The sequence below is a fragment of the Teleopsis dalmanni genome, chromosome 2, assembly GCF_002237135.1.
Source record: "Teleopsis dalmanni isolate 2A chromosome 2, ASM223713v2, whole genome shotgun sequence".
In the NCBI taxonomy this organism is placed as follows: domain Eukaryota; kingdom Metazoa; phylum Arthropoda; class Insecta; order Diptera; family Diopsidae; genus Teleopsis; species Teleopsis dalmanni.
The window spans coordinates 101,013,663-101,065,875 of NC_051847.1; the positions used below are offsets into that span (position 1 = coordinate 101,013,663).

Sequence of the window (52,213 nt, forward strand, 5' to 3'; positions counted from 1 at the left end):
AACAAGAACTAAACTGGCTGATAAACAAAAATTCGAAACTTAATCTCACCCATAAAGTGTAACTTTACAATACAATAATAAAACCCATATGGAACTACGGAATTGAACTCTGGAGCTCCGCTTCTCCGTCAAACATTGAAAAACTCCAAAGAGCTCAATCAAAAATTCTCCGGTAAATAGTCGGTGCCCTCTGGTATATAAAAAATGCGAATATTCATAAAGATCTCCGAATTAACACAGTCACAGATAAAATTGACAGCAACATACAAAAGTACAAAATCAAACTCAGGAACCACCAAAACCCACTTGCAAACAAACATCCGAAGCACTGAAACCCAGCGACTCAAACGAAATTATATAAACCCGGCTCTTCAAGAATAATGCCTCACATGATAACAAAATTGGACGAAGCTGTGTATAAGGACAATTAATTATCTATTTATTTTTCTATTTTAATACAGAAATTTGCATCGATAATTTATTGTTAGTTCTTAGTTCATTTTTAGAAGATTCAGTAAAAAGCAAAATAAAATTAAGAAAAAAAATCGACGAGTACCTCCTCTCCCTCGTTCGAAGGTACCTTACGCGGCTGTATAACATTCCACCTGACATCTCAATCGCTACACCACAAACTCTCCCAATACCTATCCCTATGCCTCGATGAGTGGGACTCTGATCCCTCCATCATCTCTCTCTTTAACCGCGGTTCTCGTGACCCCGGTCACAAACTCTACCGCTGGCACCCCTGCGCTTACGCAATAACCTCGCCCCTTCTCTAATACCCAATTTTCCTGCTTTACACTCATGGTTTCTGGCTAAGATAAGCTTAGTTCACTAGATATTAAGCTTCTTGCTCTAATTTCTCTCCTTTGATTACTAGAATGGGGTTGTATCCGCTGCACGCATCTGCAATCTTCCATATTCATTCATAGGAGATGGTTTTAGTAGGTTTAAATCTCACACTGTGACTTTCAATACTTTTCACTTGCTGCTAAAAAAAAAAGAAACAAGCTTGATCGCAATTACTCAGTGCAAAACTATTGCTAATTCTATTTCTTCACTAAAAATATGAAAGAAAAAATATTGATTTAAGCATATACTTCAGTATAAAATATATATTAAATCTATTTTCTTTAACTTATATTTAGAAGCTAATTTTTTACATTATTATTTTTTAAGACTTTAAGTACAATAAAGCTTACACATGTGGAAAGCTTAAAAGTTACATAAAAATTATGGGAAAGTAACAACAATTTATAAAGCGAACAACGTAGTGCCATTATTGTTAAGCAGCGTATACAAAACATCCAAACAAAACTATTCTTTTCACTGTAAAAAAATTTGATGCCAAAAAATATTATTCAAACTCTGTTGTTCGAGCACCCAATCAGTGGCTGCGTTACCTGAATACTAAAGAATGGAGACGCAAACTTAAATGCTTAATACGCTATCATCTGTCATAATAGATAATCATCATATATCATCTGTCATATTTTGAACCTAACGTACTTTTCTATAATATTTACACCTTAGGTATATCTACCATAATATAAATCCAACTTCTTCTTTTAAAACGGAATATTTATTTCAGATACCACAAAAATAAAATAATGCGATTACCAAAATTTTACAAAGAAAAATTTGCCTAGTTGGAGGCCTGGTATAATATAATATAATATAATATAATATAATATAATATAATATAATATAATATAATATAATATAATATAATATAATATAATATAATATAACTAGAATATAATATAATATAATATAATATATATAATAATAATATAATATAATATAAATAATATAATATAAGTAATATAATATAAATAATATAATATGAATAATATAATATAAATAATATAATACAAATAATATAATATAAATAATATATAATAATATAAAATTCTAATTTGTTGAAATAGTTTGGATAAATAATGCTTAAGTACCATTACAAACAAGTTCAAGAAGTACCTTATTTCATATATGCACTGTATATTGCAGATGGGTGAACATTAACTGATTTATTTTTATTAGCATGAGACTATAATATAAATAATATAATATAAGTAATATAATATAAATAATATAATATGAATAATATAATATAAATAATATAATACAAATAATATAATATAAATAATATATAATAATATAAAATTCTGATTTGTTGAAATAGTTTGGATAAATAATGCTTAAGTACCATTAAAAACAATTTCAAGAAGGACATTATTTCATATATGCACTGTATATTGCAGATGGGTGAACATTAACTGATTTATTTTTATTAGCATGAGACTATAATATAAATAATATAATATAAGTAATATAATATAAATAATATAATATGAATAATATAATATAAATAATATAATACAAATAATATAATATAAATAATATATAATAATATAAAATTCTAATTTGTTGAAATAGTTTGGATAAATAATGCTTAAGTACCATTACAAACAAGTTCAAGAAGTACCTTATTTCATATATGCACTGTATATTGCAGATGGGTGAACATTAACTGATTTATTTTTATTAGCATGAGACTATAATATAAATAATATAATATAAGTAATATAATATAAATAATATAATATGAATAATATAATATAAATAATATAATACAAATAATATAATATAAATAATATATAATAATATAAAATTCTAATTTGTTGAAATAGTTTGGATAAATAATGCTTAAGTACCATTACAAACAAGTTCAAGAAGTACCTTATTTCATATATGCACTGTATATTGCAGATGGGTGAACATTAACTGATTTATTTTTATTAGCATGAGACTATAATATAAATAATATAATATAAGTAATATAATATAAATAATATAATACAAATAATATAATACATATAATATATAATAATATAAAATAAATAATATATAATAATATAATATAATATAATATAATATAATATAATAACACATAATATTTAAGACATAAGACATAATACATGTAACGTATAACAGATTGTTTCATTTGATGTTCTTTTAAATGTTGTGCAACTGCGAATAGTTGCGACTCTTTGTTGTTCATTGTTTCTTTTTGGGCTGCAATGTGTACTATACGTTTAAGTTGAGTTGAGCATTTACTCATTTGTTCATTCGAGTGCATGTGCTGTGTGTTGCGTGTATGATTTTTCCACTACTTTGCAGGTTGGTAATATAAGTTTGCTTTATTTAAAACTAAGCAAATGAGTATTGTAAATTCGATTTTGAAAAAAATATCACATGATATGGAGATCGTACCTGGGACCCTAGTTTATAGCGCTTAATCACATTATATTATTGAATCATATTAATAATAGCATTGAATTCATTAAAGTCTAATTTTTTTTATTTTGTGGTCCGTTGATTTATATGGTTGACATATATGGATATCCAGTTTATTTTAAAATGATATTTTCATTTAACATATAATGTGGCCTTTATGTCAGTCAGTCCATTAAGTAATAAGAATATTTTCATTATCTGACTGCATTATTTTAGTTTGTGAATTTTTTGTACAACAAATTTTTTTTCATTTCAATTTTTACATCTTTACATCGTTCTTCATAGATTACTGAGGAACCTCTGAATACCCCTAATGTTTCGTTTTTAGGAGTTGTTGTTACAAAAACCATTTAAGGCAATTAGGAGTATAGGCAAGATCCAACCGTTTTTTATTAGTTACTGAATTTTAAGATGAGACAATTGCAGAAAGTATATCAACAATGCCTAACTATGCATTTAATGAATTGAGTTTTTAATAAACCGAAAGTTTAGGAGTGAATAAGTGATTTATAAATTGGTTATAGGTATAATCCTTAAGGTAAAAAATAATAATTTTTTAAATGTTATTCAGCGTCTACTCTGGGTAGACTTTGGAGCAGACACTCACTTCTTCACCTTCATACATATTTTTCTTTTGGAGACAAATTTCGTAAATAGTACGTATTTGCAGTCGAACACAAAAATATTGCCAAAGTTTAGTTAGAGAAGATTCCCAGTAGAAATGCGACTACTCGTACTAAATTATAAGTACCAGGGATACTGTACTTAAAAAATGTGAATATGAGTACATAAAGTCAGACCAATGATTAAAGTTAGTGTATTTAAATTGTAGTGTATCGTAAGGTCGGGCTGTTAATTTTCATACCCGAATCTAATTTTGGAAAAAATTGAAATTGCGACTGGTTTTTTGTGATTATGATGGAGGGTGTGAATTATTGATGTACTTGATGCACAAGAATATAAAATGGTTTCTTAGTATAAAATACGTAAAAGTGTTTTAACTCGAAAGCAAATTAAGTTCGATTTTCCATTGGGGTGTTTTCTATACGAGTGCTCGCATGTGAATATGGACTTCGTACCGAAACAACGCATTTAGCAAGTGTTAACCAGTCATGTAGAAGTAATGCAGATTTTATAGTTATACGCAAGCAAAATATTTTAAATTAAAATCTGAAAATTCAATTTTATATTCATAATTGGTTTTGCAGTAAATTTATTACTGCTCAAATACTTTATACATAATTTTCTCAATAGGCTTAAAGCGTATCTATAGCAAGTGTTATCTAAAAGAATAATGTTATAAAATAATTTATACTATCACGAAATATATATTATATTTTCGGAGTGATTTAATATTAGCATAATTATAAATAACAAACGTAGCCAAATATCCCAAAAAAAGTAGTTTAACTTTATAATAATAAAAGCTGTTTTTTATATTAATGATAGGAGTTAATAATAGGAGTTTAGAGTTAATTGGATACTGATATAACGTCTGATATGAGGTACAAGGCTGTTAGGGGTATCAATTTTTAGTGGTGTTATGCATTTTCTGAAAACTTTTCTAGTGCGCAAACTTCTTAGAGGGGCAACCAATATTTGGTATTTAATTGTTTAAAGAAAACCCAATTCTGAGACAGCAAAAAAAGGAATGATTTTATTTGTTGGAGACTACCACGTGCCGTCTTTAGTTACCCACGGACACCAAGCTTTTTTAAATGGTTCTGATCAAACCCGATCACATTCTGTCAAAATTAAAATTATTATACAATTGAAAGGTGGCACAACTTTTCTTTTGAATATATCAAAATTCAAGAAGTTACAGCAAGAAGTAGATATCTCGTTATCGGAGACTTTAATTAGTTAGAGAAGTAAAGAAGCAGCGGCATTATGTAACCGAGAATAGATCATAGTACCGTGACTGTAGATTTATTGGTAATATTTCCATGTGTATTTTATATACGAACGCTGTAAAGGTGATATATCACTTGGTTTAACATGTTGTCGTTCTTAAAGGAATAAGCGTTTATTATTTTTTTTTTAATTTTAGGTTAAAAAAATAATTTTAACTTAAATGATGTTTAAAATTTATGAAACTATAAGTAATTTATGCAATTATGTCCGAGTAGTTTAATTTAATAAGTATATAAAAAAGTTGAAACCATTGTTAAAGGCATGCAATATTCGAAACAACTATATGGTCAATTTCTTGATTTAAAATAATGTGTAGTTTTGTTGTAAATACTATTCAAAACACTTTTTTTTAACAATACATAAATATAATAATAATTATTAAATATGATAATAATATTTAATAAATATTTCACTGGACTTTTTAAGAAGGGTCGATTAAAAGTTTTTATAACATTTTTAATAGATTGTATAATAGATTATGCATTCATAACTAGAACTAAATTTTAATATCCTATAGTTGACCATTATTAAAATCCAAATTGATTTTTGAGTTCTTAGCTACAAATAGTTTTGGTTTTCCATGAGTTCTTTCACATAAATAAAGTTGATTCTTACAAGCTAAAGGTACTAACTCTCAAATAGATTTATCTCTTAAACTTAATTGCCTTGCTTTAACAGTCGTACCATCGTCAAAACCAAATTCTATATTTATGTGAATAGCTGATATAGCGAAGTATCTGTGGGTAAATTTGTTGCTAATAATGAACATTCCATTTGCATGGATATTATAGTGTTGCTAAATAGTATTGGTACTGGTATTACGTTGAAATGTTGGAATTACAATCATCCTGTTCTATTGGTAATTGGTAGTTAACCGATAAACGAATTTTTACTCTATTTCTATTCGAGTTCGAAACTCCATATAGTGAATGTGCTTGATTCTCGATTTTATAGTTTATCATAAATTGACATAATTATTCTGCTGCCCAAGGTTAAGTCACTTCTGGCATTTCGAAAATATTTTATTAAAGTTCTTCAGCTTAAATTTTCAGCGTATTGCTCGAATAAACCGACTTCACCGTTGTTTAATGCTGTTAGGTTCTTGGATATTGATTTCAAGTCATTGTAGACAATTGAGTTGCAATACGATGATATTCATTTAATATAACCGATATATGTATGATGTATAACTTGATTTGAACAGGCGTAAATTAAACATAATGGCAATGACATTGGCAATTTACCATTCTTCGTATTTTGGTAGGCGTGCCAGGTTTCACTCACTTATTTATAATTTCGTTCTGATAACACAGTGTTTCGTCCGACGGCAATTGAAGAGCTAATCTGTGAATAGAGCTTCTACCATACATCCTTTAGATGATATGTTTTCATAACACATTCTAATAAACAACAAAGTTCATTATCATTATCTTATCTTCCGATTAAAGTTGAGTTAAAGATACATCTTCTCTTTTAAGTTCTTAATATGTTAGGAATACATATGATAGGCACACATATATATAAGACACCTTCGCAGCACGCTTTCATACACGTTCTATTGACAAACTTGGAAAGTTTACTGTGACTTGTTTCTAAAATACTGGTTTTGCTTTTTGACATCAGACAGTACGCTGTACTAACAATCCTGTCTCCTCATGGGCCAAAAAGTTTATAATACTTGAGTTAGTAAAGTTTGTGGTTTATAACACACCTTTTATTTGAGGATATTCTGCATTAATAGCTAACTAATGGACTATTGTATGTTAATGTCATCAGATTTTTTGTGTCATAACCTAATAAAAATGTTTTCAACCTTCCGTCTATCTGAATTATCCTCATTATTATGGAAATATTATTCAAATTGGTTTTCATATTTTATAAGTAACTGTCTATCATACGCTAAAGAACATCTAGTCGTGATCCTGACAGGACAAGCCTTGCTATAATATTTCAAATCACGTTTAAATTTTGTTGCTAGTTCGGTGTCTAATAATGCTGCACACAATTCTAGTCGAAGAATAGATAAATGTAGATTCCGATATTTTAAGTGGAATATGGTTGATCCTTCAATGAAACTATTGTGTTTGTAAACTGCTCCCATGTATAATGACACCCTATACACCTTTTCTGATAAATCTGTCAACTGTGAACTGAAGTAAACTGAATAGAAGAACTTCCATGTTGAACATATGCTGTGGTATTGGTATAAGTTTAAGTAATTGAATTTTACCTTTAATACAATCCACTGTTTTTAAATTTGTGAGATAATGGATCTTTCTAAATACACTTAAGCTCTCAAGAAATCTAATTGCTAAGTGAGATGCTGATAAAGACATATAAGTTACTATGTTTAATTGGTACGAAGGCTGCTATTTAGACCTTTTAATGGTTTTATTGTTTTTCGAAATATTATCTATGATGATCAACACATTTTTGCATTCGACTGAACTATTTTTGAAACAGTTTTGCCACTCTGAAGTTAGTATCTGCAAAACCAGCATTTTGAATGTCTCAATGTTCGGGTGTAGAAAAAGGCTTGTCACGTATTTCTATCTTAAAGTTTGGGAACAAGAAAAAGTCACTGGGTGCCAAGCTGAGACTGCAAGGCGGATGATCCATCAATTCAAAGTTCTGACTGCTCAAAAACTCTTTCATTTGAGCTGATGTGTGACAGCTTCTGGAGGATGATTTCCTGCGACGGTTGGATTTCTTCAATTGTTCGAAGACTTTCGGCAAACAAGTAGTTGTATTCCACTCAAAATTAACCGTTTTACATTGTTCAAGTGGAACTGTTGTAACATGAGGGATTTTTTGAAAAAACTTGCGCTCATATGCTTGGATTTGCTCCGCTCGCGGATAGTTTTTGTTGGGTTCTGTTCATATTGGAACAACTAAACTATCGATTGCTGTTTTGTTAGAGGTTCATAAGCGTAAATCTATGACGTGTTTTGAACTTGTGATTAGTTTTTCCTTGGACCAATCAACATGTGCATTTCTTCGAGCGATTGTCAAATTATGAGAATAAAGGGAACAAATCTTTCTGATAACTAAATGTATATGTAATATTATTATTTATTCCATTTTTTTATGAAATATAGTTATTGTTTATAAAATATCTGGTAATACAAGGTGTTACGTAGGCGCAAGATTTAAAAGGCTGCCTACGTAATATATAATTGATCAATTGTAATTTAACTCCAAATTATGACAAGAAATCGATTATGGGTTATTAAGATAAACCCATGTTTGTCGATATATCATTTTAAAGTTTATAGAAAAAATAAACTTTAAATAAATTTAATGATTTGATGGTAATTTGATGGTATTGCTTTCTGGTCTCAACACATAATGCTACGGTATAAAATATTTTGAAGACAATACTATGTTTGTGTCTACCTCTGTTATCATTAATTGATGGTAGAAGTAGACATATCTAATGTTTTTAAATTGTTTCCAATATGCAAGAATGCATTATGTTTTCAAACTGTTAATACATAATTAATACATAAAAAATATTCTATCAGTAACTTCAGAAGCTTTAGCTCCACAAAGTCAAGAAATTTATTTATTGTCGCTATTTCATCTGGTATATCCAATGATTATTTAGACAGACTGTGCGTTGTTTTGTTTAGTTTCTTCAATATTATATATATATTGTATGTATTATAGTATACGTATTGGATTTAACGATATATTGACGACATCCAATGCATGACGTCCAATGTATGGACAGTAGCATTATGTGGTAAAGAGGCCTTGTCAAACGTTGCAGACTGGCTGATATGGTTAGAAGTGGATAGCTTTCGTGTAACAATTGCCACACTGTTGTATAGCTGGTGTTTGATATCTGCAATGTCCTCATAATAGTTTGTTGTGAAATAAATATGGCTTAGAGGTATAACGTCGAGCTCTCAAACTAATAAATATGTTTCTTCAAATTGTTCCAAAGTTTCGGTTTAAAAAAAACCGCTTTCGCCATTCTCTTGGGTATGACTTCGTTTTTCTGTTAGGTAAATCCGTTTTAAAATTGTTACTAGTGTATTTATACGTACTCTCAACATCCCCTGTTTGCTACCAATGATTCCACAATCATTAATAGTTTAACTGTTGTGGCTACCAATTAGCAATTTGTTGAAGTTTTAGAAGTCTTTCTTTAAGATTTCAGCGTTTCAAATATTGATAGTTGATCCTATATCAATGAATAATAGATGAATAAATCAGTGGATATTATCTAATATACTATCAAGCACTTGAACTTGTAGTTTTAATAAGTTAGATGCGATAGAGTACCACTTTAGCTGATGCTGCGTAATTTGTTAATTAGGAAACTAACCGTAAAAATAAATGATGTGTGGGGATTTTATGCTTGTAAAACGTCCTCTTTATTAAAAATTACTTAGCTTATATATAATTTTTGAATTTTCAATTATGTTTAGAATAACAATAATAGAAATAATATTAATTAATCAAATATGAAATTGATGCATTTAAGTTATGCATTAATTGAGAATAAATAAATATATAATAATCTCCAATACTTAAATAATTTATTTATTTTAATTTGTATAATTGTTCTATTATAATAAACAATATTATTAATAAGTTTAAGCAACAAACACTTTTCTCTACACAACGACCTACAAAATGTTGTTATTGCACCGTTTCACTTTTTATTGGTCAGTGACTGATAAAAGCGTTGGCCTGAAAGTAAAATAATTAAGCACGTGAATTGTATAAGATTACAACAACATATAACTTAATATCCAAAATTAATATTAACAAATATGCAAATTTAATTTTCTATAAAAAGAAGGTTTAGGTTCTGAAAAATAATAAATATCATCTTGTTATAATTCACATGCATTCTGTTTAAGGTTTTGTTTTTGCAAAGAGGTTTCAAAAAGTAGTTAACAACAACAACAAAAAATTCATTTTTTATATTATTTTAATTAATTGAATTTTTGGCTGATCATACAGCTGTTTCGAGTATTGCCAAATATCCATCATGAGTGGTCTTGGAAATGATTATTTTATTTAATTATTCATAAATAATTTTTTGAGACTGCAAGTATCAGCAATTGAACTCGTGCCCTGCCAAATTTGAAGCTCTGAGTCTGCGTTTATTCGCCAAATGACTCAAAGCAGTATTTGACTTGTATTTTCGCACATTTTTCTGAAGTTTCGTTGATTTGTTGTGAAAGTTTTATTAACAAATTCACTTACTGTTTTATGTTAGAAAGAAATCATAAACCAGTTGTAGAATAAATGAATTAATTAAATATATTTAATATTAATTTTTAAATTTCAGTACTTTGTTTTTGTGTAGTTTATTAAATTGATAAATGCAACTATATATATAAAATATATAACCATATTTCTTTTTTTTGTGCTGAAAATAAAACTTTTTTGATTTAAAATACTTTCTTGCTTATTTGCAACAACTCTCAAATTTTGAATATAAAGTTTTTGATTATTAAATTGATAATTTTTTTCCTAGTATTTAATTACCAAAAAGTATTTTCTTTTTTTCTACACCAATAGTTCAGGATACTCAATTCCTAGTATCCTAAATTTTTCACTGTTATACTACATAATCTTTAAATGTCTGCGTTGAGGAAATTTGGTTTTGTGCAATGAATTACGAGTATTAAGGACATACATATAAAGCGATAAAATGGGCTAACGCGCAAATCACAAACATACGAAAACGCTCTCTGGTACATACATATTTGTTGCGAAGTCTGTGCAAATGTCAACTGTTTATTTGTTGCTTTAAAAATATATGAAGTCTCAACTCAAAAGCAGAGAGAAAACTGAAGACGAAAATTTATTAATATATTACAAAAAATAGTGGTATGTGGTGTGAAGTACCCTTTATTCAGCATACTGTTCCCAAATCTCAAAAATTTACTTTCTTTAAGATGTGTTTTCCAATTGGATAATCAAATATTTTATCATATAACAGGTCTGTTCCACGAGCTACTCGTAGTAAAACTCAAGTAAAACACAAGTAAAATTTACACGTAAATTTGCTGGTGGAACGCACTTGTGTATATATAGTATTAGTAATAGACATCAATTCTTAAATATGCAATTGCAATGTTGCTGATTTGCGCAATTTTGCTCAGTTTGTGCGCATCAAGTTTGTGTTCCATACGGATTTTGTACAGCGGTTTGGCTTGCGATAGCGTAAATTTGTATGGTTTGCGCAGTTTGCGAGTGTTTGTTACATTTTCCTCTCTAAGAAAACTCTAAAAAATTGAAAGCGCTTAATTAATCGGTAGCTGTTACTTGCTTCGGCTTTGTCTTGAGAGAATTTTATAGACAAAGTTATGCTTTTTATTTTAAAAATAAATGTGGGTTGTTTTGAAAGTGTGTCTATAAATATTTGGATATATGACTTTTTTTTTTATTACAACTGTGTCCATATTATTGATGTTTTTATAATACCCCGATATTCAATATATCGGTTTTGTCATATTTTATATTAGTTGTTATAAATTTGTAAGTCCTTCATGTTTTGATCATTCTTGTTATTACCAGTATGACCATTTGCTAATGTATCTTTAAGTTTCTCCCGCATTTCGTATATCATTGTAGTGCTGCGAACATCTATAAAATTTTATAACACTATTAAATATTTCTAATTAATTCTTTTTAAATATAATTTCATCCATTTTGATAAATCTAAAGAACTGACATTAATACGCTGGTAATATCACCTACGGTAACAAATATTTTGCGTTTATTGTCAATTATTTCAATTTCTTTTCCCTTACCGTCTCTTAGAATAATCGGAACAATTAAATATTGAGTCTTCATCAATTTTTTTCTTTAATTTTTCATTAAAAATTTTAATTAATTTTTTATTCCTTATTTAACATATATCTTTTTGCGTTTTATAAAAAATGTTTATTTAACTCCTTGCTAACAAGCGTCTGAATTTTGTTGAAATGATATGGACATTAATCTTCACGTCCATTTTATTCTACTTTTATTCTTCTTTTAAGTTAATAATAGCTGATAAAGGCCTTAAAGTATTCTGTCGTAATAAAGTATCAAAACTTTGATTTTTAAATCAAAAGAGTAAATCCTATTAGTAATTGTGTTATAATTTCTTCGTTGATAAATTAAACTTTCTGTTTATTATATTAAATGCTATTAGAGGTTTTAATTTTATACGTGAATATTAAGATATTAAGTTGTAAATCTGTGGATCCAACTTCCAACAAACATTAACATTTTTTACATTGTCTATAACATTTATCTTTATGCTTAGTAAATAATTCGGCTAGTGTCTAAAAACGTAGGGTTGACCTTAGTTTAATTGAGTAAAAATTCTACTTCTGTCTGTGGTGAATGATTTATGTTTTGATGAGATTGATATGATATTATTGTAGTTATTTTGATAACAACTTTGGTTTTCAAAAGACAGATTGTATTTCGGCAATCAGTATGGTTGTTCTGATTTTGATTTTATTGGCAAATTATATGTTTGTCTTGCTTGTGGGTGTCTTATCCTCAAACTTATATTTACAATGTATTTAATCTATGTAATATATCTTGTACGAAAATATTTACGTTGTCAAATACCCGTCATCAGTGATTTACGTTTATTCTTCTCTACGTGTATTCCCACGTGGTAAAGTCCATGGTTCCATTACTTCATTGCTTTTTTATCAGTTTATCCTTCACTTTGAGCATGTAGCTGATAGCCTGATGATCCCTTTCACGCGAAGAATTAAGGTGTAAACTTTGATTGCGTCGATTAAAGCCTATAAGAATGTAAGACATGGGCTTTGCCCAAGATATGCCGCAGCATCAATGGGCAGAAATTGGGTTCTTCTAACAAAATCAACGTGATAAATTAGAATGTTCGTTGACGCTAAACTCCAAGGCTATGATAGTTTCACATGTGCGTATTCGGTGACGCATGTTTTAAACATAGGAACTGAAGTTAAGTGGAGCTTAAAGCTTCCAACTTACCTTAGACATATGATCTGTTAACTTAAAGTCCTGACTATTTTCCATTTAAAAATAATGTCCATTTCAACATTGCATATTTCGTTATGCAGCTTAAGCACTGATAATTTACCACCGCTATATCTAGTAATACAAGAGGAAGCTGCAATGCAAGCACTCTCAATATACACGAAAAAAAAAATTCAAACCGGGAAATTTCACTGGACACCTACAAATCCTTACCAGGGTGAAAAATGTTACATATATGACCAATGCAATTGACAACACAGATCCTATACTCAGTTTTACCAAGAGATACAGGATCATCTTCCCATCAAGGGAGGAGTGGAATGCCAACTCAACATGGTTACATGACGATTCGCAAAAATGGTATACAGATGGATTCAAAACGCTTTAAGGTGTATACTCTCAGACAGCCAATCAGTTCTCAAAGTTCTAAAAAGCTACACATTTACATCAAAAGTTCTTATAGAGTGTAACAATGCACTCAACCAACTGGCCACCCACAACTATGTCTCTCTAATTTGGGTACCCGGACATGAAGGACACGAAGGCAACGAAAAGGCGGGCCTTTATGCCAAAAAAGGGGCAGAAGGATCATTCATTAGTTCAAACCCTTTCTTTGGCTCCAATAAAATGAACATAAAACAGGAGACAAAAAAATGGATCCAAAAAAGTATCAATGTATACTGGAATCGAATAGTATTCATTGATGGCAAAAGAGCAAACACCGCTTTCAGCCTAAACAAGAAGAGTCTAAAGTCACTCTCTGGTGCACTAACTGGTCACGCTTCATGTAATAAACACCTACATAAAATAAATATATCAGACACTAATATTTGCAGATTCTGCTGTGATGAGGAAGAGCCTATGGAATATCTGATCACCAACTGTGATGCACTAGGTCACAGAAGAAACAACATTTTAGGATCATACCAACTAGAGGATGAAGATCTTCGAAAACTCCCTCCGAAGGAGCTGGTTCGATTCCTCGAGATACTAAATAACTAAATATAAAGGAATGCACATTAGATCAAACTGGTCGCAGTGCATAGGGGTCTTAGCCTAACCCGAAAATCCTCAAATATCATTAACAATTAACCATAGGGCATTATTGATTTAACATAAATTCTGAAGATATAAATGATGATGTTTCCCAAGTACCACAAGGTATTAACGTTGTGAATAATATATTAATTTTTACTAACAGGACTAACACAGAGTTTTTTTTTGCAACTGTTTAAGTTTTACCTATTAAGACTGATATTTGTAGGTGCAGTTGAACGATGGCTTAATTTGCTTTGCGTATATTCAATTTTATGAGGAAGTAAGACGACATCGTAGACGTGAGGCAAGTTCTCCAGAACTTGATTGGTTCTCCATAATAATTTTCCCAAACGATAGCAAAGACAGTACCAAGTCGATCAGAACAAAGCATAGGGCAAAGTTGTAATTAGTGTATTGTCTAGTTATGAGTCTTATGCTGTTTTTGTGATCGATACAAGATCGGCTAAAACGAAAACCGACTTATTTTTCGTGCAATCAATCATTAAGAAATACAGTTATTTGATTAATATTGAATAGTAGTATAGTATTATTAGCTTTATTTTTAATTAATCATAAATTTGTTGTATTACATAAAAATTAATAACAATTATATTATATATATTTTCGTTAATGATATTTTGCCTTTATTTTAATGCATTTTTAATTAAAGCCGCTAACAATCTCCAGTTGGGACCATTCAGTATCATTATGGTTTCATTAACATCGAGCGCAGGTTTTTCGAAGTACAGCAATCTGTGTTCTTTAAAAATTGGGCATTCGCCTACTAAGTGTATCAAATCGCCTTTCAATTTAAGGTTGCATATCGTACACAGCGTGTCTTGACTTTTGAAGATTGCCCTTATTGTTTCTAAGTCGTATTGTTCGTGAAAGTAATTATTGACACCTAGATCATAATTCAGCTTACTATATGCATCTCCCGATATACTGATTCTTGCCCCTTCTACAAAATTTCTACGTTCTTCAATACTTAGTTTCGTTATTATATTTTTCTGCCACAGTTTCCAGTTATCATCCATACTGAAATCATTAGCCACATTTAACTCGGATGCCAGATCCGACCATTTTTCAAAAAATAATATTTGTTCATTTATTAGGTACTGCGATAATGTTTTTGAATACGATTGCCTGGCAAATTCCTAACACGATTGATGTGATCGAAATGCAATTTTAATGTTTAGGTATATAGCGTCGGTAGACCAGTCTCTATATGCACCATTCCATAATTTGGGATATTTTTTGACAGACGAAATGTTCTCTTTATATAAAATGTCTGCAATTTTTGTGCTGCATCATATTTATGCACACCCCAGTTTTGCGTTGCATAATTTAGAAATGTTTTAACTGCGGCTTCAAAAACTTTGTATTTTACGGGCAGTGACACTTTCGGATTTCCCAAGACATTTTTCCAAGTACAAATAATAGCCAATTTACCTTCCTTTACCTTCTCGTTCAAGTGGTTATCGAATTTATATTTATTCATATTTATTCCTAGATATTTATAATTATTAACCACTTCTAATTGATCAACGTTAAGGTAGCATTTTTCGTCATTTCTCAATCTTCTAGCATGTTTCTTAAGTATCATCACTTTTGATTTGTATGTGTTTATAGATAGTCCTCATAAGCTGCAATATCTTTTTAATTCATCTATCATATTTTGTAACATTATTGGAGAATCTGCAAACAGTACAATATCATCAGCATATAATAGTACTTTAAGGCACATGGCAATCATAACACCATCCGGAAGAAATTTACCTAAGTCATCAACGAACAGTGCAAACCATCTTGAAGTACATCTTCCGTTGAAAGCTGGGTCTTTTTGTTGAAAGACCCAGCTGGCTAAGTTTATAATATAGTGCGTTTCTTTGTTTTGTGTCGAAAGCTGCTGTAAGATCTACGTAAAAATATATAACTTCGTGTATGTTTTCGTGCTTTATGCTGTAAGATCTACCCAATTTTTAACTCTATTATAAAGGAGGGTTGTAAATACTTTAGCTGATGTATTAAGAAATGCTATTCCTCTATAATTTGCCACATATTTGGGTCACCTTTTTTATAAAGGGAAAATGTTATGGCTTTTTTGTACTGTAATTATTATAATCAGTTGTTGAATAACAGCACTTAAATGCATTAAATATGTTTTTAAAAAGATAATATGTCTCTTATTACTTAGCTGAGCTCATTTTCATCTTAATAACTGTAAATTAGACGTCATAAGGCAAGGAACTGTTTTCCTGAGCAGAGAGACACTAATACAAAAAATTAATATCTTTACCACTTCTAATTGGTCTCAAAGCATGATAATTATTCACCACTTTTGGTTGGTTGGTAAATGACTGTTAAATGACAACCATGTCATGATCTATCTAATCGCATAGATAGTCACGAGATCTTGACATACAATTCGAAAGGCAAAAATAAAAAACACCAACCGGACCTGTACAAAACAAATCTGATCTGATATAGAGCTGAAAGGACACTATTTCAAATGAAATAATTCAACTCTTCATTACTTACGGAAAACGAAGATACACGATAACTCAATATCAAATGCAAGTTCTTTAGCAATTAAATCATATAGAGTATAAGAAGAGACCGATATTCGTATGGCTAGTAACAGTTGCTAGTCAGCAAATATCCCATAACTAATGATTTTTCGCCAATAGTGATACCATATTTCTTGCAAGAGACCTAAGGAAACGAAAACTAACGTATTGAATTAAAATACTTGACGGAAATTGTCCTTACTTATAAATAGTCCAACAAATTGTTAAAACTAAAAACTGGTTATTAGTGAAAGTCAAAGCTGAAGAAACACAAAGAAAGTAATTGATAGTTTTTTCACTTGTAAGTTTTTACTACTCCTGGATTGAATGCTAAAAGAAATGTCTAGTCTCTCTTTGTGGGTTTCTATACGCTTGTGACTAGAGAATACTACAGTAGTCCACGCTGTATTTGCGCACTCTATCTCGATCGAAGGTGATGTCGACCCAAAGCTAGTATGTACGTATGTAAGAGTATTCCACTTATGATTAGCAAGTTAAAAAAATATGGAGATAGGTGTTATTCTTAAAGAACACCGCTGGACCATAGACCGGTTCCCCAGAGCAACTGAAATAAACTTTTGAAATTTTTATCTAGTTATATCCAGGAATCCAGATGAGAGTGATGTCAGTAAATCGGTTTAGTTTAGCAATGTTCTTAACAATTTACTTTTTCCAACTAATTTTTATTTTAACATTAAGAATATTAAAAAAAGGAAATGCAATGAGGTAGCAGACTGTTCGCCTCGTAGTTGGCTAGATAACAATCCGCAAAATCTCAGCGTAATACAGTTTGGAGAAGTATTAAACTTGTAAACCACTGTTTTAAGAGAAATATCTAAATACTCCTAATCAATAATCAATTCGGGAAACAATAAGAGGTGAACAATAAGAGGTACTTATTGTTAAGAGGTACTTAATAATTTTTGATCACCTAAATATTTTTGATTGCCGAAATTCTGTTATGCAGCACAAAGAAAACGGAGCACAAAGCAAATTATTTGTGAAATGATGATATAGTTACAATAAATAATTATACATAAGTACACATTAATCCAAATAGATCAACAGACAGATCCCAAGAGATATATAAAAATTTTGGAAATCCAAAATGTGATGTCAGAAATCGAGGCATAACAAAATAAATAAAAAACTTATAAAAAAATTCATAGTTACAGAATCATAGAAACACAGTGTCATCATGAGCCTATATTATAAACCAGATCAAATCCGTACTGTGGAAATAGTGTCTTGCCAAAATTCACAGCTTTTCAAACACTAATAAAACAGGGTGCCACTGTAACGATCACTTTGTATGCTGTATATAAGGAAAAAAGCTTTTGAAAGAATAATACATATGTTTGTCAAAAATTAACAAAAAACTAACTAAAATGATACCAGCGAGGCTACAAGAGAGATCAGAATTTGACGATTTATATTAAAACATTATGTACGGTCTCATCTTTCGAACACAAAAGATAAGTGGAGTACCAAAAATTGTGACGCTGATATAGCTATAGTTAAAACTTGGCTGAAAAGCTGAAAACAAGAAAAGAACTGGTTAATGACCACAAAATAGAAGCAATGTTGGTTACCAATAAGAAATAGCGAAGAATTTAATATCCAATTCGGAGGTAATATCTATACTCTCAGCCTTCATAATACATACTTTTAAATTCTTTCAGAATTTAGGATAAATTTGAAAATCTTAGACCTTATGCCAAACACGAGATATCCAATAAGGAAAAATATAAAACTTTCTCTCCTTCCTGAATATCTCGATTTTTTTGCGTGCTGTACTCACATAAAAGAGATTACAAGAACAAAGTATTAATGGCACTAAGAATGCAATTTCATACTTAATATATCACTATTGTAGTCTTTTATATGTTAATAGTAGATAATAATGTTGAACATAAAGATGCATTTAATTGCACCCTAATAAAAATGAATACAATCAGACACAGATCCGGATGGATCACATATATCGACAGAAGCACTTCTCCCAAAACATATTCAGTAAAGGCCAAGCCACACAATGGCAAAAGATATCTAAGATAATAGTATATACTTCAAATTTTGTCTGAAATTAAGAATGCAAAAATATCTCAATAAAAAAAGTTCTTTTACATCTATTAGACTGACAATGAAAGAATAATTTGATGATGACAGTCGTAACGCTCTTAGAGAAGAAATATTCAGCATGAATGAAATTGTTGAAGACAGGAAACATGACAGAGCCGCCATGTTACGCTTCCATAAAAGAAACAACTGGAAATAAATAATGCAGAGAAAATAAAGAGAATATAAGAAACAGAAATTATAAAAGCCTACTAAATAAAAATTAAAACTCTTCTTAAGAGAATGACATTTTGCTAAATAGGTATTCTTTTTGTTGACTTCAAATAGGCGTTTGACAGTCTTAAAGGATTTAAATTTCATAACGCTGTGACATGAGCAGGTGCATCCCAGAAACTGATACGTTTCATCGTTTTGATTCACAACAAGCTCAGGCGTCAAACAGGATGACAATTTATAGACATTTTATGAATAGGAACGTTTAAAAAGAATTACACTACAATATTTTCTGAATCTTCCAGAAATATAACAATGTGTTTCGATAACTTGTTTTATTTCGGTCACCTAATTGACAAAAGCTATAGTTGTAAGATCACTGTAAATGAAAGGTCACAAGCAATAAACTAATGGTGCAATAAAAATAACAATCTCTTCTAAGCCAGATTAATATTTAAAACCATCAATCCCCAAATCTAAGGTCCGTTTAGAATAAATGAAAAAACTTTCAATAAAAGAGCAAATAGAAAAATAGATAATATTCTAAAAATCAGAATCATAGTAGGATTTGTTAAAGTATATAAGCTTTACTGACACCGAGTTAGATTTAAAACAATGTGCGAAGGTGATATTTATGTAGATGACACTTAGTATCATTAAACTTGCGTATTTCAAAACAATTTTTATTGCTACAAAAGGAGCAAAGTATGTCAACGAGATCGGTTGCAAAACTATTGTCAATCCAGGCGATATTATTTAAGAACTATTGAAAACTAAATTATACTAAATGAAATCATTTACAAAATAATAACATTAAAATGTTATAACAAAATTATAACATTAAAGCTATTTTAAACTGTGTTGTTAAAATTGAACCAATAAAGCACTCAAAGCAAATACCACAGTGTAAAATATGCCAAGCGTATGGTCACACACAAAATTATTGCGGCAAATCAGCCCGGTGTGTTAAATGTGCTGGCAGTCACAGTACTGCAGAATGCAACAAACCTGATCAGCACCAACCAAAATGTTGCAACTGCGGTGAGGGACACCCGGCCAATTACAGAGGTTGTATAGTAGCCAAAGAACTTCAAAAATTGAGAAACAAAAAAATTGGTGAACAAAACAAAGGTAAACAGCGTAATCATATATCGGCTGAAAACCAACCTGAAAATAATCAAACTGATGTTCTAAATATAAACCCAAAATCGCTGAATAATAAAAAAACATATTCGGATGTAGTTCAATCCAACACTGAGGACGATGGTAATTACAAAATACTAACACAAATACTGGAAAAAATCACTACTCAAGAAAACTTTTATAAAGCATTGGACAAACGCTTGACTAGGCTAGAGCAAAAACTCAACAAAACAAATAATGCTTAGTTATATAAAAATAATGCTATGGAACTCGAACGGTCTCCTTCAACACCTTAGAGAGCTTGAAACAGTCCTATCAGTCAAAGATGTTGATGTTTGCTTAATTAGCGAAACTCATTTTACTAACCAAACATATGTTAAACTAAAGAATTACGAAGTATATAGCGCAGTCCATCCTAGTAATTGCGCTCGCGGAGGAAGTGCTATTTTAATTAAAAAATCATTAAAACATTACGAGTCTACAAAAATATCCAAAGAGAAATTCCAGGCAATAACTGTTGTCCTTGACTTACAAAGCAAATTACTACTAACATCAGTATACAGTCCTCCAAGACATTCAATTAAATCCGAACAATACAAAGATCTTATAGAAACTCATAAGCATCGCTTCATTATGGGTGGCGATTTCAACGCTAAACATACGCATTGGGGCTCTCGCTTAATTACAACGAAAGGTAGAGAACTCCTCAAAGCTATACAGCAAACTGGCTGCGAATGCTTGTCATCCGGGAACCCAACCTATTGGCCAACTGACCCAACAAAGGTGCCTGATCTACTCGATTTCTTTATAACCAAGCAAATTTCGTCCTACAATTTAAAAATGACAGATGGAGTAGAACTAAGCTCCGACCATTCCCCTCTCTACATAACCCTCTTCGAATCTGCCTTAATAAATAAAAAATGTCTAAAACTTGAAAATAAATATACAGATTGGAGTTACTTCAGAAGAATCCTTAATGAAAACACCATTGCTTCAAAAGAAATTTGTGAAGAAAATGATCTTGAAAGCGAAATTAGAAACCTTACAAATTTACTGCAACATGCGGCATGGTGCAGCACGCCCACATTAAGGAATGCAAACTATCCTCATAAATACCCAAAAGTCATTGTGGATCTTATGCGGGAAAAAAGAAAGATGCGGAAAAAGTGGCAGCAATCCAGATTTCCAGCAGACAAAGCCATTCTTAACAGACTTGCAAAAGAACTCAGCCTAAAAATCAAGCAATTTAAAAATAATCAATTCAACTACTACCTATCTAACTTAAGTAATGATCGTGCTACCAACTATTCTCTCTGGAAATGCACACGAAACCTTAAGCGACCTTTAGTACACAAAGCTCCAATTAAAAATCTCGCTAATCAATGGGCTAAAAGCGATGAGGAAAAAGTGGAGGTCTTTTCCGAACACCTGTCAAAAGTGTTTTCCATAGACGAAAACGTTAACAATGCAGTAATCTGCCCTCCTAGGACAGCACATTCATCCTGTATTCCACCAACCACCGAGCTTGAGGTAATGATGATTATTAAAAATGAACTTAAGCTAAAAAAAAACCCCAGGTTATGAATTGATAAGTGCTGAAGTTTTAAAAGAAATTCCTGCAAAATGCCTAGTTAAAATTACGAATATATTTAACGCTATAATACAGATGCGAACCCTTCCATCCCTGTGGAAAGTATCTGAAATTATCATGGTACATAAGCCAGGAAAGGATATTAATGACGTAAGTGGTTACAGACCAATAGCACTTCTGCCTGTACTTTCAAAAATATTTGAAAAAGTCTTACTGAAAAGAATCCTTCCTCTGATTGAAAGTCAAAACATAATACCTTTACATCAGTTTGGTTTTAGGTGCAATCACTCCACCATAGATCAAGTCCATAGGATTACCAATGTAGTAGAAAAAGCTCTTGAGGAAAAAAAAATCTGCTCAGCTGTGTTTTTAGATGTGTCGCAGGCTTTCGATAAAGTCTGGCACTCCGGATTGCTTACCAAAGTAAAAAATATTCCCCCAACGGAGTATTATGACATAATCTCCTCTTACTTATCTGATCGTTACTTTCGAGTAAAGCACGGTGATACCTATAGTAAACTGCATAAAATTAACGCTGGAGTTCCGCAAGGTAGTGTCTTGGGTCCTCTTATATCTGATTTATACACACGACTTGCCAACGAGTGCAACAACGTTCACAGCAACTTTTGCTGATGATACTGCAGTCCTTGCAGTTGGAGAAAGCGCAGTAATAGCAGCTAATAATTTGCAAAATAGTATGGACAGTATAATTGCTTGGACAAAAAAATGGAAAATTAATCTGAATAAAGAAAAATCAGTGCATGTAAATTTCACAAATCGAAGCATCAGTCATATACCTGTCTACATCGATGAAGCACAAATCCCTCACGCGAATACTGCGAAATACTTGGGTATGACTTTGGACGCTAAACTAAGATGGAGCGAGCACATAAAAAAGAAAAGAAGTGAATTAGATCTTAAATTCAAATCGTTGAAATGGTTAATCGGCAAAAAATCAAAACTATCGCTTTTCAATAAACTTGTACATATTATACAAACAAATGCTCCAGCCAATCTGGACATATGGAATACAGCTATGGGGTTGCGCAAGCAGAACACAAATTTCCATCATCCAAAGATTCCAAAATTTCATGCTACGGAGTGTAACAAACGCGCCATGGTACGTGAGAAATTCTGACTTACATCGTGACCTTGGAGTGACAACAGTACAGGAAGAAATTCATACCAAAGCCAAATCACACCAAGATAGACTTAGTTGTCACATAAATGCTGAGGCGCATTTACTAGCGACAACTTTGGGCTTAAATCATTGAAATATAGTACAATTAATTTATTATTGCGTGGAATCGCCTAATTTATTTAAATTTAAATTGCTTGTTAGTTATCTAATAACTAGTTGCTTTATGTCTTGTTTTGTTTTATTTATTGTTCTTTAAAATCATATATAATAATAAAACAATTTATAAAAAAAAAAAAAAAAAAAAAAAATTTACAAAATGGTTTAAGCATTCACCACACGTAATCCAATTGCTTGTCTCGACCATTATAACATAAGATCAACACTAAGGAATGACATCATCATGTGGTACGCAAATCATGATCGTGTGGTAGGCAAATCTTTATACTGTGTGATATTTAACGGTGCACAGCGTAGAACAGAACCCTGCATTAGTAGTGCACATAACACTGTTGCACCCACAGCGTAAGGCCTAATGGTCTGTATCATTTTACAATGGAATAGTCATAATTATGACCATAGTTTCAGTATAAATTTTTTTAGATCCCCCACAAGAAATTCCCTTTACCCTTAATTTCGACATTGTCAACAGATTCATTATTAGAAAAGGGTTTATCAATACGCAGTGACGGCTTAAATAAGGGTTACAGAGCATATGGCAGAGACTAGTTTAGAGTTCTCGAGTTCACTCCAATTTATATTTAGGGCGGTTTTTGACGTCATTGATTCATGTATCACGTATTTGTTTACATAATTTTTTCTTATATTTATATTATTACTATTACCAATGTTGCTTATAAATATTAACTTCGAATATTTTATTCAGCAACATTGTATTAAATTCAGCTAAAAATATTTACATCACCATAAAATGGAAAAAATAAATAAAAGTATATAATTCCGCAACAAATCCCAAAGTTTTGTTTGTGTCAGTAATTAATTGAGAGTGTCGAGTATGCCTAAAATTGCCAAAAACTTGTTGATGTTGAGTCAAAGTGTGCGCTGAGACGAACTCCTGTCTTGAGCTTGATTTGCGATGATATCTAAAAGTGTATTTGATTTTCGGAGGTACTGATCAAGAACAGCCTTGTAAACGCGATCCCTTTTGAATATTTTGGTGTATATTTAGTGCTAAATTGTCTTCTCTTCTGATTAAGCATTTAGGGCGGGACAATGATCTTAAATGTCTGTGATCTCTGCAGTATCGTCTATTTCTTCAAGCTGCAATTTGTATATGAAATAAGATGATCTAAGCAGCTGGTGCAAACAGAAGCTAACTAATCGGAGATCGCACCGAAATTTGTCTCTGACTACATGACTGGTAGGTATATCAGAGTTTACATAGCTCCACTAGAGTATTATTATCATTTGCAATGCATTTCCTGTTTTTATGTAAATAAGTTTTGCTCAGATAGTTAAGAAATATTTTGAACTCTTACAAAGTGTTTGGTTTTCAAGAAAAGGAATTTTTTTCAGTTGGTAACGTATCGTCTATAAACTTATCAATATTGTATTTTAGAACTTGTAAAATAATGTTTTGAACAAGTAGTTAAAAAACTAATACGACCACAAATTTGAGAGTTTACCTTAGTATTGTGCTTTTTGCAGATCGAATTATATTAATTTTTTCTAAATATTTCTATTTTACAATATGAATCGTTTAACAAGCGCTGACCCTGTTAAAATTGTAAAAACTTTCGAAATAAAGAGGATTTTTTCCTTTTTTTTTCAATGATGAGATAAATTATTTACAAAAAGCCACTGTACTGTGTGGTTTATTGGTGTGATTGCATTTGCTTTTGGAAAATTATGTAGGTGTGATACAAATCGTTAATTTTGATCACTACAACCACATGATTACTAATTTTATTTAACGGGATATTGTAGATATTAATGTGGAAGATAATTGGTTTCAATAAAAGGTGTCAGAAGCCATAAGCAAAGTTTTTGGAGATATAATGTCACGTTTCAGTGATGAGAGTAGGCTATCATAGTCACGCGATTCCTTATTAATTTGAAAACAAATATTTGTCAAGTTTAAACGAACTCTTTGGATGACCTAAAAAGTCATCGAAAAGTATTTCAAATAGATCCAGTATTGTTAAGTCTTATAATGCATCTCACATCTAATGACAGGATCCAAACAATAAATTTAAATACAAATTTGATCGAAAACTCAATGATAAATGCAAACTAAAAATGTTTGACACAAACTTATTACTATAAAAAAAAAAAACGTCAAGAACTAAATCTTAAGTTCAACTCAATTAAGTGACTACTTGGACGACATTCTGTTAAGTCAATCGAAAATAAACTAATGGTATACTAGCAGGTATTACATCCACTTTGGGCCTACGGAACTTAAATCTGGGATTGCACGTCTAAGTCAAATAGGCAGATAATTCAACGATATTGAAATAACTTCCTAAGAGCAAATACCAATGATCCATGGTGTGACCGTAACAGCGACGTTCATCGTGACTTGGATGTTCCGATAGTTGTGCTTCAGGCTGAAGCACATAAAAAAGACTTGAAGTTAAGTGCAACGCAGAAGTGTCATGATTCCTTCGAACAGAAGACCTTGTAGGACGGATTAAGAGAACCAAACCATCTCATTTAACTGATTAATCATTATACTATAATATTACAGATAAGGATTAAATAATGACTATTTTAAGTCCACAATGTTTATTGATAGTTAGCGTCGCCCACTATTATACTAGGTGCAATTAAATATTTTATGACTATTTAAATAAAAATGTGTATGAGAACTTGGCACAGTTTTCTAATAAAATAAATCAGTTCTTTTGAGCTACAAATGTGTATCTTTGTAGAAATATTGTTACAGCCAATTAATAACGTAAAATTTAAAAATGATGTGATACCACAAGTGGCAAAGTATCTCAAACACTAATACGTTAATAACAACTACACAATCAGAATATTGTTTTACCTCGTATTAATACTTGTAAGCTAAGTGTATTTGCTTTCTATTTAATCAGTGCTTGAACAATTCGAATTTAGAAAATTTCCGCTCAGGCTGAATTACATGAAATTTTTACCCATGTTACGTATTGTTAAGTGCGTAAAGTATTAGCAGTTGACAACCACAACGAACAAATTATTTGTATTTTAAAATATTCACATTTCCATCGCACGATGAAGAACATCGTAACTGTTGCTTTAATAATTTAGGGTTGATTTCACATGTACGGATATATTTTTCAGCTGTAGCTAATTCATGAGATACTTAACACTTGTTTCCTTCAGTCGGAGCACAATAAATTCCAAAATATAATAAAACTAATTTATGAAATCTAATCCAACTTTTGAATTGTTGTGTGAAAAACCCACATCGTTTATTAATATAAATATTGCATTTAATATAAAATATGTATGTAAATATGTATGGTATGTCATATATATTAGTGAGGATTTTGCATTATTGGGAGATGACATTTTAGTTACGTTTTCGCATATAATAAAATCTATATGATGGAAGTCTAATTAGAAGCTTCACACTTTGAAATAGCTTGGATTTTTCTTATATAAAACCCATTATTTAAAAATAATTGTTTTAAACTAACTACAAATACACACTTCTGTATTGTTTGCAAACAATTTAATAGTAGCTCATTGAAATCTCTTTTTGGGTCTCAAATAAAACGATCCCTAAGGCATTCGCACAGGCTTCAATACTCGTACCGTAACCCCTTAGAATGTTGAGTCTTGATACACATTGTTAATAAGATAACATGTTTAGATACTACAAATAAAATAAAAATAATGAAACCAAATTGCAATGACTTTTGTCTTTTGTTTGAATTCATATAGCCGAACATAATTTGTAAATTCAGGAAATAACCGTGGCGGAAAGCGATGCTTGACATTATGACCAATTTTTCGATGTCGCATGCATTTGTGGCTATTTATTAACATCCCTAAGGTGCTCTGTTAAAACAAAATAGTGTTCTTTGTAAGAGTCAACAATTTAACTAACAAAGACTCATGTCATTAAATAATTTTATCCGATAATTTTTATTAAAAGATGTTATTTAAAAAGAAATTGTAGAAGTTGCATATGGATTTGAGATATGTGTAATGTGTAGTGTTAGCAAAATTCAATTCTTGATCATAACTATATTACCACAACTTGTTTACTTGTTTATATTTTCATTGAGATCTATAATTTATGTATTTATATTTTAAAAATTGAATATACATATTTCGATATGTTTTGTGCTTCTAAGCATAAAACACGTCTATGTCTTTTTGACTTGCAAATACAAACGAATATAGAAATTATTAAAACATCAAATGATATGAATTATTACTACAACTGACTCTTTTATATTTCAGTAAACTCGTCATTAAAAGGCTATCAACAAACATACTACAACAAAAACAGAAGGTGATCAAAAAACAACTCTGTCAAACTCTGTTATCAGTTCTATCTGATATGCTGTCACATTCTTTTTTCATCACATTGGTTTAACAAGTCGCGTCTTAAGAGAAAAAGGATCGAGAAGATATTAATGTAAGCGTAAATAAATGGACTTTAAGGCGCCACTGTCACAAACAAAATCACTTGTTACCTTGATATTTTTCTTTATGTAGATTTAATATTTTTTTACCTTTTTATAGATACTTCAGCAACACTTTCAGTTTTAAATTTGTAAATTTGAAAACTTGCTGGTATTTAAATTCAATCGAGCATTCATTCCTGATCGGCAGTTTGATCGATTACATTTTTAATGCACACTTTTAATATAGAAGACAGGTACAACGTGTAGCATGCATGATCCTTAAATTGTGAAAAAAAATTTCAAACTGATTGGATCAACAAGTTTGCAACACCCGTTAACACGGGATGGTATTGATAGCTTTTGGAAAATGCCGTACGCAGGTAAGGAAGTCCATAATATTTGTTTATTTTCAGTTATTATGTTTACAATAAAAACATGTACTCATATTGCAGCAGTCTATGCCTGCGACATATACCATACGTATTATAATTGTTGCTTATCTAGGAACCTGTCAAAATATCTGAAAGGATGTGACAAGTCAAGTGTGACATCTAAATATTTTCAATATACAATGAAAGTTTTTATTATAAAATCAATTTGTATATTAAAAAAATTTTTATTGTGCTGAGTATTTGATTTTCCAAAATTAGTTTTAAAAAACAGTCCCGGTCTTAGGAAAAAGTATTAAATATAAATTTTTGCAAAATTTGTACGTCTTATTTCGAAGCAATTACAATGTTTTCTAAACGCAAGTCTTTAGCTATAGCTTATACTTACGTTTTAATTTGTAAAAGTGTTTAAATTAAGTCCTAGCAAATCGACTAAGGGGCACAATAGATCTTTCACGTCGCAGTGCACTATCCCTGTTCTCAATAATAAAGTCCTAGCGAATAAAAAAATAAAAATGAATATACTGGAACTCTTATGATCGAAGTGAGCAAAAACTCAAAATTGTATGTACATATATTTCGTGCCGATTCCAATTTTATGGATATCAGAAACTAGCTTATATCAAATTTAGATACGAGTAAGAGTTTGTAGTTGTCTATAAGTTCGCAAATACCTGATTTAATAAGTCTACCTATGTAAACCTCATCCGTTGCTCAACAGAAATCCAGAGATTTATATAGACCAAACGGATCATTTATAAGTAAAACACTTACAGCTAAGTGACAAACATAGATTTTACATACTTATATATTTTACATAGATTTTAGATATTTAATCATATTAAATAATACATAGTAGCTGATAGCTGATAACTGATAACTTATAGCGTATGTAGATTCAATAAACACGAATAATTGTTCCTTTAATGAAGAGATTTATGAAGGATTTAATTTATAAAAATTCAGTTTAATTTTTATTCAATATAAATAAATTTAAGTACATGAAAGGACTGATCATTTTTATTTTAGCGATATGATGGGAAATGTATACTATACTATATTTGTTTTAGTATCTCTTAAGAAACTCCGTTCAAACAAATGATTATAATCATAAGTGTCATATTTTAAATAAACACTTAAATACATATTTCAATAATTAATGAAAATATTGTTGAGTATTATTACTTTCAATGGCATTTTCAAATTACTTGTCTTAAATTCGATACAACCTGTTTTTCGTAAAGCAACTTAAAGATAAATGTATGTAAAGACGCGATCCTAAATTATAAATATTATATGTATAATATATGTATCCATGCACACACCATATCTGCGGACAGAATTATATCTGTTATACGGTAAAACTAATTATAATTTAAATTAGAAGTAGAAGCAAAAATACGATTCGTGTTTAATTTTTATACTGCTGTCATATGTGATTTTCTCGGCGGGGTGCACATCAAAGTTAGCCACTTAATTAAACCACTCATACGAGGTCATGCGGCGCTGAGATTGTATTGCGAGCTGCATTGTGAAAAATGAGAAAAAGTATTCGGCATATAGGCTGTTAGATAGTAAATGAATCTCGGCAATTCTGACCGTACAATTCTCAATCAAAAGCAACTGACAATTTCATTTGCAGCTTTAAGTAACTAATTGAAACCAAAACTTATTATTCCATACATGCAAATAATTAAAGTCTAAACATTTTTTAATTAAGTTAATTCTCAGATGTATTCATTGCTGCTGATATCAGCAAACCTGAGTAATGGTCGTTTCTTCATTAAATTCAAATTAATTTCATAATGTTCATTAATGTTTATGCTCTTTTATAACAAAACACATATTACATTTCATGTCTATTCATCAAATTGAGGTTCTTTTTTAAGGACCATTTGCCGTTTATGTTATTTCTATAGTGGATATTCATTAAGTTCCTCTCGGACGTAACGAATTTATTATGTGCTCCTCGCGTTTCAATGAAACAAATTTTGTAGTTGGATCTTTGAAGATGAAACAGTAATTTTCAGAACATTATGCAAGATATAAATCTACACTCCGTACAGAGAAATTATAGCACGTACAGAATCGGTGTAAAGTGATGACCAAATTCTAAACCATATCTCGAAGACGGTAATAATAGAATAACAATAATAATAATAATAATGTTATTATATCTGCTCATATGATTTGATCGGATAACTGGAGTTTTGTAACATATTTCCAATGAACATTCACAATAGATCGATTTTTGAATTTGGAAACACTGCAACTAAACATGCAAAATTTTTTAAGAGTAAAACCTAACTCTGAAGGGTTTAAGAGCATTGTTGTTGCTTCATATGTTGCCTTTGGTAAGTTGCGAGTATGTTTTTGCTACTCTGAAAGAAACAATTACGGCTATTCTAGGTACTATATTTGAAATTTTATAATAAATCCTAATTTTTGGTTCGGTTATTTTTGCTTTAACCATGGTAGTTATTCGAAAAATAATGTTGCCGATCTTTCGGTTGATCGTCAACTAGCACTAAGTTGCTGTATATCTCTTTTATAGCTGGTTATGAATAAACAATTATTTAATGAAAAATAACACCATCATGCTACACTGAATCAAATGTCTGAAATGAATTTGTAAAGATACCGGAATAATGTAAGGATTTATGAATTGCTTTTGAAAAAAAAAATACTTTCCCTCAAGTAGGCAATTCAACAGTAAGTAAAGGATAAAAATTAAAAATAAAATAAAAAAATAATATAAAAAAATAAAATTAAGACCAACTAAAAAACAGTTGATTTAGGAAAATTGTTTGCTAAAATTTAGATATGACATGATTCTGCCTATAAGTTTTAGGGTATGCCCTCACCTGCAATGTCTTACTATAATTAACATCAGGATTATTAATAATACTTAATTTTGACTAAAATAAATAATAATATGGACGTAGGTTCATGACTACGGTAGCAAGATTAGCTAAAAATAATTCAGTTCTTGTTATTTAGAAGGTTTTAGTAGTTCCCTTTTGAAGAATTAAATATAGATTTAATACCATATATTTACATTAAATTGTATGCGAAATTAATACAATGGCAATATACTTGATCTCAATCACGGATGGACTTGCAGTCTCAACTTACTAGGCTCAGTTCCTTTTTCTATAAAGTTCAAAATCATTAATAAAACTGCAAAACAACCGTAAGCTGACTTTGTACATATAATAAGAGTATGTATGATATATCGACGTACTGAATAAAATTTTTCGATGAGTTCTATTTATGAGTTCTTTATAGAACTTCTTTTGAGTTCTATAAATTGTATCACAATATTTGATTGTGTGAGCTGTGTGGTACCATGTGGTTTCGGTTTAAGTTATCGATCATTAATTGTATAAAATTATGATAATTTGATAAAAACATAGCATGCTTGCGGTCACAAACGGGCCGAATGTTATCACAAGTGATTAATGACAATAATCCCCTTAGTTGATTCCTATTTGGTAGTTGGACTAGATCTCGCACAACCGCATGGATTTTGAACTTTAGTGTGTTTCGAATCAATCAATATAAACAAATATGAACGCAACATAACGCAATAACTCAAACCAGCCAAAAAAAAAGTGCAAGCGATTTCAAAGACTATGCAAGAAAACTAGAAAAACAAACCAAGATAAAACAATCGCAGGAATAAAACTTTCTAGACCAACAATGAAAAAAGCAGCACTGAACAGTAGATCGCCCACTATTGGTTCCAATTCAGTCAAATTTAAAGTGACAAACAAAACTTTTAAACCATTTTCATGGCAATGTTAATTATGGTGCTGCACCAAATTTAATATATCCTACAAAAACTCATCAACACATAGTCATACTACATACTGGCTCTCTGAACAAGAACGAACAAATTGTCTGATTTGATTCCTTTTTTTGTCATCAAAAGTATTCCTAAAACGTATTTCTGTATAGAGAAGTGTTACTATTTAAGTTCTGACTATTCATATGTACTTCTGATAGTCTCTGAAAATCCAATCTTACAGCAAAGTTGTCCGGAGTAAATAAATTTAATGGCACTACTTTACAGATAAACTGAATGAATTAGTTTCAACCGAAGAAAACGTATTGACCCTTAAACAACTTGAGAATGAACTTATACGTTTTACACGAAATATTCAAACTGCAGCTTGGAAACACACACCCATTTCAACATTTCCCCAGAACATAAAATGTTATTCAAATGATATTAAAATCTGGATAAGCAAAAGACGCAAACTTTGAGGGCGATCTCAACATACTAGGTCTTCGGTGGATAAACTAATACTAATCAATACACGGGAAAGCTGCCAGAAAAAATTAAGGCATTTAAAAACGAAGCATTTAATAGCTTCTTGATTGGACTAACCCCTGACAAAATCATCATCCAGTAAGTCATAGTGTTTCAATCGAGACCAAGGATAATAAATGGGCAAAGATAAACATAGAGAAAGTAAACTTGATTGCTAAACATCTATATACAAGAAATATTTACTCAAAATAAAGGGAACAGCGAAATGACTCTCAATACAGATTGATTAGAAAGAGGAATAACTATAACTCACGTCAGTTCTAAGGAAGTGGAGAGTCAAACACAAAAATTAACTTTGAAATAATCGCCAGGTCTTGATCTAATAACAACATGAATTTTACGGGAATTATCTAACTCTGTGTTTAAAATTGAAATATGTACCGATATATTGGAAAATATCAGAGGTAATTATAATACTTAAACGTAGAAAATCACCCAACAACGTATCGTCGTACAGGCCAATATCTTTGCTTCCCATTCTATCAAAACTTTTGAAAAAATTACGAGTATTTCAAAAGTGGTTGCAACGTATTATCGACAATAAATACATAATTCCAACACATCAGTTATGATTTCGAAGAAGACACTCTACGATTGACCAACTTCAGAGAATTGCACATACAACTGAGTCTGTCATGTAAGCAAAATAAGTATGTTCTGCAGTCTTTTTAGATGTTTTGCAGGTATCCTTAGATCACTTCTGTACCTACTATTTCCGTCCGACACCGACTTCAATTCAATCTATCTGCCTAATTTACTGACGATACTGCTTTTTTAACAATCGACGAAACAAGTAAACAGGCAACTGTTAAATTACAACCCATGGTAAATACTGTGGTGACATGGGTCAGTAAATGGCGTATAAAGCTAAACAACATTGAATCAGTGTATATAGTTTTGGGACTAAAAAATATATATCTTACACTTCAGCATATACAAATTCCACGAAAATACTAACGTATATGTTAATGAAGCAAAATAACCTTGGTATTACACTAGAGGCAAAGCTGTGTTAGAAATCGGACGTTAAGAACAAAAAGAAGAACTTATCGTAACTTATTCGTCAAATCAGAATAAATTATTACTATATAAACAAATCCTAAATCCGTTATGGACTTATGGTATAGAACTCTAGGATAGTGTCAGCAAAATTTGCATTGCCACAATTTAACTATTCCAAAATAAAGTATTACAAAGCGTAGTAAATTCACCATTCTATGTTAGAAATTGTGACCTTCATCCTGACCTGGGTATGCTATCTGTTCTAAACGTGGCTTAACAATATGTCAGTGTGATTAACACATCATGTCAACTTTGAAGCTTGCGCTCTTCTACAAAGAACTGTTCAACGTCGCGAACTAAAACGTACAACACTATTAGACCTCATGTCGTCATAACAAACTGCACATATATTTACATATTTATGTTCGCACTTATAGTATATGTTGTTGTTATTGTTTCTTAAATTTAATTAATTAAATAAAGTTGCTTGTTAGTACATAAATGTACACTAGTTGTAATTATCAAACGTCTCTGTCTTTACGATACATAAATAATAAAAAAACTCGCATCATATTTTTCATAACAAAACACAAAACAAAAGAAAAATTAACCAAATCCTGACAGTTCGTAAATGATCTTCGCATCAAGAAGAAAACATGCTCAAAGAGAAGAAGAGCGCGTAAAAATAAACAAATTTTAGCAAGAATATGATCAGAAATACTTTGGCGCTACCAAATAAAGGCAAGGCTGTTTAGTATTAATGAGCGCACTCATCCCAGGCTTGTGTCTAGGTTCGTTAAAACAGCACATATGCTATATCAAAGCGATAACATAAGAAGATGGTATTTTATGCCTTGTTTATCAAACGTAGAACGGAAGCCTGTAGGAAGGTACCACCTTCCTACAAAGGAATGTAAGGGATGTCTTATAGAATTATAATATAGGCTAATAGAATTTATAAAACATAAGGAGGTGATATTTTTAGAGACGATAATTACGGTTTGCAACGAATATTTTATCATCGGCATTGCATCAACTTGATTTTTTCTAGTGGCTTCAACCAAGAACATTTCACATCACACACAGTGGAAAATCTCATACAACTTTATCTAACGAATTCACACATCAGCTAGCTAGTACGAGTAGCAAACTCTTTTTACTCAGTTTCTTAAGCTGTTTATGCTCATGTCTTTCTGCTTCTTCTTTTTTGTTTAAAAAGTCGTTTCCTTTCTCTTCTTTTTTGTCTACATCATTCCTGGGAACCACGCATCGCTACTGACTGAAATACATTCTGTGCTACAATTTATCTCCTGTATCGTCACGATACCCCTAAGCGTACCACTTGTCTCTCTGTCTATGGTAGTTACCAATCACATCTTCTTCAGCACGCACAGAGCGGGAGATATGACTCTTTATGGTGCGCATATAATCGTTCCTTCAGATTCAGTTATGAGGAATTGGTTGTGTTTGTTTACGTGGCTTTTTCACCGCTACGTGAATGGATTTTGACTGCAAAAAGTTTGTGATCCAAGTTGTTGTTGGCCCCTTCAATAGTACGTTTACTCAAGACACTAGAAGTATACCATCCGTCTATTACAATGTGATCATTTTGGGATCTTGATTTTTAATCAGAGGACAGCCTTATCTCCGTGAATATGGCGTGAAGCTAAAATTTTGAACTATTTTGCCGTTTTGAAATTTATTTCGATATTGCCGCGGTGACATTCATCAACCTTGTTCCATTATCGTGTTCAATTGTTCCATTATGTTCTACTGATAATAGAACATTTTTACCCACCTTTTGTGTTAAAGACTTCCACAACAATTTTGATGTCATGATGGAAACAGCATTTATATTCCTATTCAAATAATTCATAGAAAGTCTGCATGATATCATCATCTTTATCTTCTATTACTTTAATAAGGATTTGACTTGTGCACAGTTTTAAACTGAACATTCCAGTTTAGTACAAACTGACTTCAAATTTATGCTTTATTGCACAGTGTGCTGGAAAGCGGTAATGTCGACCTGGTATTTCCTGAGAACATCAACCACCTGTATAGATGTACCTTCTCTGTTAAGAGTTTGGAACTTATAGGTCTATATTTTTAAATCGTATTGCTTAAAACATTTGAATGGGTTGACAACAGGTTGCGGTATTCTAATCCGAGACTTACTTTTCATTTATTTTGGAACGATGTTTATTATGATGAATTTAAAGACCAATTGCATAATTCATGTATAATTGTAGCTATGTCAATGCGCAGAGCACAAAGATTTTTTAGCTCACTAACTCAGTCATTAAAAATATTAAACACTAAAAGTTAAAATTCTCGGTTTCAAAAAAAAGATTTATAATTAATTTCCTCTTAATACAATTGGATATCTAATACAAGATCAAAGAACCATCATCTCCAAATTTAAGAAACACACACCGAGAAAATCCCTTAATTGATGAGTGCTGTTCAAAGGTAGGCTATTTCAATTTTCAAAACTATGCGCCTTGTTATAGTATTTTTGATTTTTAATTGTGACAAGTTGAATTACTAATTCTATAATATAAAAAGTTAATTATTTTTTCCGAATGAATAGTATTTTGTCATTGAATTGACCTGGAAATTGTGCATATCTCAATTCAATTGAGAACTTCCGTCGTTGAATGAAAAACTAGATGCAAAGAGCAATCCTTTAACAATGAGTGAATTGAATTATTATATCAATATAATCTATATTATAAACTACATTATATATAGATTTATGTTAAAAAAACTTTGCTCAAACTTCACTCGCGTTATATTATTTTTAACATCAAATATTATTACTTACCAGAGATATAAGTAGATTTGATAAGTCAGTGACTTTTTGAATTTCCCGCGCAGTTACTCCAAATATAACAGTGCTGCCGTCAGCTATAATCTACTAGTGGGCAACTTTCTAATTTTGAGCAAGCTACATTGTTCAGTTGGTGTTGGATAGCCGTTCAAAGCAGACAACCTCGTGAATTTTCACGAAAATGAAAAAAAGTGAATGGCATCCAGCATATTCTCCAGATTTAGCCCCCTGCGACTATTTTCTGTTTCCAAACCTAAAGAAATGGCTGGGCGGTAAGAAATTTGAGTCGAATGAAGAAGTCATTACCAAAACTAACCCGCATTTTGAGAGCTTTAAGAAAACCTATTATTTGGAGGGAATAAGAAAATTAGAAAAACGCTGGACTAAATTTATCGAGCTAAAAGGTGATTATGTAGAAAAATAAAATGTTTATTTGCCGAAAAAATTTGTTTTATTCAAAAAGTTACTGACTTATCAAACCGCCCTCGTATAATATGAAGAAGTAAGGATGTTTTAAAAAATGAAATAAATTTTATAGAATAAAACTCTAAGTTGCCGCATTCTAATATACATTTAAGTTGCTTTCTTCCTTTAATCCTTTATATAATTAAATTCCCTTCTTTACTAATGAAACAATAAAACTCGAAGCAGATACTTTACTTGTGTTGAATTCGGAAGAGAAACACATATTCACATAAATAAATAATGATATAACGTCATCATATTGTGAAAATTTATTATCAAGATCAATACTTTATCAGTTTTATAGTCAACATATTCGACTACTCGGATGGCTATATGAAAAATTATTGAAAAGCCACCATCATGAGTACTTACCAATTATCGCTGGTGTTAACACTAATCTCGAGGAACATCAAAGTTCATCAAGTAAGTGTCTAATTTTGTCTCTGTGCGACGAAAGTAAGAAGGATTTTGTCTTAAGTTTTTTCATGTTCTAATCGATGAAAGAACTGAAGATATACGATATTCGTTTGCAGTACATCACCATAACTGTTTTTCTATAGGAGAATTTTTAATCGTTGGTCTATATGGTCTATATACAAGTTAGCATCGATTTTAGTTTTGAAAACCAACATCGAGTATTTTTAGGTCAGCAGACCACGCCGTTTAACTTCATTTGTTAGCATTTTACTATCATGTGATAACAACTACAAAACTCGCCCCGCTAAATAAACAAAATGTATTCACATTTTTTTAGTCTTTAGTACAAGATAAAATAACATAACATAACAGTTTGTCTTAAAAATATCTTTAAAATAAATGTATACATATGACTTAATGTGGTGTACTAAGCCCTTTCCTGTTTGCACTGTGTGTCAATGTTATATCACAAGTACCACCGTTCAAGTTGTGGTAAGGAATCCAACAGAAACACTAGAGAGTCGTGTTGATTATAACTGAAAATGATAACCACAGATTATGATGGTGAAGAACACATGACTCCATTACCTAACCGGACGCTTAATAAGAAAATGACGGATAGAAGCTCCGTAAAGATCAATTGAAAATTAATTTGGGGTTGCTAAGAATTTGAATATCTGATGTTGCGCTGATTTTAAGTTCTAAATTTGCAAATCATTGCACCTATAATTTCAAGGATTCAAAAACACATTGAAATTATTATTAAAAAATAGAATAGTATAATTATTTTGTAACATAATTATTTTATACTGTATAATTTTTATATAGTATAATCGTTATATTTACGATAACGATAGACACACAGACAGATATCCTTACATTTGTAAGGAAATGCTGATAGTTTATGGGGTGGTCAGAATCCAAGTTAGTGCGTTATTTAATTTCTATAAACATATAGGAGATTAGGAAAATCATTGATATATAGTATTTTGGTTTTGTCGGTAGGTCAATACGTAGGCTTCCCCGTGTATATTAGATATCTCTAAGATCCTTTAATCGTAATAAGTCTTAAAACTTATAAGTGTATTCGGCGTTATCACCGCAACAACAAATACATTCTCAAGAACTTCAATATTTGAATATATAATAGGAGTTTGAGTTTTTCTTGATGCTTTTGGAAGCTATTGGCATTCAATTCAATAGATATAATAATATATAATTTTATATTATTATAATATAACGTACTTATATTGATTGCACCTTTTCATATATTCTCCACTTCTACAAAAATCATCACAAATAATGCAACAACTTCAGAGTTACCAAAAACTAGGAATTTGTTATTTTTTGCATTGTAAAAAATTTCCAATGGATTCTGTTAACTTTACTAAACTCAAACAAAATAAAGGATATATAGATATAGTAAAAATTTATAAGATTTTTTACAAAAACGAATACATTAATAGGGTGGCTCAAAAAAACTAAAATGCGATTTTTAATGAGCGCACCCCCTAGGAATATGCCATTGACCAAAAAAATGATATTCCCAAAGTTTTGGAGCAATAGGATTAAAACTGACGTTGCGCCACTCGAGCAAAGTTGGGTTTTCAGCACAAAAAGCAGAAATTTTTCAATTCAAGGTCATTTTTTATCTTTGTTACTTGTTTTAACAGTTATTAATATATACTCATTTGATAGATAATTAAAATATCTTTTTAATAAGATATTGATCAGCAAAATCGGTTAAAAATTATGCGCAAAACACAATAATTAGTTGAGCGACTGTGCTCTGTTTTCTATTTCATACCTTTTAGCTGGCATGCACAATGCAATCACAAATGTTTACAAGAAACGGAAGAAACATAAATAAAAAATAAAAATAATACATTTCTACTTAATAATTTATATAGATATTTAAGTAGAATTGAAAGTGTAGTCAAAACAAGAAGTTTTTCGGAAGCAAAGAGAAAATGGTCATACAGGGAGTATGACTGAAGTTAATATCCTTTTAGCAAACGAAGCAAGAGCTGCTAAAAATTCCATTGATTTTATTTGGAATAAATTCGATGAAGAAATTTGTCTCAAAATGGAAGCTGAATCTTTAGTCACAGTTCAACAAAATTGGTATAACACAGACAGAACGATTCAATTTATTACTCCCAGTTTAGTTCCCGCCCTTGACAAGTGCAAGGTTTCGGATCGCTACGCTATACATATTTTGTAGTTGTAGGTATGGTTACCTGTGGCGCCCAGGTGCCATCTAAGATTCTCGATGAATGGCGAAAATCATGTACTTACTAAAAACATTTATTTTAAGAGATCAATTTACATATAATTCGGATGATTTGTACGAGATATATACATTTTTATAGTGAGCATATGTGTGAACAATTTAACCCACACTAGGTAAGGTTATGTTCGGAAGGCACGTGCTGACAGTTGTCAGCACTTCTACTCGGAGACATATATTGCCCATAAGGATGCTCTCAAAAAATTTTACCAGGAGATGGGAGTTGCTAATCTTTGTTATCCTTGTTAAACCATTTGATTTTCCAGATGAAGTTGAGGAGATCGTATAAGTTTGCTTTCGTTATCTCTTTCAAGCCAGTAAAATAAGGATCCCCAAGACATTAAAGTAGCCTTATTTACAGTCCTGGACAGAGACACAGGAAGTGGGTGATAGATTTTACCTCCTCTTCATGTTGGCAACTCCCGCATAATCCACTTGTTGAAACTCGTCACCGTTGAAGCATAGGCGCAATGGCACAGTGCCCCTGCACACGAACTGAAGGTTTGCTGAAGCCTAAAAGGCTTTTCGTTTTATTTTTGTTCAACTTAGGCCATAAGATTCTAGCGACCTTACAGTCTTCGCGGTTAGTTTATAAATTGTTAGTCACTGTATTGATTTCCTCTATTATCCTAAACAGTTTACATATCGGTGTATGTATTGAGAGGTCGGCCTTTCCTGTATGCAGTTCAGAACCTCTTCTGGCCATCTCATCTGCTAGGTCATTCCCTTCAATATTGCTATGTCCAAGTATTCGAAATGTACTATGTCCAACAAAAAGAAACCTTATGATGTTTGATGCTCATCAGTGAATAGCGACATTTTAATACTATCTTGGAATTTAGATTCAATTGCTTTCAGTGCGGCCTATCTGCAAAAATCGTGATATTCGAAGGACGACCTCTTTTTCGATAGCATATATCTCGCCGTGAAAGACGCTGCAAGTAGCAGGGATTCGGTAGCACTGTCTTATCTGCATATCTTTCGAGAAGATACCTGCTCTCGTACCGCCTTCCATCTTTGAGCCATCTGCGTAGATAATAACTGTAAAGTTACCGGTCACAGATCCAAGCTCCCAGCTATCTATCTCTGGTTAGATAAAGAGTGAAGTTATTTTCCTTAAAGAACCTTATTGATTTCGTGACCGAAGAGATAACAAATTTTTTTGATCGTTTTTGCGTATCTAGTAGTTTTATCAGTTTCGATCCATCGCCATGAATGGAGACACACGATTATAGAGATGCACTTGAATTCTGTGCCAGACTTCATATGATAAATGATTGTATAGAAAGAGGAATTAGGCTTATGATGGATTATAATTCGATTTTGACAAAATATGAAGAGGAAAAACAATATGTTCTGCAAGTAGTTGAACATTATCATAAAAATTATCCTTCACATATTTATGATTTATGTCATAAAACATAATAAAGACAATATATTAATTACTGAAAAAAAAGGTTTTATTGAAATTATAATTTTTTATAAATAATTAACTAAATCGTAGCATATACCTATTACGTAATTGTACATGCCAGCTAAAAGGTATGAAATAGAAAACAGAGCACAGTCGCTCAACTAATTATTGTGTTTTGCGCATAATTTTTAACCGATTTTGCTCATCAATATCTTATTAAAAAGATATTTTAATTATCTATCAAATGAGTATATATTAATAACTGTTAAAATAAGTAACAAAGATAAAAAATGACCTTGAATTGAAAAATTTCTGCTTTTTGTGCTGAAAACCCAACTTTGCTCGAGTGGCGCAACGTCAGTTTTAATCCTATTGCTCCAAAACTTTGGGAATATCATTTTTTTGGTCAATGGCATCTTTCTAGGGGGTGCGCTCATTCAAAACTTCATTTTTAATTTTCCCCTAATACATTAAGTACTCTGCGTCAAAAAAAGCAGATATCGGTAACGAATCGGAGATATAATATCAACAGTTTTCGTATAACATTAAAGGCATAAAAATAGATTGAAATATATATTAAACATTACTATTAATTAAATTAAATAAAATTTTTCTTTTGCCGAAAATTTAAAACCATTTAATTAATTGTGATAAATCTTAATTATTTGCTTCATTATTGCAACCTTAATTAATATAACGCTTCGGAAGAGAAAGATTCTTTGGCACAACACAATACTACCCTTAAAAATTGCAAAAGTAAACATTAAACAAATTGTTCGTAAACATTAAAAAAAACAAATTAAAATGGAAGTATTGGTACCTAAATTTGGTATACCATACAAAAGGCGCTGATATCAGAGTAACCTCAGATTGCAATTTGTTGAAAAGAAATATGAAGTAATATAAAAAAGATATTCGCGATCCGTTTCTACAGTAAAATAGGGATTTTGTGATCATCGATAATAAGTGGCTTAGCTAGGTTTTTATTAAGGAACATAAATTTGTTTCTACAAAAACACTTTTAAAGAGGTGTTCACTATTGGGATAAATATTGTTGTAAAACATATATAGAATATAACTGCCTGTTGGTCAACAATGACTAGTTGCTGTGATAGGAAACTTTTGTATTTCTTGTCATAATTGTTTCAATAAAAAAATATATATATATATAGAATAGGGAAGTATTAAGGGTGACGACCCCTCCCAAACTTGTGTGGGCAATGATTCACCCAAAATATGATAGTTCGGTGTATTTGATAAGACGGTCTTGTACTGCAATCGGAAAAAGATTCGCGATTTGAATATGATGACCTCTTTTGTTTAATAAATAATATAATATATATAGAGCGAAATTGATTGATTCTTTCATTGGAAGAATCTTATATGGTATTATTTGGTTTTTACTCATCAGTTTTTATAAGGTGCAATCTAAAAATATTATTAAACATAAATCGTTAGTAAATCGTAATAAAATACTTAATTATTTAATTATAAATATTGTACCAAAACTTGGAAAACTGGCAATCCATTGGCTTCCTCAAAGGAATGTCAGAATAGGTTAATAAAATATAAACATTTATAAAGTAGTATATCGTATAACAGGACTTTAAAGGAATGGTTTTAAATTACCTTTTCTCCTGACTAGGCCTCGAGCTAAGCCGAAATCGATTATGTAACACTGAGTTAGTATAGTTGAGAGTTAAATCCAAAAAACTCGACAAAAACTAGCCAACAAAAGGAGGACTTAGCAAGTAAAGTTCAGTTTAATGTATACAAAAGCAGTATTAGAGCCGCAAAAAAGTGGTCTAGGTAATAGTTCTATTCAACTCTTGAATCTCTCAACGAGGCTTCGAAAGGTACTGTCTAGAATTTTGACAACTCTAGGTAGTATTAAAAGGTAGGATAGTTCAGAGCTTAGGCAAGCAATTTGTTGACTTTCTTGAGGGAAGTTTGTTTTAGGTAATCAAAGGAAGAAAAATTATTTATAAGTGCATTATAACAATATTTTATGTTTTGTACCAAAAAAGTTACCCAAGAACGGCGGTACGTTTATGGTTGATATTACATCCTATGATATCGTGACAAAGACTAAACATAATTCTGTTACAACTAAAGTTAATATATAATATATATAATAATATATAATACCTTATTTGAAATATTATAAACAAAGCAACAAAGAACACTAACAGTAAAACTTTCATTTTTATACAAGATTTATTATGATAAGAGCAATTCTATTGGTTTATTTTTATACAATTTGGAAATATTTCAATGCATGATTGATTTAAAAGTATAAAATAATGAACATAATGAAAATATGAACATTTTCGGAGAATTTTGAGATTAATTTTTCTGATATTGTAAATGTACAATAAATTATTTAGTTAACAATTTTAAAAATTATTTTTCATTCATGCTATATAAATTGAGCATAGCCCAAAGTAAACAATACTTTTCAGAAAAAGGTTTCTGTAGATAGGCTATTTATTGATTATTACTCAAAATGGCAGTGCCGCCGCTAGTCCACCATAGAGATCGGATTTATCAGCTTAATAAGGCCTTTTTTATATTATTGTTAACTGTAAATATAATAAATGAAGTAAAAAAAATTGTTTAATTTATCAGAGTAGTCTCGTTAAAGACAACGTAAAGACGTGAAAGAACATTTCTCTAAGCGATTGGTAAGCTTTTTACAAACAGCATTTTAAACGCACCCGTGTATCTTTAGTCCTTTTGTCAGTCATTGTCGCTGCAATTTTATTTTACTAATTTGGTCGAAATGGCACATATTACGCGAAATCGCATTTGTAATAAAGTTGTCAATTTTTTTTCGACTGATACATGCTTCAACTCCCTGCATGGGACCAATTGTCAGTACGGCCGCTCTCACTGCGGGACGTTCTGTGGTAAAAATCGTTAACCTATTTCAACGAAGAGTGAGTGACATTATCCTTGTAGTTCCAATTTTTTAGTTTCCTTAGTTATGACGCTGCGGAAACAAATATTTTCAATGCTATAACTCTCGTTAAATACTTTTAACCAGGATATTGCCCTTGTATGCGTCGATAATGAAATACGTTGTATGCGTTAAGCGTGCACAGCCAACGCCATTTCAATTATGCGTGCGCGTTGTACATACGGTTTCGATGACCGTTTTGTTTGCTTTTTATTATTCCGATTATTTTTCTTCAAATTTTTTTAAGTCTCTATGACTAAAGCTTTCTAATAAACTCGTTCAATTTTGAATCGTTCACGTGCATTCAATTAAAGGCTATTACGCCTCAACTGTTGCGAACAATAGGTGATAATATTTCATTATGTCGGAATATTAAGAAGAACGTTCACAGAGCAATCACTACATTTGTGCTACGACAAATCATTTTTATTACTCTCCACTGAGAGTTGTGCTTTTTACTAACCCTTCTATAAGTTTCATAACAACTAAATTTGTTCTTTTTGCGTAAATTATCATCGCAATTTTGTTAAAAAAAAAATATGAACGAAATACCTCCTATGTGTGTTATCATTCGATCTTAACAAACAACCTGAAGGGACCAGAAAGAATGCTTAGTAACAATTTCATTAGCAATTATTTTAATCATAAAAATTCATAATTGATTAAAACACTATAACACTATATATATGATACAAATTGCGAGAACATCATGTCTTATGATATAGTACATATCATCATGTTATATCCTTTGATAGATATATCACCTACATATCAGACTTAATTATGATACAGAAAACTTTGCATGATTACTTGAAATACAAAGGTCTTGAAAGCAAGTTGTGTTGTTTCTTTTTTAATTTCTGTTGTATTTACTAAATGCATGATTCAGTACAGTTATTTTGAATAATATTTCCGTATCCGGCGAATAATATGCGGCGCGTGTTTAGTGCTATTCCTTCGGAAAATATCGTTGCGGAAGATTATCAAAAATTGCAGGCATTTCCTAACTTATTCCAAAGAGGAAATGATAAGGGGTTGTTCAATTTTTATATGAACTGAACTGTGGAACCAACGGATTGAATAGTTAAAAACTACCAAATTAATAATATTAGTAACAAATCTAATATATACATTGAAAACTGCACAGTTCGAGAGTGAATATAGTATGTCTGCTTAAATTAACAAACATATTTAATACATCTTTATTGTTAAGTATATGTACAAGACATTAAAAAATGCAAAGTCAATTAATTAACATGGATATATTTGGGAATGGAGCATTTATATAATTGAACGATTTGCAGCATAAAGTGAACCGTGCGCTTCTAGTGTTTGCGTATACTGCGTAACTTTTCAACCTGAAACTCACCACCACTTTAGTGCTTTTTATGAAATATCTTACTACTTTGATGCTGCTTTGATGTAATTCTCTTCAACTGCTGCCGAATGAGTTTTAACATGTTGCCTGGCACGTTTTTAGGATTTTTGCAGTTTTCATATCCGGCCAGAGTTAAATATATCCGCACCACTCAACTTGCGTCGCCTTGCGTTGCGTTGGGTTGCTGTAGAAATTTTGAAATTCCTTTTGCGTGTGTCAAAAATTTTATGGAGAATTGTTAAAGGTGACGAATTAGATTTTACGGAATGTGCTGTAAATCGTAAATTATATACATATTATGTGCCTTTAATTCCGTTTAAAGAAGGAAATTAAAATTTTGGCCTTTTTGTACATTTTCTTGCCCTTTCGCGCATTCTTCTTAACACTCTTTCATTCCACTCGAACGAATCGATTTTAACTATGATATCAGAACGTTTTTCTTATAACTCTCGATATCGGGAAGGACTCCAGAGATCTATGACCAAAAACTTGAAGCCAACCAGGTCAAACTAACTACAACGTGGGTTTTCATTGAAAAAATGTATTAAAAATTAGGTGTTTGTGGTGAGGGCTTCAAATTGACAATAACACGTTTCAATAAAGTAAAGCTTTCCCTGAAGTAATATCAAAATGTTGTGACATTTAACCGATTAAAAGCGGCATTATTCGATTTGTAGTAAAAGTCCTTCTGAATAGCTTATTCATACCTTCTTTTCAAAAAAAGTTAAAGTCTCATTGTGATTGACAGCTGATATGCACTTTTTAATCAAAAATTCGATCACAAGTGCAAAACGATGAGAGCAATTTTTGGTCGTCAGTCAATTTATGGAAATCCAACCGATTTTGCCAGATATTTGATACAAATATATATTTGATACATATATACGAGCATATATCACTGATAAACTTTGCCACAAGATTCGGTAAATTTCATAAAGTTTAAATCAACCCTTAATATAAATACCGCTCTAAACGTTTATGGTATACTCATATTAATAACAAAAATATTTTCAACAATATACTTCATATTTTTACAGTGTATACAGTATGTTATTGATTTACCTCATACTTACTTAATCAGTTGGCTATTACTGATATGAGTCGTTCTTGGTAGCATCCAATAACCATCTCCAGCCAGCCCAATCGATGGTTTTTTCGGTAGTTGGTCACCTGATCCTGCTTCCGAAGATGCGGACTTTCTTTACCGTGTTTTACATCAGTTGATACTGATACGTCTTTCTCGTCGCCGTTTTTTATTTTATTCGCACGATATGATTGAGCAAGCGCAGTCGATGAACTTTTATCTGATTAACTATGTCATTACCGCGGTATAGGGATTCTTTGTTTCTTGCACCTTGGCGGTTTCATTGTAAGGCTACATGTACTATTTCTTTGCACCTTTCCGAAGGGTATGTCCAATCCACTTGTATTTGCTGCGCACTATTTATGTAACTTAAGAATCCTATATTCTAAATTCCTTCTATTTCTCTCTTTCTCTTTCTCTATCTCTATCTCTCTCAATCTCTATATCAATAACTAAATTCCTATTATTATTATTGTTAGGTGACGTCGCACTGCGATCGACGGGTCTATTGTGCCCCCTTCTGGGCTTAGAGCAGATCTCTAAGCCCTGTTCCGTCAACAAAAAATAGTATAGAACGTACTTTATAGAGTTTTATTGCTTCTTCCGTAAGAATATACATTCCCAGCAGCCTAATCCGTATATCAGCATTCTAACAGCATATGTGTGGCTGACTCCACATTCTCTTCACAGAGCCTACAGTCTACAGTTTCTCTTAAGGTTGTATTTTGGTTTACAATGCCCTGTTAGGATTCTTGTGATTATTCTAAATTTTACTTACTATCCTGGTCTCTTTTTGTTATAGGTACCAATAAATTATTTGGATTGTGTTAATCCTGGTATATTATCTCAGTAATCCTTTTTATACTGGTTCTTCTTTGTTTTGAGAGAAAGGAGCGTGCTATGTCCTAGTCCCCAATAAGGTTTCGGCCCTATCATCGGTGGGGTTGCTTCTTTCCTGGCTAGTTTGTCTGCGTATTCATTTACGCGTACGACACCTGATTTGATTCGACAAGCAGATTAAGCTTATCAAGGCAGTCTTGCATCAGTTTTGGGGTCACCTGATGCCAGTTTAGTGCTTTTATCGCCGCTTGACACTCTGTCAGTAATGCGTTATTTTTACCTTGGTAATTCCGTTCAATATTGATGAGTACGCGTAAATGTCCGTTTGGAAGATGCTAGTTTGTTTTCCCACTTCTTCCCAATGCTTCTTGCAACTAAATTCCTAACTATGCTTAAAATAAAATTTTTATATAATAACTTAGAAAAGCTAAGAACTATTTGTTAATATATTCTATAGTGTTTCAATTAAATTACTAATACTTTTTTCAACAGCACGGTCCATTGTACAAAAAAAAAATTAGAGAGGAGTTGTTATAAACTCCAATCCTGGGGAATTATAAATATGCAGACTAACATTAAAATATACATTTTTTGAAAACAACTAATTGTTCACTGATATATCAGCGAAAATATTTGATTGTAAATATTTTATATGAAAAAATTCATATGTAATCAGCCGCATCTCTCCTAAACATAAATGTCATATTCTTCAGAATCCTAATATTCACTTCAACGTATAATCGGAGCACCGCTTTGTTTATACTTACATTTTGTATCTTTTGCGGTATACCAAATAATCCCTGAGAAAAATTAAGATTTAAAAATATTAGAAGTGGAAGCACCTATTCAGTGCAAACGGATAAATACATTCATCGAAGCATATCATAATAGATTTTAGTTAAAGAAAATAGCTGATGCGGAATTTGAACTGTCAGATTTTGAAAGTAAAGTATTTATGACAGCTGTAGATACCTAGCTAATGTAGGCACACAAATGCTCTTCCACCGGTACTCGACGACTAAAGGATGCCACAAAATGTGTACACAAGCACAAGAAGAAAAAAACATAATCATGAAGGAGGATAATGTGCCTTATATTCTTATGGTGAGGATTGCATTCAGTATTGAGTTTGGTAAGGCAAAATTGCACGTTTGTACATTTTTATAAAGTACAATGTGCGTCTAAATGTTATCCACAATATTTGCTAATTTGTCTTTGAACCTTAATGACACGCGTACAGGTACTTCGGCAACGATATGGGCGTTATTATTATTATTTTAACTTTGAAAAATTGTGTTACGAATGTTATGAAAAAAGTATTAGACTTGTGACAATTGATATCATTGTTTCGTAGCTGTTTCTTACTATAATACGTTTTCCAATTTGGTCGAATATTCTAAATTTGTAGTTGTGATCGCATAACAATTAGTAAACTGGGCTTTAAAACTTCACTTACGTTGCATTTGTTCATATCCTCACGTGCATTAGTGCATTTTGAAATTAAGAATAATATGGTAGCTCATCAGAAAGAGAAAGGGAGAAGTGTATACATTTTAATTAATAAATACTGAGATCAAATTTTAAAATGACTTCAGTTGTTGCTTTTAGTTTCACTTTCTTAATCAAGGTACTTTAACTTTAACTTTACTTGTACGCATATGTATTAATATTATCAAAAATTATTACTTTCTTCTTATTTTTAATTTTCTCAATACCCATAAGTATCTCGAAAGTTCTCTGTATTTGGATAGGCCTACATAAGTAAAAGTATGGCGTTTACGCAATTCTAGCTTCCGTACTTTGCTACTCATGTGTTTGTGTATGTGTGTGTGTGTGTGTGCAGCAAACATTTCTGTGCGTGCACAGTAGTAGAATTTTTTCTTCTGGCTTGAGCAAATAGCATCAAAATGGTTGAGCGGATTCAGTGTGTTGTCTCGTTTTTCAGTGTGGCTGATTTTTTAGTAATGCCCACCGAATCCAAGCAAAGTGATTGGTATGTGCGGCACAAGACTAGCGTACTTATTCACTCACACCCGTTGAGGTCTACGGTGTCACGAACATCCCAAGTTTTGTTTAGCTTATTTGACATTTGTTCTCTTTCACTCATGTGTGCATTTCCAGTTTGTGGTGTATTTGGGCTCTTACATGGGAAGTTCGCATTTACTTGGTACCTTTTTTCGCATGAGAGCATTAAGGTTTCGCATGCTAAACACGCTGTACATGTTCACGACGCAGTTGCAAATCGCGTACAATTAAACGCTTTAAACTAATCAATATTAACAGCATGTTTCAAAAATCAATCAAGTATTATCATGTATTTCGGAGCTTAATCGTTTCAAATATTTAAAATGCATTGGGATAAAACTTCCATAATTTTTAAACAAGTAAAGGTGATTTTGCAATTAATGAGAGTATACTGAAAAAGAATCGATTGGTATATTTATGGATATACTTGAAACGTAACGTCTAGTTGAATTAAATGCAAAGTGAATGTTCAAATAACAGATAAACGAAATCAAAATTCCGTGCTTTCAATCATAGTACAAAATATTTAATAACACGAAAAACAAAACGTCAAAACGTCAAAGCGTCAAAAAATTAAGAAATTAAAAAATTACTTATTACGATACTAAATGCTTATATGAAATAAAAACTTCATAAAAGTTCAATATTCTTTAAGTGAAAATTCAAAATAAACAGGACATCGAAATTTAACGAGTATTAACTAAGTTAAGAGACCCTAAAACTTAATGTACATAATTTATTATCTTAATCCGAATTATTTTTATTGGATTAAACATAAAAAAGCTTGCAAGTGATTAAACCATTATAAAAAATATGAAGCAGAGCTATTTGTGAAACAAATACAATGTAGTTTAGCATTCTATATAGAAACATATATCTTTGATTTCCTTCTATGTGTTTTTTTTTATCCAATCACAAATAAAATCTTTACTAAACACATTAAGTGAAAATTTAATTTCCAATGATGATGCTTACTACAGAACACATCATGCATGGGCATGCCTCGTCGGTTAGTCAAAGTGCATTATTCGGATGCTCTACTGCGGGGCACAGCGGCATTAATCAACTTGGTGGGGTCTATGTTAATGGAAGACCTTTACCAGATTCAACTCGTCAGAAAATTGTGGAGCTAGCACATTCGGGTGCGCGGCCATGTGATATATCTCGTATCTTGCAAGTTTCAAATGGCTGCGTTAGCAAAATATTGGGCAGGTAAGTTTTTTTCATATAACATTTATATATTATTTTGTTTTATATATAAGGCCAATAGCATGAACAAATAACAGAAAATTACTTAGAGGAATGGTACTGTTGCACAACTCGTATATAGTAGTTGCACTACCTGTGGAGAGATGTTACGAGTGAAGGTCAAAATAGTTTATAGATAAATATATTTCACTGAATTATATGTGTAGTAGTATATATTAATTTAAGCCAAACGCAAACCCATTTTAGTAGCAAAAGCTCTCATTTATAAAGCAGAATACCTATTTGACCTTATTATAAAATAAATAAAACTTATCATTTGTTATTATTCCTTCGTTATATTATACAAAAAAGCATAGGATGTAGAAACGAATAGTTAATCTATATAATTTTCAGATATTATGAAACCGGATCGATAAAACCACGCGCGATTGGTGGTTCAAAACCACGTGTTGCCACAACTCCAGTTGTCCAAAAAATTGCTGATTACAAACGCGAATGTCCCAGTATTTTCGCGTGGGAAATTCGGGACAGATTACTCTCGGAGCAAGTTTGCAATAGCGATAACATTCCCAGCGTAAGTACAGAAAATTGTAATTTTAGCTTATACTCTAGAAATATTGAATAATTCTATGTTGTAAAAAAATAAGTCAGAATCTGAACATGGCAGACAGAGCAAAAACTCTGCGTATAGCAGATACTTATACACACGTAGCTCGCTTGTGTATGCTATATAAACAGATTAAGTAAATTTTAAACAAAATAGCCCACCGCTCCTAAACTGGATTAATTTCAACAATTTTTATTTCTATTGTATCGGTTTTTTGGTCTCATTTAAACATAATGAACTTGAAATATACACACACATTTAAAAGATCCCTTATCTTCATTGATATGTATCCCTTATTTATTTTAAGCCAAAGCCTCAGTATCTGTAGCATTTCTAAAAACAAAAACTGACAATAGAAGGGATTAGGCTGTATTGGCAATATTTAAGTACATTTGTTTGTCTCGAATTTTTATAAGTACATGACGCATTTACGATCGGTACAAAACAAAAAACAATGCCGAAGTCGTCTGTTGTGCCCTGTAGATACTTTGAACATAATGTTAAAAAGAAAGACCGCTTTCTTTGTGTAAAAACCATATTATACGTTGGTGAAAGAATACAATACAACTTTTTGATTAAATGTATCTCAATTCACAATACATTATACTATATTACTCTATCGACTATTATATTCGAATAAGTTACAATATGAAATATAGCAACAAATTAATAAGCAAGATAATATATATATTATAATATATGATATTATATAATATATTATATGCATAATATATCATATAATACATAATATTTTTATTATATCATAGTACTATAGTGTTTATTATATTATATTACTATACATGTAATCATATTATATCACTAGATTTTTATTATATTATACTATATTTTTTATTATATTATATTTCTATATTTCTTATTATTTTATATTTCTTTATTTTTTATTTTATTATATTTTAATATTTTTTTTTATTATATTATATTATTTATTATATTATATTATGTCATAGTACTATAGTGTTTATTATATTATATTACTATACATGTTATCATATTATATCACTAGATTTTTATTATATTATACTATATTTTTTATTATATTATATTTCTATATTTCTTATTATTTTATATTTCTTTATTTTTTATTTTATTATATTTTAATATTTTTTTTTATTATATTATATTATTTATTATATTATATTATGTCATAGTACTATAGTGTTTATTATATTATATTACTATACATGTTATCATATTATATCACTAGATTTTTATTATATTATACTATATTTTTTATTATATTATATTTCTATATTTCTTATTATTTTATATTTCTATATTTTTTATTTTATTATATTTCAATATTTTTTATTATATTATATTGCTATATTTTTTATTATATTTTATTTTTATAGTTTTGAGCTATATTTTTTATATTATATT

At 30.9% G+C, this 52,213-nt stretch overlaps 1 protein-coding gene across 2 annotated transcripts; it reads left to right on the plus strand.

Moving 5' to 3' along the window:
- Positions 1 to 27,410: 27,410 nt before the first annotated feature.
- LOC119681642 (paired box protein Pax-6-like) lies at positions 27,411 to 50,899 on the plus strand. Of its 2 annotated transcripts, XM_038094889.1 has the most exons (4): positions 27,411 to 27,575; positions 27,683 to 27,944; positions 49,977 to 50,208; positions 50,599 to 50,899. In XM_038094889.1, the coding sequence occupies exons 2-4, from the start codon at positions 27,932 to 27,934 to the stop codon at positions 50,828 to 50,830; spliced, it is 477 nt and encodes a 158-aa protein (XP_037950817.1). In that variant the 5' UTR covers positions 27,411 to 27,575; positions 27,683 to 27,931; the 3' UTR covers positions 50,831 to 50,899. The 2 variants fall into 2 exon arrangements, with proteins under 2 accessions (XP_037950817.1, XP_037950816.1); XM_038094888.1 differs by lacking the exons at positions 27,411 to 27,575; positions 27,683 to 27,944 and having other exon boundaries at positions 49,872 to 50,208.
- Positions 50,900 to 52,213: the final 1,314 nt, after the last annotated feature.

Coding starts and splice junctions, on each gene's coding strand:
- LOC119681642 (XM_038094888.1), top strand. CDS start 49,958: ATGATGATGCTTACTACAGAACACATCATGCATGGGCATGCCTCGTCG. Junction 50,209..50,598: donor GTTAGCAAAATATTGGGCAG/GTAAGTTTTTTT, acceptor TATAATTTTCAG/ATATTATGAAACCGGATCGA.